Raw genomic sequence first — 72,089 nt, forward strand, 5'->3', positions numbered from 1 at the left:
GAGAAACCCAAATCCTAAAGAGCTCAGGTAATCTGATTAAAAACAAATACACAGCTGGCAATTAAACAGTGTCTGGAATCCAGATTTCAAGATTCCATCCACCCACGAAGCCAATTCTGACTAGAATAAGGTATCTTATTCTGAGATCTGGCAAGTGATCCTAACAATAGGAAATAGAAAGAAGTCAGTGCAGCGTGAAGAAGGGTTGGGACAGATGGCTTGACAGAAGTCCTTGGCCAGCAGGACACAAAATCATCTTCCCTCACTCATCTTTGGTACAGAGAGTCAAGTTTCCGATGAGTTTGTAGGTCAGCCCTCCAGGAGAAATGCCTATTATTGGTCAGTCACTGGTGTCTTCCTTACTTGAACACACATGACTAATGAGACCCCTGACTATTCATGGCTAATAAGGATCCTGTGCATGGTCATTCTAAGTAATTCAGTAACAACAGAGGCATGGACCACTTTTGAGGTTCATTTGGAGGCATCTAAAACACCATTCACTTGCCTCGAAATGACAACAGTGTTTGTTCCATATGACGGTGTCATACTGCTCACGGGAACGTCCAAATGAAGCATTTTCTCCCCAGTGGCAACGCTGAAGAAGGACTGTATGTTTCTTGCAAAGTCAGGACACTTGGGAGGTCGGGAGTGTGTCAAAGTCGTAGACAAAGTCATCTTTTCTTAGGCCAGGTTTTCTTGGGACATTTCAGAGGCTCAACTGTAGAAATGCTTACAGGGAAATTTAAAAATTGAAATCCTTACTTAAAACAGGATTCTTTAAAGGCAGTATTGAACAAGTGGGCCTTTACAAAGGTCTACGAGCTAACCCTTATTGTTATCATTATTTTACTTTCTTATCCAGTCACTTGATAGGAAAGAGAACGATGATGAAGTGGCTCTCCTCGGAGATCACTTCCACAAAGAAGCATTTTCCAAATTAAGCAGCGATTTTCACAAAAATGGCTTAGGGTCTTGAAAACATTTCTAGCTACCTGATAGACTCACAAGACAACCACTGTTCTAGTCATTATTGAACTATTCTTAGTTCCCCTGACACCAAGATCTCTCCAAATGTTCTTTCTGGGATGTCTGTGGCTACTCTTTGCTACTAAAAGACTATACGCAGTAATTTATTAAAGGCTAGTTGCAACACGCATCTTGAAGCCATAACTTTCCATACTCTGTCTGTCTTGCACTTTGAGGCCATCTGTCACTCATGCCAGACTAGCTTACCATGCTATTCCGACTTTCCAAATGTAGACATAAACTCACACTCATCCACAGCACCACTGAGTTTTCAGCAGCACAAAGTCGGCATTGGAAAGCCTCCAAAGATGTGGGGGTGGATAAAGCTTTCCAAGATTCGAATCTTCTCTTGAACTTTAATTTTTATCATCAGCAATGGAGACTTCTTGTCCCTGCAGTGACAGATTCATCTCATTCATGTTTGAGAAACTGCCAAATATCTCAGCCTGAAAAACCACAGTCTGTTACTTCCTTCAAGTAATAAAAGATGTGTCATGAACAACGCGGGCAGGTCAGCTCACAACTCGAGCAACGGCACAAGTGTTTCTCCTCGAAAATGTAAAACCACCGGATCTCATCCTGTAGCACGAGTGTTTATGTACTTCCCATTTCATTATACAGTACATTTAAGGTGTGTCTGACTTTATCTGTTGCTGTCATTTGTCTGGTTTCTATTTGTTTGTACTTTGTTTGTGGCTATAAATAAAACTGTGACTACTGCGTATTGATTCAGCTAAAGGACTGGCAGTTTGATCCACCAACGCTTTTATCTCACCAGTACATTCTTATAAAAATACTTTTGCTGCCACAGGCCTTGTGGTGAGATCTCAAGGACCTCCGGGATCTGCTTCGGGCACTTTGAAAACTCTGCCCTAGAGTGTAATAACCCTGATGCATTCCTGCTGACAAAACAGGATTCAAAAGAAAAGAATGCATAGGAGAGCTAAGAAGATTCTTAACTTATTTGAGAGAGAGAGAGACAGAGAATCTGAATTTCTACTTGAAGTATGTCAACAGTAACTTTCTCTTTGCAACTGAGAATTGAATTTTTTTTCTTGACCAAGAATAGGAGACGTAGGAGATAAAAACTCATCAATCAATTTCTCCCTCCATGAGGGTTAAGAGAAAATACATAGAGTAAACTAACTAACAGAGGGATGGGTATGATAATTAAGGGGAGAGATATTCATGACTCTTCTGGGAATGGGAAGACTTTCCAGGTATTTGGGTGCCATTGCTCTTCACTCTTCTGTTTTGGCCCAGTTCTCATCCATGGCAGTTGTCCACTGTCATGGTGCTAGGGGATGTGTCATTCAGACCAGAGGTGGGACTATTAAAAAATGCATATTGTCTGACAGTCACCTTAGATGCCATCAGCATTGGCTGGCACACCCAAAGAGAAACTTAGAGTCTATAGACATCTTTGTCCTTAAAGATAAATGCAGTTTGGGATGGTCATCTACACAGCACTTGGGGTAATAAATCCAAAGTGTCCAATAGAGACATGGAGATCCATGTACAGTGTCTCTCTCTCTCTCACACACACACACACACACACACACACACACACACACACACCACCCTACCTCTGGACATGCTAATTGTGGAGATCCTCAGCCAGCCTTAGGAAGTAAAGTTTCAGTTTCAGGAAAGGTGGGAGATAGGCGGGAGGCAGACATGGGGAGCATGGAGGCACTGAGTACAATTCCATGTTCCTAGAAGATGGAGGGAAGATGATAGCATTGAATAGAAGAAAATACTTCCAGCTGAGGCTCTTAAGAAGCAATCACAATATAGGGCAAGAAACGACAACTTGTTTTTGCGCCACTCGGAAGCTGTTTGAACGCCTGCCTTTTCTCTTTAGGCCCTAAAAAAGACCCTGATAATTGCCTTTCCTTTATCCTGTCCCTCAGCTCTTCAGCTCAAGGCTAGTGCTCTGCCACTTGAGCCACAGCGCCACTTCCGGCTTTTTCCTTTTTATGTGGTGCTGAGGAATCGAACCCTGGGCCTCATGCATGCAAGGCAAGCGCTCTACCACTGAGCCACCTTCCCAGCCCCGCCATGAAAACTTTTATACTCCTGGGCCACCTAGTTCTACTCATGATGATGGTGTCTTTTTTTATTCTAACATACGATGAAAAAGGAAAAAACAAAGACAAAAAGGGGGAAATTGTGAGGAGAAATCAAGTTCTTAGAATAATTTGAGAACACAGGAAATGTAGATGGACTAGTCTATTTCCTACTGCTCTTCTACCACAAACTTGGTAAGTCAGGAAGTAAAGAGGTTTGGCCAGACTCTCAGTTCTGAGGTTGGGAGTCCATATCTAATGGAGGATAGATAGTCCACCACATGGACAGAAACGCAACCTGTGTGCATAGGTGTGTGTGTGTGTGTGTGTGTGTGTGTGTGTGTGTGTGTGTGTGTGTGTGTGTAAGAAGGGGGAGGGAAGGAGGGAAAGAGACAAGAGGGAAAGAGAGAGGGACAGAGGGAAGGAAAGAGGTAGGAGAGGAGAGAGAGAAAGAAGGAAGGAGGGACACAAAGAGAGGGAGATTGTTTTTATCTTTCTTCCTCTTTTTATAAAGCCACCAATTTTCAACCATAAGGGCTTCAAGTTACTGTGCTGGTGCTGGGGCTTAAACTCAGGGCCTGGATGCTGTCTTGGGTCTTTTGTGCTCAAGGCTACTGCTCTACTACTTGAGCCATAGCTCCACTTCCAGTATTTTTGTTTTTGTTTTTGGGTTTGGTACTTAATTGGAGAGAAGAATCTCAAGAACTTTCCGGCTAAGCCTGGCTTCAAACCCTGATCCTCAGATCTTGGTCTTCTGAATAGCTGGGATTATAGGCGTGGGCTACCAGCACCTGGTATCTTGCTACTTTTGTTGTTGTTGCTGTTGTTGTTTTTAAAACCCTAATCATTTCCCAAAAGTCCCACCTCCAAACATTATAGCCCAATTAACTTTCCACCAACTTAATAACTCCCACTGGGGATTAAATTCCAACAGAAGTTTTGGAAAGAGCAAGTCATATTAAAAACAGAGCATGGAACATTTGAAAAAAAACTTGGAGGAAAAAAATTGCAATTCCTGAACGCCTTCCCCTTTTCTTCTTCTCCTACCCCTCCACTGCCTTCCTACTCCCTCCTGTGTCATAATTCAGTACAGAAAGATGGCTCTCTAATTAGTATGTGCCTTCTTGACTTTTACCATAAAGAGCATCAAAATATATTCTATAAACAAATCAAGAAATAACTTTCTAACAGACACATGGTACCATACACATATAACATAAAATCACAGCCATAGAAACTCTTACATTGGAAAATTAAGTCATAAGTATCAATGATTGATTGGGTTATTTTTTTTTTTAATTTTTGCTGTTTTCCAAGTTGTATATATTCTTTTTTGATTTTTAATTTTTTGTGAGGTGATTACAGAGGGGTTAATTACGTAAATCAGATATTGAGTCTTCCTTCACTTTCTTCCAGTTTTTTACCTCTCAACCCCTCTCCCTCACAAGTTGCAGAGTTCATTTCCAACACAGTGTCTAGTGAGAATTATCACTGAATCAGTTCCCACCATTGCTGTGCTTCAGCTTCCTCTCTCCAAATAAGATAAACCCACATATAAGAAAAAATGTACAGAAATTGAAAAGTGACAAGAGAAAAACACAAAAAGTAAAATTTAAAAACCTTTTATTTTCATTTCTTGTTCATTTTGACAAGCATCATTTTATATGATGTTACACACATCGCTATTGAGCCTTGTGATCCTCTCCTAAGAATATCCTGTTGCTTGCACTATGAGAATGTTCAGAGTTCTGTTTAATTTATCATGTCCAGGTGTAGTTTTTGCCTTTTACTATACATTGGGTCTACTTGTAGATTTATAGACAATTCTAATGATTACAAATGAGGGAAATCATGTAGCCTATGTTTCTTTGGGTCTGACTTACTGCGCTTAATGTAATTTTTTTTCCCTAGCCTTCCCATTTCCTTACAAATTGGGTGGTGTCATTCATTCTGAAGGAAGCATAGATTTCCACTGTGTCCATATACCACATTTTTCTGATTGGTTGTTTTTAATGTTGTCCAAACTAATGTTAGCTATCTGCTCATTTATTTTGAAATAAATACAATCAGTACCAAAGACTTACACAAAATATATGAAAGAATAATCTTGAACTAAGGAAACTCTGTCCATTTCACCTTTTATGTTCAAAATAAAATAGATCATTCTTATTTTACATCAAGAATCCAGCTTAAAGATATTTGCTATAGGAAGTGCATGTAAATTTAATGAGGAAATAACAGCGTCTAGTGTCTTTGAGCATACAGCAGAGTTTGAAGTTTGTGAGGAAATCAGTCATAAACTGTGGGTCGGAATTAATAGGGCACTGAGCACGGAGATGAATGTATGTGTGTACAAGTGTCATAGCATATATGAAGCCTATAAGAAGCTCATTCTATATAAGTATATTAAGCGTTAAGATATGTAAGTATATGAGTATAAAACTGATAAACATCGAGATGATACTACACAAGCACATGTGCATACATATATGCGTAAGTATAGTAAAAGTACATGAAAGCTGATGGGGAAAGGTGCCCTAGAGAGGGGAGGGAACGCAGGAAAAATGAGGGAGGGGGAAACACTGCCTGGTAAGAAACGTACTCATCACATTCCTTATGTAACTCTAACCCCTCTGTACATCACCTGTACAATAAAATTTTAAAAGTTAAAAGAACAAATTTTGTGAAAATCCTGATTATTGAAACATCAGTCATGTGGCTGATAGGAAAGTTTAAAAAAGTAACTTTGTAAAATAAAAAATATATAAAAAGAAAGGCACAGAACAAAATGCATATGTTGCGTATTGGGACTTGGGATGAAAATTGTCTAGTAGGAGTGGATGAGTGCGCCCTCTTGTGGGCCGGACCTCCCAAATTTCAACTTCCACAACGAGATTGTGCTATTCATGTAAGGTAGCCAAAAGCCAGGAGGCATGAATAAGTACATTTTTCTAATCTTCATTATACCAGAAATGTTGCTAAAATTAAGTCTTATTTAGTAACACTGTTCTGTCAGGTCTACAAGCAATAAAAGCTTGAAATAACAGGTTAGATATTGATCGCCCAGGTGCAGAGTCTGGAAGTGGGCTGTGGAGGGCTGGCGGCCAGTGCTGTGACCCGAGGCCTGCAGCACAAGCTGGCCCTCACTGCGACTCTGCACCATGCAGGTGCTCACAGCAGTGAGCAGGAAGGGAGAGGGGGGAAGGGGGAGGGGGAAGGGGGAAGGGAGAGGGGGGAAGGGGGAGGGGGGGAAGGGGGAGGGGGGAAGCAGGAGCAGCCGCTCCATTGCAGGAGGCTTCACTGGCTCATGGATCATGGAAACAAAAAGAGGTTGGGAAATGTAATCTATTCCAAATGTGTGTGCTCTTACCTTAAAAAAAAAAAAAAAAAGGGATTCGATTTCCATAGGAAAAAGAAAATATCACATGGTTTACTAGATGGCCTTCATTTAAGGACCTGAACATTGATAGAAAAATGTCAGGAGAATGGTCAGCTGTAAGAAAATGCACAGCTTATGTCTGGAGACACTGCAGGCAAATGTTTCTAGAGAAATATTTGCATGCCTCCAAAAGTGCCACTCGAAGGAAGACATTCACTGCTCCCCAGCTCTCCTCTTCTCTCCCATCCCAGGCGAGGGAGAGCAGTTCTGCATGTCCCTCCTAGACGCCGCCAGCCCTGGCCTGGGGAAGGAAGAGTAGTGAGTCGGAGTGACAAATAGCACGGTACTCTACGAAAATGGAAAGATTTTTTTAGTTGTTCTACTACAGGGCTTTCAGGTAGCAACAAGAAACCTCAACTGTCATAGGGATGCCAAAGTTTTTATCCCAGGACATACACAGGTTTTCCTATTTTATACTACAGTTTAAGAGGAAAGTAAGAAATAAAAGTCAGTATCATTTGTGATTATATCCCACAAGTATTGTTTGTGTAAGTCAATGGCTATAAAAGCTACATCACAATTTTTTTCTGGTGAAGATTACGTTTAAAAAAAACAAACAAAAAAAAGAGCCAGCTGGGCACCGGTGGCTCACGCCTGTCATCCTAGCTACTCGGGAGGCTGAGATCTGAGGATTGCGGTTCAAAGCCAGCCTGGGCAGGAAAGTCTGTGAGACTCTTATCTCCAATAAACTACTCAAAAAACTGGAAGTGGTGGTGCTGTGGCTCAAGAGGTGGAGCGCTCACCTTGAGTTAGAGCTGAGGGACAGCGCCCAGGCCCAGAGTTCAAGCCCCATGACTGACAAAAAAAAAAAGAGCCAGGCACTGGTGGCTTATACCTGTAATCCTAGCTACTTAGGAGGCTGAAAACTGAGGATCACTGTTCAAAGCCAGCCCATCCAAGCAGGAAAATCTGTGAGACTCTTATTTCTAACTAACCACCAGAAAACTGGAAGGACACTGTGGCTCAAGGGGTAGAGCTTTGAGCTTTGAGCACAAAAGCACAAGGACAGCACCAAGGCCCTGAATTCAAGACACACAACCAAAAAAAAAAAGCAAGGAAACAACTGAAAGGAAGTACAGAGAGGCAAGTTTCTTTCCTTGACTCATTCTATTCATTTTACAAAAATATATCAAATTTATATCAGTTGTGGTTTTTCAAAAATATAGAAAAGAAAAATCACAGCAAGTGATCGATACATTTAAAAATTTTTCATATCTCCAGTCCTGTCTAAAGATTTGAATCATCTAGCTCATTACTACTAGGAGAAACTTTTGAAATTTTAGACATAATTTCCAAGAGGAGTTCTGGAAATTTTGAGTTAAAATAAGAATTTTAACCCTATTCCAGAGTCATAATCATGACATACTTCTTGAAGACTTTTTTTAAATTTCATTATTTTTCTTTCAAAAACTGACTTCAGCCACTACCTTATACAGAAACACAATGCTGCAAGTCTGAAACTATCAACGCAGAGTCTGGGCTCTGCGTTGGTCATTTTGCATTGTTTCTTGTAAGGATGGAAAATATATTAATTCCCCATTAACATGAATTCCTTTTCTGTTCCTCTCCTTATAAATCCTGTGCAATGCATGCAAGATTTATCTTGAGAGACACCTAGTGGCTCATGTTATAATGAGGGCACGTTGGCTTTGATGGTTTCCAACAGGCTGGGGTGGGTAGGCTAGAGGTTTTCATCTTTATCATGGCTAAACAGTCATATGAGAATAATTACTTCTTATCAGAGCAATTCAGATTTCCCACTTCCTACTTGTAAAAGGTGACTGACATTTTGGGTTCCCACTTCATCGATGGGATGTCACAAGTCTCTGGAAGAGAGACTATGTGTACTTTGAAGTGGTTGTGGTTATAAAACGACTTCCTTCTCTTCTCTGGGAACTAGGGAGGTGTTAAAAACCAACACAGGATGGATGAGAAATGATGCCAACAGTTTCCAGTTGCTGGCCAGGGAAAAGAAACACTACAGAGATTTTCAAATATGAAGAAGCCACGATTCACATTTCTCTGTTTGGCTCCAAGTTCTTATTTAAAAGTAAAATGAAAACCAGAATTTAACATTCCATGTTTGGAAGCCATTTCAAAACCATTGTATGACAGGCCCTACTGTGGTTAAGCAGTTGTTTCTCTTACTGTTTTACCTCTTCTTTCTACTCATAGGTCATAAAAGACTAGTCAGAGTCAAAGGAATTCTCAGAGAAGAGAGGGAGTCAATCCATTTTGACTTTCTTCTTAATTTTTAAATACTGAAAACAACATAGGAAACAGTCCTGTATCAAGATTTTTCTTTAATAAAAATATTATGGAAAGATTTGATCTTATGTCTTTTTTCTTCTTTCCAATCTCCTCTCCACAATAGTGTCATTCATGAAGTATTTGTCTTCACAGTCTATTTTTAAAATTATTTGCTCCATATCAAAAATACTACTTTATGCCAGGTGGCACTGGCTCATATTTGTAATCCTAGCTTCTCAAGTGGTTTAGAGCTGAGGATCTCAGTTTGAAACCAACCAGGGCAGGAAAGTCCATGAGACTCTTACCTCCCACCAAAACCCCAGAAATGGAGCAGTGGATCAAGTGATAGAGAACTAGGCTTAAGCAAAAAAGCTCAAGGATAGCACCTAGGCCCTGATTTCAAGCCCCAGGACCAATATATACATACAAAAACACTACAGCCAAAAACAAGCACCATTTAATTATAAGTGAATGAAATTAGGTATCACTTATATAAGTATTTTATATAAAAGTATACACACTATATATTATCTACTTCATACTAGAAAACATATTGTGCTTATATTTATATTATATAAGCATAGTATATAGTTATCCTTAAAAGTTGTGTTATATAATTTTATTTATATATTACACTTACTATATACTTCTATACATCATATAATTATACACTTAATTATATAAACATCATTAACTTATAAGAATTGTTCTACAATTTTCTTAATGATTATTTTCTAATAGCTATGTGTTTAAATACATACCATATAATTCGTGTAAATACATAATCTTACATAACTTTAAGTCTTGGCTTCTAAGTCCCCTTGTATGAAGGGGATCACCGTTTGTCTACTGGAGTGCTTCCTGTCAGCATCAACATTCTGGATGAGCTCAGCACAGTCTGGTGGGGCCTTCACCAAGCGAGGGCAGTAGGGCAGAACCCCATCACATCACCAAGCAAGGGCAGCAGATCAGAGCTCCATCACATCACCAAACAAGGGCAGTAGATCAGATCTCCATCACATCACCAAGCAAAGGCAGTAGATCAGAGCTCCATCACATCACCAAGCAAGGGCAGCAGAGCTCCATCACATCACCAAGCAAGGGCAGCAGATCAGAGCTCCATCACATCACCAAGCAAGGGCAGCAGAGCTCCATCACATCACCAAGCAAGGGCAGCAGAGCTCCATCACATCACCAAGCAAGGGCAGCAGAGCTCCATCACATCACCAAGCGAGGGCAGCAGATCAGATCTCCATCACATCACCAAGCAAGGGCAGCAGAGCTCCATCACATCACCAAGCAAGGGCAGCAGATCTCCATCACATCACCAAGCAAGGGCAGCAGATCTCCATCACATCACCAAGCAAGGGCAGCAGAGCTCCATCACATCACCAAGCGAGGGCAGCAGAGCAGAGCTCCATCACATCACCAAGCAAGGGCAGCAGAGCTCCATCACATCACCAAGCAAGGGCAGCAGATCAGAGCTCCATCACATCACCAAGCGAGGGCAGCAGAGCTCCATCACATCACCAAGCAAGGGCAGCAGAGCAGAGCTCCATCACATCACCAAGCAAGGGCAGCAGAGCAGAGCTCCATCACATCACCAAGCGAGGGCAGCAGAGCTCCATCACATCACCAAGCGAGGGCAGTAGGGCAGAGCCCCATCACAACGAGGCCAGGTAAAGCAGAGCTCCATCTAGCAGAACCCCATCTAGCAGAGCCCCATCTAGCGGAGCCCCATCTAGCGGAGCCCCATCTAGCGGAGCCCCATCTAGCGGAGCCCCATCTAGCGGAGTTCCATCTAGCGGAGCCCCATCTAGCAGAGCTCCAACCAGGCCGGGGAAGACGCGGTCCCGGGCTTGTTTACGTGAGAGGAGGCGCCGATCCCGGCAGGATCCTGGATGGCATCCGCGCCCCCCCCCCCCCCCCCCGCCATCCCTGTCCTCCCCCTCCCCCCTCCCCGCCCGCCCTCCCCCTCCTCGCCTCCCTCCCCCTCCCCCCATCCCCGTCCTCCCCCTCCCCTCCCCCCTCCCCGCCCTCCCCTCCCCCTCCTCGCCCTCCCCCCTCCCCCCTCCCCGCCCTCCCTCCCCCTCCTCGCCCTCCCCCTCCCCCCTCCCCGCCCTCCCTCCCCCTCCTCGCCCTCCCCCTCCCTCCCTCCCTCCCCCCATCCCCGTCCTCCCCCTCCCCTTCCCCCTCGCGCCCTCCCCTTCCCCCCTCCCGCCCTCCCCTCCCCTCCAGCTCGGATCCTCCGAAGATCCACCCTGGGGGGCGGCGGTGTCTGGAAACGGCCGCGATCTCGGTACACACAGTCCGACATCTGAAGCATTTGTTCTGGAAACTTCAGCAGCCAATTTTCACTCGTGTGTGCCTCGGGTCATAGTACCGACGTGGCCAGCGAGAAAACTACGAGGAGACGAGGAGTCGGAGGGGAGGACGTGGCCACACGGCTCCGGCTCGGCTCGAATCCTGAACTCGCCGCGCCCGGACCGGCCCGAGCCGAGCAGCCCCGGGGGAGACCCTCGCCTCTCCCTTCAGACGCCGCTCTAACGTGCTGAAGATTGCCGAAGGCCGGAAGAACCGAGGGTCCAGAGCCTTCCGGGCCCCGAGAGCGAGCGGGCGGCCCGCGGGGCCGGGGCTGCGGCCTCGCGCAGGACCCGGGCGCGCCGGACGCCCTCCACCCGCGGAGACCCGCGCGCGGCCTGCCGAGGCCTGCGCCCCACGCCACCGCACGCGGCAGGGACAGGGCCGGCTCGGTGCCCACCGCCGCCCGCCATCTCGGGACCGTCCACCGGAGGCGCCGTCCGGCCTCCACTCGGGGCGGGTCCACGCGGCGGGAGGCACCGGAAGCCCGCCCTCCCGCGGGCCTGGGCGGGGCGGGGACGCGCGCGTCGGGCGGTGCCACATCCGGTCCGAGGACCCCTGGAGACGAGTTCCGCCCCGCACGGACCCCTGGAGGGGCGGCTTCCGCCCCGCATGGATCCCTGGAGACGAGTTCCGCCCCGCACGGACCCCTGGAGGCGGCGGCTTCCGGTGTCACGGACCCCCCTGGAGGCGCGTCCTGCCCGCACGGACCCCTGGAGGCGGTTCCGGTCGCTGTGGCAGGGCCCACGTCGCCGGACTAGCCAAAGCCTTGCGCACCGGGCGCTCGCTTCCGGTGAGGAGGGCCGCCCGGTGAGCCTCCGGGCAGCCGCGGCCTCCGGTCCCCACTCCTGTCCATCGCCTGCCGCTGCAGCTGCTTTGTTAACGGACTAACCGCGGACGGCGGGCGGACGGCGGGCGCGGGCGCCTCCTCACCGGCTTCGGAAGCCGGTAAGTCCCGCCACCAGCTGCCCACAGCTGGAGACGACCGGGAGAACCAGCGCCCAGCCTGAAGGCCTGCGAGAGGCTGGGAGGGGCCTGCGGGGAGGTGCAGAGAGGCCTGGGGAGAGGTCTGCGAGAAGCCTGCGGAGAGGCCTGGGAGGAGCCTGCGGAGAGGCCTGGGGAGAGGCTGGGAGGAGCCTGCGGAGAGGCCTGGGGAGAGGCTGGGAGGAGCCTGCGGAGAGGCCTGGGGAGAGGCTGGGAGGAGCCTGCGGAGAGGCCTGGGGAGAGGCTGGGAGGAGCCTGCGGAGAGGCCTGGGGAGAGGCTGGGAGGAGCCTGCGGAGAGGCCTGGGGAGAGGCTGGGAGGAGCCTGCGGAGAGGCCTGGGGAGAGGTCTGCGAGAAGCCTGGGGAGAGGCCTGCGGAGAGGCTGGGAGGGACCTGGGAAGAGCTGCAGAGAGGCCTGGGGAGAAACTGGTAGGACCTGGGGAGAGGTTCGGAGAGGCCTGGGGAGAGGTCTGCGAGAAGCCTGGGGAGAGGCTGGGAGGAGCCTGCGGAGAGGCCTGGGGAGAGGCCTGCGGAGAGGCTGGGAGGGACCTGGGAAGAGCTGCAGAGAGGCCTGGGGAGAGGCTGGGTAGGACCTGGGGAGAGGTTCGGAGAGGCCTGGGGAGAGGCCTGGGAGGGACCTGGGAAGAGCTGCAGAGAGGCCCGGGGAGAGGCTGGGTAGGACCTGGGGAGAGGTTCGGAGAGGCCTGGGGAGAGGTCTGCGAGAAGCCTGGGGAGAGGCTGGGAGGAGCCTGCGGAGAGGCCTGGGGAGAGGCTGGGAGGGGCCTGCAAGAGGGCTGGGGGAGGCCTGGGGAGAGGGTCTAGGAGGGGCCTGGGGAGTGGCTGGGAGAGATTGGGAGAGGGCTGGGGGAGGCCTGGGGAGAGGATGGGGGAGGCCTGGGGAGAGAGTCTAGGAGGGGCCTGGGGAGTGGCTGGGAGAGATTGGGAGAGGCTGGGAGGGGCCTATGGAGAGGACTGAGGAGAGGCCTGAGACGGGCGGGCTTGGGGAGAGGCTTGAGACGGGCCTGGGGAGAGGCTGGGGAGGGGTCTGGGGAGAGGCTGGGAGAAGCCTGCCAGAGGCCTGGGCAGAGGCTGGGAGAGGCCTGAGGAGGGGCCTGAGAGAGGCCTGAGGCCTGCCAAGAGGCAGGAGGAGAGGCCTGAATAGAGGCCTGTGGTTTGCAAAGAGCTGGATGAAGGAGATGTGAGCAGAAAATGTGCCTACAGTAAGACTAAACCTGACTGCAGAAACTATGAAGTGAAAAAGTGGAGGGGGGGATTTTAAGTAATTCAGTCCTTGGTAATTTGACACAGGGATCGAAAATTAACACAATCTCCCTGTCAACCAGAATAGTCGCATCAAAACTGGTAGAATAAAACAAAACTCTTAAGAAAATTACTGCTCTGTGTGGTAATATATAATCCTCTTTTGTAGCATTGGTAGAAGACTTTAATTCACCTTTATCAGCATGTCCTTAAGGACCTCAAAAATAGGTAAGGTTTTAGGGTATATTAGAAAAAGGCATGCAGAATGTGTGTGTGTGTGTGTGAGAGAGAGTGCTATATATCAACCTTTATCCATGAAAACAGGGAATATATACTTTATCCCTAAAATCCATTGTACATGTACAAAAATAACAATAGGCCAGAAATATTCATAAATTTCAAAAATATATAGAGAAGAAATATGCTCTCATCACAACACAAGAAAATAGAAACAATTTTAATGTACATGCTATTTTCTAATGATTGCTTATATTCCAGTAATACTCTCTGCAGAGAGCTGGATTTCTGTTTATCACGTTAAGATATTAGCTATATATATGTGTGAATATGAATTATTATTGTGAAGAATAGATTTGAAATCTTAACAGAAAAGCTTGCCTCAAGCAGAGAAACTGAGGCCTTCCCTGACTTGCCTGTGGTCTCCCCAGCTACTCTGAGGCAAAAGCCAACTCCCACTTCTGTGTGCTTTTCTCCCTCCAATGCCATTTGATTGCCTTTGTGTCCCCTAAGAACAGAACTCACACCAGAATCAGTAGACAGATGCATGACACACAGAGATCTCCTCCATCACAGAAAGACCCATCACACCAGGGTCCTGGACCTCTCCTGTGGTGTCCTGCCCCAGCCTATGTGGCATCACAAAATGGCAGCTCCCTGGCTCCTAGTGTTAGAGCACTGCCTGATTGCCAGTTGTCAGGAGGCAGGTCTCCGCACAGCTGCCTTGCTTGTGACTGCACCGTTTTACTTGGTGTGACTGAGTACCTCAAAGGCAGCCTGAAAATGCAACTCTCCGACCTAGACCTGCAACAGAAGGGCAGGGATGAAAGGAAACAGTAACTCACGGAGTAGAAAAGCATGGCAGAGTGAAGCATGAAGAGTAGCACAAAAAAGGTAGCTGCCCATTCTCTTAGCTGCCACACGAAGCATTCTCTTGCTGAAAGAGCTGGATGAAGGATCAGAAGTGACCACATCTTGGTGCTCATTGCTAGAAACTCCCAGTTTCATGCTCCTCCCTGGAAAGATCAAGGACCTCTCAGTTAAGACAGAGGGCAGGGTTCAGCTTTTAAGCCCTAGTGTCCCGTCTAGATAGGTCTGCCATTACAACTGTCTGATACTGGAAGAAAGGACTTTGTCCTCTCCTCCTGCTACTGTAGCTCTGCTGTGTAGGTGTGTACCTTTCTCAGAATCACTACACATTCTTTTAGTCTTCCTCCAAGCTCCAGCGTCATGGCGACAAATACTGTATTGACACTAAACACATAGTACTTATGATGAGATACAATAGTGCAGAATTCATGCTACTTTTCATAGTTCCTTGACTGGTTGAGGCAGCTCAGTGGCTGTGTCTAATCAGGCCAGCATGCACGTGAGAATTCACTTTGACTTTGAGATTTGATGCTGATCATTTTGGATTTCTACAATTATTAAATCCTACAATTATGTCTGAAAAAAAGAAAAGCTTGCCTCAAGTGAAAGTGAATATGTAAGTTTTCTCTTTATAACAAAGCATGTTAAGAATTCATTGTAGGTTCTCTTTCAATGAACTATTAGCCTCTGGAACAAATGTTATTTGGCTAGGGCCCATATTCTGTTTTATTAAGTGTTCAGAATAGTCATAATGCACTTGTCTATAGTGTGTTATGTTGTGCTAATATATATTCACATATATATGTGAAATAAATATATATATATATACATATATATATCCACCCCCATTAGGCTTCATTATCAAAGTAATACTAGCTTCTAGAAGCCAGGCCTGATGGTGTATACTTATAATACCAGCTACTGAGGAGATACATGTAAAAGGACAGTAGTCAAAATAGGCCCAAGGAAAAAGTAAGAGACCTTACCTGAAAAACTAAAAAGAACTGGATATGCCTAGCACTTGCTAGGCATGAGGCCCTGAGTTCAATCTCAAGTATCACTAACATAAATAAATAATAAACAAATAATAACAGTTATGCTAGCCCCGTGTTTAGGGATAAGTTCTGACTAAGGTGAGGAACGGTGTGTCCATTACTTGTTAACAATGCTCCTTCTTTCTGGCTGGCAGGTCACCTCCAGACTCTGCACAACTGTGTGAAATGGCACCGCATGGTATGTGAAATTCTATGAAGACATAGTGCCATTGAAATCTCTTAGGAAACCAAGAGACCTTGTTCACCAGTTCCATTACAAGGATGTTACACTTAACACTTAAATTATATGTGGGGTTGGGGGAAATAAAAGGTAATGTGGCTGAAACTTATTTTTTACTCTGTCTTCCCATGAAGCATGGCCTTCTTACCTCCCTCAGTCCTTAAAAATGACTTTCAGCTAGCCTGGACACTGAAGGTCCATGGCTTAATCTTACCAATGATGAGGCCTAGGTAGGGTGGATTGTAGTTGGAGGCCACACCAGGAAAAAGAGTGTTCAAGACCCCACCCAACCAAGAAAGGGTGTTATGGCACATTCTTGCCATCCTAGCTGTGGCAAGAAGCATTAATAGGAGAACCAAGGTACACTCTGGCTTAGGGGAAAACTGAAACACTATCTCTAAAAGTACCAGATCAAAAATAGGTGGAGGCCTGGCTCAAGTGATAGTAATGCTTACCTAACAAGCACAGAGCCCGAGTTCAAATCCAAGTACCATAAAAATAAATGGCCTTCAGTTAATCAAAAAGTTTACTTTTCCTTTTCCCTCACCCTACCCCCATCTCTTGATCTTTCTATTAGATGTCCTTACCATGGAAATCCTTCTCAACAAACTGCAGCCGCACTTCCCCAGCCTTTGAGTGGAGGCCACCATCTCCTTCGCATCTCTCTTTCTTTTACCTTCTGTATGGCTTTGGACAGTTTTCTTGTACTTCACCACCAGAAGGCAGAGATTCTGATTTTTCATTGTTCATGAAGTGTGCAATACAGTATCGTCTCAGTTTTCAAAATTGTATTGGAATCTTTAAAAATACTATTGCTCTTTTTTTTTTCATCCAAGTTCAAATTAACACACAACACAGGGAAAAGCTGCCATCAGATATATAATAATCTTTTATTCTCAGAAAGAGGAATGGACTGACTGTGATTATTAAAATATATAGCACCCAGGCCCAGAGTTCAAGACCCACAACCGACAAAAAAAAAAAAGAATATATAAACTGGCTAGATTATACTTTTACAGTGAGGCACAAAAGTACCCACTCCTGATACCCTCACAAATGCTGTCTGAAAATGCTAATTGTAGAATCACTGTCTTTGGCTGTAAAAGAGCACTAGCTAACCCAATAATGTGGATTAAGTTATCATTTTTCCGGTCTTAATTCTTCTACTAAATCTTCAGCTTATACTCTGATTTGTTTTCTTTGTTTCTTGTAAGAGAAACCTAGTATGCTTTTCTGAGTTTCACAAGTCTGTAATCATTCATTCTTTCTGGGCTTTTGTTTCTGATACCTAGGAGAGTATAGCTAACAGCCTACTAGATACATTCTCAGACCTGCTGTGTCACCAGTCCATGATCTTGGCCATGAACTCCAGGTATGCAAAACGCAGTGCTCTCTTATCTCACTAATTAAATATCCTTAAAATATTATATCTTTTGTAAGTGAGAAATAATTAAATCACTTCAGATTCCATCATCCAGTATTAGCAATTATTATTTCTTTCCCATGTCTCAGTCTTTTTTCTATTGCATGAATAAGCAGATAATCTTAGCTGATGATGGGAAGGTTTTCTTTTACCATCAACTTGAGATTGAAATAGAAAAAAAATCTTAAAATGGGGAAATATAATATCATCAAGTACAGAAACTGGCAGCAACACTTCAACTATCTAAAGCTTTACATGGGTAGGAAACTTGGCTGAAATGTAGCCAGTCATAATTTTAGAAGCATAATTCATGGAGAAATAAATTCTGACTTATGGGTTATATTTATAAGACATTTATTATTTCATATTAAAATCATTGTTGTTAAGAGAATTATGTAAAGCCAGATCTGGGCCTCACTTTCTGGTATACATTCTTCTATTACAAAAATAAGAGCCAATAAAGTTAGGTTATATTTGAGCTCTTACTAATTCAATGATTATACTTTGTTCTTATCAGTTTTATAGACCCTTTAGTGCAGTATGAGTCTCAATTGAGCATAATAGAGTCATCATTTAGAAAGGCCTTTGCTATTCCAACCCTTGAAGTAGTGAAAACAATGGGGACAAATGCTGAGGACAAGGAGGAACTGGAGGTAAGATCTTTTGTTCCTTAAATCTGGACGAGGCATTCCTATATATCATGGCACACATACAGAATGTGTCTCAGTAGGTTGTAATATTTACTGCCTACTCCTTCATTTTTCTTAGGTAAATAACATTTTCTAGCACTGATCTATACACTAGATCATCCTGTGAATACTAGATTATGTAGTGTTTATAGGAACAAATGTGTGAAGATTTTTTGTTAATGGCTTATTAGTTTACAAGGGCAAGGAGTTTACTAAAAGTACAGTACAGAAGGAGACAGAAAGAGAGAGATGGAAGAAAGAAGAGTCCCACACTAAGATTGGCAATATGTTTTGTCTCTATTTCCTCAACACTGTGACATAATGCACTTAACTTAGAAGCTGGAAAACAATTCCTTGCCTAGGAAACTGGATGAGGTCTTAACATATAGCCATTTTTCTCTTGTCTTACCTGTAGTTTATGGGAAGAACTTAGGACATCTAGATGCCAAAACTGCATGTATTAGGTAAAATTTTATTTGTTGTGTTTTGTATTTCAGAGTGTTTATATGAGCATTTTCAACATGTATGAGGACACTCTTCTGATTTTAGTATCTAAAGACCTCTACAAACTACAGATCTTAAAGGTGAATGAAAAAGAAACAATGCTACTTATTACAGACAATGAAGCACGCATGCTTCACTTCTCATTTGCTGAATTTGTATCTTCTAGGATTAGATGACAGAAATGTTTTTTTATACTTCCAGTAAAGTAGGATTACTCACAAAATAAGATCACTTACATTGACTTACAAAAATATGCTTTTAGGTATTAGCCAGGCACCTGTGGCTCACTCCTGTAATCCTAGCTACTCAGGAGGCTGAGATCTGAGGATCGTGGTTCAAAGCCAGCCCAGGCAGGAAAGTCCATGAGACTCTTATCTCCAATAAACCACTAAAAAACTGGAAGTGGTGCTGTGGCTCAAGTGGTAGAGCGCTCGCCTTGAGCTGAAGAGCACAGGGACAGCTCCCAAGCCCAGAGTTCAAGCCCCACGACCAACAAATAAAAATTATATATATATACATATATATATATATACTTTTAAGAAATCAATAGCTCTTGGGATGGCAAATTTTCTGCGACAATATATTGGTGAACATCATGTGGGTGAAGAATACTATTGTCCTTAACTACCTTATTATCTGTCTAAACAACAGAGCCTGTACACTTGCTGCCTCACAATCCCCACCAAAGGGAGGGAACCCTGTGGGGGTTCTGTTCTTGCTAAAGTTTATCTCCCCCAAAATTCATATTTGGAATCAATCCCCAGTGCAACAGGTTAAAAGGGCATCTCTGAGAACTCATTATATCTCAAGGATTCTTCCATGATGAATGGATCGAAGACACTGTCATGGAAGTAGATACTGTAAAAGAAAGATGAAATTGGCCCCTTCCTTTTCTCTCTTTCCTCTGTTCTTTCTGCTCCCCTCTGTCATGAGTGCAGCAAGAAAACCCTCAGCAAATGAGAGCTCTTACCCCTTGGATTTCATACCTGGCTGAATTGTAAGAAATAAATCTGTTTGTTAGGTATTTCCTAGTCTCAGATATTCTGGAAATGGGCAGTATGAATGAACAGTATGCCATTTAGGGGAAGTCAGTGCAACAAGATTTGCCCCCAATCATTGGCATATATACTCTGATCTTAGGTTTTAGGACAAATAGAGGGTGCAGTGTGACAGATTTAAATACAAATGAGCAAGACATTTTTAACCAAGTATGCATTGTAGTCATAAGTTGAAATGCTGAAACCCTTTGTACAACTATTTAAAGATAACAAAAATAAAATGAATTTAATGAAAAAAATGAATATAAAACCAATGAAAGCTGAAGCCAAGAAAAAGACACAATTTTATAAGATAAAATTTCAATTCTCTTTTAAAACTGAAAAGTAAGTAGATGCTATCCTTTTCATTTGTTTGTTTTTTACAAGATTATGTCTTAGGAAAAAAGCACAAAAGCAGCTGGTTAGCAGATCATTACACATCCTACTAGGCTTTTTGTGATGTCTGATCTGACAAATGGCCATTGTAAATAAATATTAGTAATGCATTAACTGTAATTAATTTAAAATATAGATGGAGTTACTATAATAGGAAAAGTAGAGTATTAGTTATTTGAGAATTGCTGATTTCTGAGATAAAATTAAATAACTTGTGGATTTTCATGGGAAACCACAGGGATCCCAGGATTGATCAAATTGGAGAATAGAAGGGAATGTTAAGAAATAAAAATGTGGACTGGGAATGTGGCTTAGTGGTAGAGTGCTTTCCTAGCATGTATGAAGCCCTGGGTTCGAGTCCTCAGTACCACAGAAAAACCTGGAAATGATGCTAGGCTCAAGTGGTACAGTATTAGACTTGAGCCAAAAAGAAGAATGGTCAGTGCCCATTCCCTGAGGTTCAAGCCCCAGGACTGGCAGGGGAAAAAAAAAAAAAGCAAGAAATAACAATGCCACGTTTCTAAGATGACTTTTGTATTCCCAATAGGAAATGATGAAGTGGATGGATGAAGATAATTTATATTTTCAAGAAAGAGTGATGGTGATCATCAGCAGGGTATTAAGCTTTGCATCCAAGAAAGCCAGGGGACATGTAAGTCAGAGACTACAGTAATGCCACTGACCCTGCCGAGGGCCTGTCTGAAGTACTGCGCGGCAGCTTAGGGTCTTGGGAGCACTAGATGGTCTACGTGGCATTAGTTGTATTCTTCAATGGAGAGTTCTAAAAAGGAGCCAAAATCTGCACGACTTTGAGCCCATCAGATTCAACGGATTCAGATGCCGTAGAGTTCTCAGAAATTGAGTTTCTTAAGCAATTGGGAAGCAGTGTGTTTTATAAAATCAGGTGCGTGTCCCAACCTGCGTTTTCTAGGGCTCCGTTGACCACGGTGAATTTTACTCGAGACCTTTCCAATGTTCCATCCTGGCCTGCTTCATCCATTCTCCACATTTCCCTATTGTTTCTTCATTTTAAAGCTAGGCCAGTAACTCTCCACTGAAGGAAAGTTGGGTAGCAAAGGAGAGCCTGCGTTCTGAGGCCAGGATGGAGGAGGCCGTTGGGGTCATCGAAGGTGTGGGAGGAGAGGAGCCCAGAGCCCCAGCCTGTCCCACATGGCGGAGACGGCGGGAGTGCGGGTGAGATCGCAAGTGAGGCCCGGGGCCCCAGCGACGCCGTGGAGGCGCGTGGAGCCGCCCCGGAGATGCGCTAAGGCGCTGCTGCTGCGCCCTGGAGACGCGTGGAGGCGCTGCTGCTGCGCCCTGGAGATGTGTGGAGGCGCTGCTGCTGCTGCTGCGCCCTGGAGACGCGTGGAGGCGCTGCTGCTGCTGCTGCGCCCTGGAGACGCGTGGAGGCGCTGCTGCTGCTGCTGCGCCCTGGAGACGCGTGGAGGCGCTGCTGCTGCTGCTGCTGCTGCGCCCTGGAGATGTGTGGAGGCGCTGCTGCTGCTGCTGCGCCCTCGAGACGCGTGGAGGCGCTGCTGCTGCTGCTGCTGCGCCCTGGAGACGCGTGGAGGTGCTGCTGCTGTGCCCTGGAGATGCGTGGAGGCGCTGCTGCTGCTGCTGCGCCCTGGAGATGCGTGGAGGCGCTGCTGCTGCGCCCTGGAGGCGCTGCTGCTGCGCCCTGGAGACGCGTGGAAGCGCTGCTGCTGCTGCTGCTGTGCCCTGGAGATGCGTGGAGGCGCTGCTGCTGCTGCTGCACCCTGGAGACGCGTGGAGGTGCTGCTGCTGCGCCCTGGAGACGCGTGGAGGTGCTGCTGCTGCTGCTGCGCCCTGGAGATGTGTGGAGGCGCTGCTGCTGCTGCTGCGCCCTGGAGACGTGTGGAGGCGCTGCTGCTGCTGCTGCTGCTGCTGCTGCTGCGCCCTGGAGCAGCGCTGAGGTGCTGCTGCTGCGCCCTGGAGACGCGCTGAGGTGCTGCTGCTGCGCCCTGGAGACGCGCTGAGGTGCTGCTGCTGCGCCCTGGAGACGCGTGGAGGCGCTGCTGCTGCTGCTGCGCCCTGGAGATGCGTGGAGGCGCTGCTGCTGCTGCCGCGCCCTGGAGACGCATGGATGTGCTGCTGCTGCGCCCTGGAGATGCGTGGAGGCGCTGCTGCTGCTGCTGTGCCCTGGAGATGCGTGGAGGCGCTGCTGCTGCTGCTGCTGCGCCCTGGAGACGCGTGGAGGCGCTGCTGCTGCGCCCTGGAGACGCGTGGAGGCGCTGCTGCTGCTGTGCCGTGGAGATGCGTGGAGGCGCTGCTGCTGCTGCTGCGCCCTGGAGACGCATGGATGCGCTGCTGCTGCTGCTGCGCCCTGGAGACGCATGGATGCGCTGCTGCTGCTGCCGCGCCCTGGAGATGCGTGGAGGCGCTGCTGCTGCTGCTGTGCCCTGGAGATGCGTGGAGGCGCTGCTGCTGCTGCGCCCTGGAGACGCGTGGAGGCGCTGCTGCTGCTGTGCCGTGGAGATGCGTGGAGGCGCTGCTGCTGCGCCCTGGAGACGCGTGGAGGCGCTGCTGCTGCTGTGCCGTGGAGATGCATGGAGGCGCTGCTGCTGCGCCCTGGAGACGCGTGGAGGCGCTGCTGCTGCTGTGCCGTGGAGACGTGTGGAGGCGCTGCTGCTGCTGCTGTGCCGTGGAGACGCGTGGAGGCGCTGCTGCTGCTGCTGCTGCTGCTGCGCCCTCGAGACGCGTGGAGGCGCTGCTGCTGCGCCCTGGAGATGCGTGGAGGCGCTGCTGCTGCGCCCTGGAGATGCGTGGAGGCGCTGCTGCTGCGCCGCGGAGATGCGTGGAGATGCGTGGCGCTGCTGCGCCCTGGAGACGCGTGGAGGCGCTGCTGCACCCTGGAGACACTGCTGTGCCGTGGAGACGAGTAGAGGCGCTGCTGCGCTCTGGAGACGCTGCAGCACTAGGGAGAAGCGTGGAGGCTCGTGGGGATGCTGCTGCGCCTTGGAAATGCGCGGAGATGCTGCTGTGCGGTGGAGGCGCGTGGAGATGCACGGAGATGCTGCTGCGCCATGGAGGCTAGCCCGGTGGCCGGCTCCGTCCCTGGGCATGGAGAGTCATAGAAAGACAGTGCCCGGGACTGAAGACTTGAGAACCAGGAGCATCGGCGGCCCGCGAGTCTGAGGACCCGCAGCTCAGCCGGGACGAGGTGACTGGGAGAGGAAAAGAGTCCGCGCCGCAGGTCCCTTGAAGAAGCCCAGGCCGTGGGGATGTCGATCCGTGACGTGTGCAGAGGACCGAGGCCCCATCTCCCGGATGGGCCACCCATCCCACTGTCCTGGGGTCAGGATGGAGGCAAAGCCTGGGAGCCGCAGGTTTCCCAGACTCCAAGGCCAGCCTCCTGCTGCTAACAGAGGCTAAGGCCCCAGCTCAGTGCTGCCAGTCACATGACTTCAGGGGAGCACACCACTGGCCGGGTCAAAGGGCACCAAGGGTGCACACACGCCAGTGACAAGTGTAAAGGCCCAACTCACATGACTTCCACCGGGGCCCCGAGGCCCCTGAATCCAACCTCCTGAATCACAGGCTTCTCCTGGAAGAAGACTGAAATAATCGCTCCCTAGTGCTCCAGCAGTCAGTTCAGAACCCAGGGCTCTGTCTCTGCTCCCACTCACTCCCAGACGCATGTGGAGGTCAGCCCAGGCTCGGATGTTAGCTGTCTCTGGGAACCTGTCTCCCCACCCCACAGACAGAAAGCTTGTTTATGAAAGCACCCCAGGAGCTGATCACAGACTTCTACAAAAGACTCCTGTCTGGTTAGCCTGATTGTAGCAGTGTTGGGGACCAGGCCTGGTGCTCTGGAGACAAGAGCTAATTCTGGGCTCCTGAGTCTTCTCCCCATGCAGTGATGAGAAATAGCACCCCAGTCCCACCACTACATCGTCCTGCCTGACCACCGAGAATATGTCACTGCAGAGAGCAGGTGCTTACAATGTTGAGCCAACTACTCAGCCTCAGGTGCAAAATGGTCAGATATTCAAAACCAAGGCAACAAGACCCTGCCAAATGCAACACTTTCTTACTGTTAATCACATATAGGACACTTTTAGGTCTACAAGTAGACAAGACTAAGAGGAACTCTCCATGTCATATTATCATTTAAACATTAGGCTTACAAAACGGGAAGAAGAGTGAAAGCTGGAAGGAAAAGCAGAAAGTCGCCTATAAATGCAACCTATCAGAATAATAGCAGATTTCTGAAAACAAACTTTAAAAGCATAAAGGGCGTGGAATAAAGTATTTCAAGCCTAGCAAGAAACTAACTGCCAACTTGGATTGCCATATCCAGCAATGCTGTCTTTTATAATTGAAAGACAAATGAAAAAAATTCCCATGATACAACTAAAGTAATTATGGAGATTAAACCAGTAAAGGAATCCCACACAGAGAAGAGAAAAGAACCACAACATACAGAAATGAATAAATATCCCTGTGTAAGTAGATAAGCAAAGATTAAAGAAAAACACTATGAAACCAACAAAATATCATGAAGTGCATAACTTTAACAAACCTGAATGTTAATGGTCTCCATTCTCTAAGTAAGACAGAAACTGGTAGATTGAATTATAAAAGAAGACCTGGCCATTTGTTACCCACAAGAAATGTACCTGACTGGCAAAGACAAACATAGGCTTAGTCAAGCAGATCAAAATCAGAAAAGACAGTCACTTCATATCAATAAACAGAACAATCAATAGAGATAACAATTATAACCATATGGCAACTGTCAGTGCAGGATTCTAGTAGGTAAACACTACTAGATGTAAAAACACCGATACACTCCAGTACAATAGTAGTGGAGGATTTTAATACCCCACTCTCACCAATAGAACATCCACTCAAAAAGCCAGCAAATAAACATCAGATTAAAACAATGGTATTGTACTAACAGACTTAACAGACAGCTACAGAATATGCCACCCAGCATCTGCAGAAGACTGCTCTTCTTTGCGGGATTTGCTCACTTTCTCCGAAATACATAGTATCTGAGGACATACAGCAAGTCTTAACAAGAATAAGAAAATGTGAATAATTTCCTGTGTCTTATCAGACCACAGTGGAATAAAACTAGATATCAGTAATGAAAGAAAGTGCACAAAAATAATGAAATACATGGGAGACTGAATAATTCATTCTTGAAGAATAAGTGGAAGAAATAAATGGGGAAGTAAAAACTTACTAGGATCAAGTGAAAATGAAAACAGTTATCAGAACTCACATACATTAGTGGTGAATTACACTTAATCTCATCTCTTTTTTACAAATTTTGTACTACAAACCTTCCAGATATTTATTTGTACAGAATCTCAAGGCATTTTAGAAGTAAAGAGATTCTTTTAACAAGTCAAAAGATTTATGCAAGCCCCTCAAGTCTCTCTTTTGAGCATTGAAATAGGTATTATGTGAAACATAACAAGGTGAAAGATCTCTACAACAATATTAGAGCGCACTGCCTGGCACCAGTGGCTCACGCCTGTCATCCTAGCTACTCAGGAGACTGAGATCTGAGGATCGCAGTTCAAAGCCAGCCCGGGCAGGAAAGTCTGTGAAACTCTTTATCTCCAATAAACCACTAGAAAACCAGAAGTGGCGCTTTGGCTCAAGTGGTAGAGCACTTGCCTTGAGCTGAAGAGCTGAGGGACAGCGCCCAGGCCTAGAGTTCAGGCCTCACGACCGACCCCCCCCCCAAAAAAAATGAGAGCACTGATATTCTAATGTGCTGAACTCAGATAACAGGGAAGATAGTTTGCAGTTTCCTCTTCAATCACCTTCCTTCTCTCTATCATATGCTGCAATATGGGTCATTCTAGTATAGCCCAGGTTTCAACTATGAAAGAATAAGCGTGCAAGTTCATGTGTGCAACAGGAGGCCTTCCTACCTGTTGGTTAGGGTTCCCAGATCTGGCTTGGTTTCAGAAGCTAGGTGGATTACCCTGTTGCTCTCTTCTGCAATGTGGCACTACATGCCACCAGGTGGCGGTACATGAGCACTTTTGAAAACATTGAAACAAATCTAGAACCTACCACTTACCTTAGTCAGAAGTACAAGTTTCACTTGTGTGTGTGTGTGTGTGTGTGTGTGTGTGTGTGTGTGTGTGTGTGTGTGTTTGAATTCAGGGTCTGGTGCTGTCCCTAAGCAATTGTGGTCAAAGCTAGTTTACCACTTAAGCCACAGCTCCACTTCTGGCTTTTTGGTAGTTAATTAGAGAGATAAGTCTCAGGAACTTTCCTGCCTGGACTAACTTCCAACCATATCTAGGATAATAGACACTGGCACTAGGCATAAGTGAGCTTTCTTTTTAAATTTATGTCCTTTATAAATGGTTGTCACTGGACCTAATGGAGAAAAGACAAAAGACAGTAAAAATAAGTTTTAGTGGATTAAAAACAAGCTTCCCACCAGCCTACAATACACACACACACACACACACACACACACACACACACACACACACACACTTAAGAAAGTAGATTTCTCCCCTCCCCCACGGTATAACCCCTGCTTTCACTGTATTTGATGTTGGTATAATTTGTGGAGGGAAAGGGAAAAAACAAATCGTTTAAATAGGATACAGGTGGACCCATTGCAACAATGAGATATAGAAGTCATTATGTAGAAAACGAACTTTAAAACTTTTGTGGGGGGGGAGGATCAGGTTGGGGGGTTGGGGGGGATGGGAAGGGATGGGAAGGGGAAACAAAGGAGGAGGCCACAATGCTTGATAAGAAATGTACTCATTATCTTGCTCATGTAATTGTAACCCCTCTGTACAGTATTTTCACAATAAAAAAGTAGATTTCTCTGGGAATAAATTCTAAAAGGAAAAACAATGGCATGTCACTGATTTTACAGCTTTATGTAAAGAGTTTGACATAGAAGTGGAACAACAAAAATTTTGGATATCCACACACCAGTCTACCCAGATCCAAGGATTCTGCTACCTGTAAATTGCAGCGTGATTTAATGAATAGAAACTAACATTAATTGAGTCACTATATTGTTTTCAGATACTTTTTCTAGGAACTTTCTGTCATGTTCCCATAGTAAATGTTACGAAATGGCATTTGTTTATCTCCAGCAAATTGGAGTTACAGAAACAAGATTTAAGTATAGATTTTTAAAACCATGAGGCCTACCCTCAAATGCCGTTTTGATAAGACGAATATTGACATTTAATGTTGACTGTGCACAGGAAATACAGTTTTCCCCTTTGTTTCTCCAATAGACGAGTGTTGATGTTCCGTGTTTAGGAGTCCTGGCAGCAGAGCTGTCTCTCCTGTGCTGTCACACTGATCCGTCAATCATACAGCAAGCATCCTCGGGAATGTATTACCTTCTCAGCATTGCCAAGCATCAGAATGGTGAGAATGGTTTGCCTTGATTTCTAAAAGTTACTATGAATATGTCAATAATTATCTGACTAGCCTCTGAACTACTACGCCCATGGATTTCTTCGTCCTATCTCAAGAGCTATAGCTTCCGTTTCCAAAATGTGGTTTCAAAATAGTAGTTTTGGCATTGTGAAGAAACTCTTGTAACAGTATAGTCAGTTCAGGAACTACTACACTTACGTTAGTTTTGGTGTTAATGGTGGGGTCAGGCATGCCATGTGGAGCCAGGGAGGGAGAGGAAAAATAAAATGTACCCATAGGACATTTTTAAAGGCAGGTTTATCTCTGCAAATTCAAGCAAGTCAAAACTACTCCCTGTATCCTGTCAGAGCACAGTGGAATAAAATTGTAGCTCAACAGCAAAAGCCATCACAGAAAATATTCAGAATCCCAGAAACTGAACAATATCTTGCTGAGTGATCAGTGTGTGGCTGTTTCTGGAATTCAACATAAATAACACATGAAATGTCAGCCCCTCTGGGACAGGGCAAAGGCAGAATAACATGTCTAGCTACGAGTGCCTAGGCCAACAAATTAGACATCTCCAACCAATACTCAGATGACGCACCTCAAGCTCCTAGGAAAACAGAAAAACGACAAACCCAAAACTAGTAGAGGGAAAGAAATAATAAAAATTAGATCAACTGCCCAATAAATAAGTGGGCTAAAGACTTAAAGAGAAACTTCTCTGAAGAGGAAAGAAGGATGGCTAATAGACACATGAAGAAATGCTCAACCTCCCTAGCCATAAAATGAATGCAAATCAAAAACAACACTGAGATACCACCTCACCCCAGTTATAATGGCTATAACCAAGAACTCTAATAACAACAGATGCTGGAGGGGATGTGGACAGAAGGGAATCTTACTGCATTGTTGGTGGGAGTGTAAACTTGTTCAACCACTTTGGAAAGTAGTATGGAGGTTCCTCAAAAGACTCCACATAGAGCTCCCCTATGACCCAGCAATCCCACTTTTGGGCATTTACCCAAATGATCACAAACAAGACCATACTAAAGCTACCAGCAAGACTATGTTTATTGCAGCATTATTTACCATAGCTAAGATATGGAACCAACCCAGATGCCCCTCAGTAGATGAATGGATCAAGAAAATGTGGATATATACACAATGGAATTCTATGCCTCCATCAGAAAGAATGACATCACCCCATTTGTTAGGAAATAGAAAGACTTGGAAAAATTAAGTGAAGTAAGCCAGGCCCAAGAAACATAGGTCCCATGGTTTCCCTTATTTGCAATAACTAGTTTATGTCTGAGACAAGTAGAAATGGTCAGATAAGTTGATGTTAGGCAAAATGAACCCCAAGATAAGTATTCAAATGCTTTTTTTCTTTCTTGAGATTGTTTCTTACATATTTATAAGATGATTTCTTTGTTGCTTTGTATGTCCCTTCCCCCACGGTATAACCCGTTTTCACTGTATTTGATGTTAATATAATTTGTGGAGGGGAAGGGAAAAAAGTTGTTTATATGGGGATACAGGTGGGCCCATTGCAACAATGAGATGTACAAGTCGTTATGTCAAAAAACGAACTTTACAACTTTGGCCGGTAGGTGGGGAGGGGGAATGGGGGGGAGGGGGGAGATGGGAAGGGATGGGAAGGAGAAACAAAGGAGGAGGCAACAATGCTTGATAAAAGAAATGTACTCATTACCTTGCCCATGTAATTGTAACCCCTCTGTATGGTATTTTCTCAATAAAAAAATTAGATAAAAAATTAATTAAGAGACTAAAAACTAAAAACCAACAAAATAAAAGATCGATTCTGTGAAAAATGTAACAAAATGGACAGGCCTTAGAAAACCTAATCAAGAGAAGAAACGAACTCACCTGAATAAATAAAATTAGAGATGAAAAAGGGGAAATCACAACAGAAACAGCAAAGTTCAGAATTTTGTGAGGGAACATTTTATAAACCTTTGTGCCAATAAATTGGAGAATCTGGCAGGAATGGATGCATAACAAGCAGTGAAACTGAAATGGTAATACAAGATCTCCCATCCAAGGAAAACTCAGGACTGATGGATTTACAGCCACATTGTAAAAGGCCTTCAAAGGAGAATGCACACCAACTCCTCAAAGTCTTCAATGAAATAGAAAGGGGCATCACCCCTAAAATCATTCTAGGATGCTAGTATCATACTCACCCCCAAGCCAGACAGGGACTCAAAAAATAACTGCAGTCTATCTCTTTGATGAACATAGATTCAAAGCTTCCCATCAGAATCCTGGCCAACCAAATTCAACAACTAACCAAAACTATCATACACTATGGTCAGACAGGATGCATCCCAGAGATACAAAACTGACTCAACATATGTAATTCAACACATATGTAACTCAACACATAAGTAATTCAACACATCAACAGAAGCAAGGACAACCACACAATCATCTCAATAGATGCAGAAAAAGCTTTTGACAAGATCCAACATCCATTTCTGATAAAAGCTCTGGAGAATCTAGAAATACATGGAACATTCCTCAATATAACAAAGACTGTCTATGACAAACGTATAGTCAACATACTACCAAGCTAATTCTAGGAAGCTAGCATTACGCTTATATCACAACTGGATAAGCACAAAACAAATAGGAAAAAATTGTAAAACAGTATCTTTGATGAACATAGAGCCAAAAGAATCCAACAAAATACTTGTAAACCTAATTAAACAACACATAAAATAGGTCAAATGCCATGAGAAAATTGGTTTCATTACAGGGATCCATAGAAGCTTCAACACATATAAACAACACATCAAGGAGAAAAACCACACAATCCTCTCAATTAGTGCAGAAGATGCCTTTGTCAAAATTCAATTTAATTTCAGCATAAAAGCAAAAGATCGCTTTGATCCATACCTATTATACTACAAATTTTCACTCAATAGAACAGTAGTTACCAAAGCTGAGAAAGGGCGGTAGGAACATAGAGACCAAAAGGTTAATGGATACAGAATGCACTAACAATATCTCCTAATGTGCTTTTTCAGAGTAGAAGAACGATGGCTGACAATTAATGAGTAATTGAAAATACCTAGAACAGCCAATTTTGAAAGTTCTTATACAAGATATAATGAATGCCTGAGGGACTAAAATGCCAGTTACCTGAAACACTGTATACCTGTGTTGAAATTTCATATTGCATCGCAGAAATATTTTATTTATGGGGTATATTTTTAAATCTCATATTTTAAAATACATTTAAAAAGTTAATTCAAAATAACATAAAACTAAATGTAAACTGAACCTAGAAAAAATATCTTTAGGATTGGGCTTTGCATAAGGAAAAGATTTCTTAGATACAATAGTAACACAAATTTAAAAAGATAAATCTTTCTGCTATTTTGGAAGGGGCAGTTAATAGCTAAGCCATACACCAGGAGAAAATACTTGCTAATTACATATCTGATGAAGGTCTCATACCTCTAATTTGCAGAGGACATGTAAAACTCAGTAAGAGAATAGACCACCAAAATAGAGTTAAAATAAATGTGAATAGTTATTTTACAAAGTACACCAAATGATGTTCATATATAATCATTAAAGAAATGTAAATTAAGCCGGGCGCCCGTGGCTCATGCCTGTAATCCTAGCTACTCAGGAGGCTGAGATCTGAGGATCACGGTTCAAAGCCAGCCCGGGCAGGAAAGACTGTGAGACTCCTATCTACACTAAACCACTAGAAAACCGGAAGTGGCGCTGTAGCTCAAGTAGTAGAGCACTCACCTTGAGCTGAAGAGCTGAGGGACAGCGCCCAGGCCCAGAGTTCAAGCCTCACGACCAACCAAAAAAAAAAAGAAATGTAAATTAAAACTGCAATGAGATACCAATACAAACGCATTAAAATGCCTAAAATTGAAACAAATGACCACAAAATGTGTTGTTAAAGATGTAGAGCAACTGGAACTCCAATACTTTGACATTGCTCAGGGAATTTAATCAGGCAGTATCCTAAAAGTTTAAATACTAACCAGCATGATCTAATCATTGTAGAAGTTGCTATCCACCTAAGAAAAAAAATCTCCATATGAAAACTTATATATGATGATGTTTATATCATCATATATCATCATACATGTCTATATATGATGATGTTCTTTAATTTGTAACAACCCAAACTGAAAACAATACGAATGTCTGTCAGGGGGATGGATGCCTTGTGACATGTATAGTAAAATAGTATTCATCAGCAAAGAGGAATGAAGTACTGATCCACACAAGAGCAGTGACCCATTGCAGTAGCTTTGGAGACTAAAGTCTCATTCAAAAGAGGATATGCTTTTTCATTTAAATAAAATAAGAAGACTCAAATTTGAAAGAAAGAAGATACAGGAAGTAGGCCAACAGCACCTCAGAGACAAATAGAGAGAGCAAGTTTGAGAGGTTAAAAAAGATGGGGAAGTTTTAAGCAATACATATGTTCATTTTTTACTCTGGTAATATGTCCATGCATGTATACATACACAAAAATTTACTAACTTGTCTACTTAAAATATTATGGGTATATTATGTTTTTATTTAGCTACTGAACAAACAAAATTCTTTTTTGCATTTAAAATTTTTTTTACTTAATGCACCTTGTTACAGGTAATTTTTCCAATTTGTCACACTAATGCAGTGGCAATAACAAGGAGAGCAATAACAATATCTCTTCTTGTTAGATGCTTATTGAAACTTTTGTATTTGTTCTAAGTATTGTTTTTGTTTATTTTAATCTTCACCACTGCTGTAATTTATGTATTTCATTACTTCAGCATTATTAGTGAGCAAATTGAGGCTTTTAGAATTTAATTTACTTTCCAAATTTGCACAGCTCTTTAGCATTTAAGTCTAGGTTTCTGGACACAAAGTCTGTGGTAGTAATTTTTTTTAATCCATACTCTCAGTTTACTAAATATGTCCTGAAACCCTCTGTGGAAATGTCACTAAACAAGCATCATAGTTCTTGCCACTCCTCCTTACAGTTTCATCAAACAAATGGTTAAAAATTCAGCTTTTCAATAGTACATGCTTCTCGTGATTTTTCCTTTTAATCGATTACTCAGTTTACATTTGTGTTAGCAACTCTGAGCTAATTCATTAACATTTTTGGGGGGGATCCAGTCGTGGGGACTGAACTCTTGGGCCTGGGTGCTGTCCCTCAGCTCTTCAGCTCAAGGCTAGCACTCTACCACTTGAGCCACAGCGCCACTTCTGGCTTTTTTTCTTTTTGCTTATGTGGTGCTGAGGAACCGAACCCAGGGCCTCAGGTATGCAAAGCAAGCGCTCTACCACTGAACCACCTTCCCAGCCCCAATTCATTAACATTTCTGTCTCAAATTTTACACCCCTACAACTCTCTGAAGCTATTGATGCATGGTTGTGAAAAGAATGGATGCTATCACATAAAGATAACAAAAATGCAAAATCAACAAACATGAGCAGCAAAACATCAACAACTTGAAGGTATACTTGCTGTGATAAATGGTCCCCAGATACTGAATAAGTATCAAGACACAAAAGCCACCAACCACTAACTCACTGGTTCCAAGGTGTGCTTTGAAGAGTGTACAGTAAGAGAGTAAAAGGATTTCTGTCAGGATCATGATAACTAATTTCAATATCATCATACATTTCAAAGTTGTGACATGTCTGTGCTCTCTCAAACCACTAGTTTCCTATAGTCTACTTAAATGACTTTGGGGAAACACAGTTCCTTGACTTTGTATTTTGAGATAATTTTAGATTTATAGAATAATTAAAAGAATAGTTCAAAGAGCTACTTGTCTTTGATCAGCATCTCCTAAAGCTGAAAACCCACAGAACCTTAGCATCACTACCAAGAGAGGTAATGCTTTAAACTGAACTGCTTTGGTTTACTGACTTTATGAGTGCTCACCAGCAGTTTTTACTAATTCTCTATTTCCATCCCAAAATCTCATGTAGCCTGTTTAGTTATCTTTTCTACTTAGCTTACCTAATCTGTCCCAATTCCGCTGTCTTTCCTTGTCTTTCATTAACTATGGCCTTGAGGCTTTTCAAGCTTTCAAGTGAAGGCTGGAACAAAGTCTTCCTCTGTCCTAGATGGAACTAGTAATCAAATAATCCTGAAAACCTTTTCCTTTCCACAGAGGGCACAAATACCACAAAAAGTACCAAGAATGACGGGCCTGGAAGTCACAACTTTCTGCTTTCTTTAGATACACAAATCCTACCCCAAACCATGAATCAACTCAAAACTAAAATTGCTCAGGTATCTTACCTTACTTTTCTCCCTGTAGCTTCGGTTTCATACATGTTATTACTCTTCGCAGTGACTTATTTTAAGCAAAGCTTACGTTCTTAAGTATCTTGTGTATAGTTAAAAATTTTTGTGAAGCAGCAGGGAAGTACAATACCTTGTCCCTGGATTTCACTCCTATTTGTAAAATTCGTCTATTGCTACCCATAGAGCAGTTTCTATGATCTCATTTAATGGTGGTAACTTATAAATGAGGTAAGTATTTCCTAGTTATACTTGTTTTTGTTTAATTCATACATAGTTCCCTAAAAATGCGGAGTTTCTTAGCCTTCATTCTTGTCATTCAGCGTTTGGGACACTGGAGGCAGAAGGGTTTCAAGTGATAAGCCAGGCTAGGCTACTGGGCATGACCCTATCCTAACAAATAGTGGAGACGATTTCTGATTATCTAGCAAAATCAGTAAGGCTAACCATTTTCAGTCTTCCCAATACTGTCATAGTATCAGAATGACATTATGATGTGGGTTTTTTTTTTTGTTTAAAAGAGCTAGTTAATAAAAAAAGTTTACATGATAAGCATGAGTGCTAAATGACTTTATAGTGTCCTAATCTTTGGGAGAATCATGAGGCTCTCTATAGCTCTCCATCCCCTCTCCATTTCTTCAAAGTACTTAGGTTTGATTCAGCAGCTCTGGAAGTTATTCAGTGCCAGGCCCGGTTGAACTATCAAGCAGATGGACTCCTAGTCCTCCACGTGGAAGCCAGTAGCTCAGCAGAACTGTGAGGGTGGCACCCGGGGCCTCCTGGTCCCTCACGGTGGGAAGGCTGAGGGCTTCCTCCACCAAACTACACACATAAAGGCAGTGCTTCTTCCCCCATGACCGAAGTGGTTGGATTGTGGAAGGCTGAGCATGTAGTGAAGCTATGTATCTAACATGAACTGGCCTTTTCCAGTGTTTCATGAGGCTTATTCTACCCTCCCCCATCTTGGTGCTCTCTCTCATCTGAATTCAGTGTCAATCAGACATAGAAACTTGCTTCTGGAGAGCTATATATAGACCATAGCTGATGAAGCAAACGATCCTTTGATACAATTTTCATTGATACGATTGTCACATGTATAGCCTCACATGATAGAATCTTCTTGTGTTAGCTGTTCTACCAATAATTGCTTCTTCAATTATCAGACAGATATCAGAGTAAAAATTTTGTTGAGTCAACAATTATCCAAAAGAGAATATTCTCCTTTCCCAATTATATGATATTTAAATTTTTATTTTCTTAAATCAAAGCTAACTTTCCTCAAGAAAACTATCATCTTCAGTCTACTTCACCAAACCTTTATTATCCTCTTCATTTTCTTCTATAGCTTTCTAAGATTAATCTCCCTCACCCTCAGTGGGAGAGGTCATGACCATAAAAGAGCAACACTCCATTCCTTTAAAGAATATGCAGAAAACCTTTTATTAATTACCTTGGGTATCATCTCTTCATGGAAAGATAATGTTTTTCTTATGAAGACAAAAGAAGAAATGTGGCTCATTCATCTCTTCTAGATTCATAATTATATGTGTTCACATTTTATGATCTATGAATACTCCTCAAACTTTAAAAAGGCTTTCTTTTCACCGCAGCTCTTACATCCTAGTCATGAAATATAGAATTCCCTTCCCTCCTGCTTTTTCATCTCCCTCTAAGAAAAAGTTCACATCCTTAACTCCCCTTGGCTTTCTCTCCCACCACCCCTGAATCTTCCAATAGCCATACTTATTTTTGATCTGAACAAACTCACTTACAAAAGCTGAAGATGTTCATAATAATTCTTGACAGCAAAGTTGTTTTAAAGTTGGAAGAAATACTAAACATATTCAATCTAGGATTACAGACGTCGTTTTAAGTATTTTTAATTGCTCTTAATCACTGAAAGGACTTTATGAACTATGGTTCATGAAAATCCAGTGTTCTTGCTTGGCTCTTGAGCATCCCCTACATTGTCTGAGTTTAGTTGTCTTTTTTTATTATTATTTTATTATCTTCAGCCGCACAAAGGAGTTTCCATTAAACAAAGCAGTTTAGGTATACATTGCATCTTACTCAATATCACCCCTCCCAACATCCTACCCAGTACCTCTCAACCTACCCCTACCCTGGCTTTGCTTAATTTGGTAGGATGTACATTGAAGTCTTGACTGCCTTCTCTTCCCCCTTCTCTTCTCCATTTACCTACTCCTCTCACCTTGACCCCACTCCACCCCTGTGAGTTCTCTACCTGCTTCCTGGTGTTTGTTTAGTCGAACTTTGACTTTGCCTTTCTAAGGAATTGCATTATTTGATTTCTCCCTTGACTCTCCCTTTCAGTTAATACATTTGTGTACCCTTGCATCCCTCCCAAAGTTCAGCTGTTGTATGAGACCTGAGGCCACATCTCTCTCGGTTTCAGAGTGTAGGACAGTACTTAATGCCTTCCTTGCTGACTGACTTCGTGTGGAGTCTCCTGAAGAAACTGTCTTCACGTAGTCACGTGACTGCATTTGAGGCGGCAGCCATCCTGAAGCTCACGCTGGAGTCTCACGCCCAGAAGGTCACCAAGGTGAGACGCGCACTGCACAATGAGAAGGCTGCCTTTTCTCTCTGAAGTGTTTTGCTGTGTGTCCATTTCTTGCCTTTCTTCATTATGTCACTACGATAAGGCTCTGGCAAGATATTTCAAGCATATAGAAAAGTTTCACCTGTCACAATAGCGTGCCATATTTGCTTTGCTTTTTCTTTCTTTTCTTTTTTTTTTAAAGATAACCCTAAGAAAGCACAGTTGTGATTGAAATCCCCAGTAAAGCAATTACGGAACATTTTCAACAACACTTAGTTTGATGCAAGGCTAACTATATAATTTGTGAGGCCAGTGCAAAAATGAAATATAAAAAAGGCAAAGTATGCTTATGAAGCTTTTGTAACTTTTCTCTATAGTCTCTCATTCTCAATTACTCATTGTGTGCTTATTTGTTATTAATGTCTTTATAAATAAGAGACAATTAAAAAATTATAATTATCACACATCTGGCTGGTTATATTCTAGTTGTAAGTATAAATACAATGATATTTAACTCATATGATAGATCATCAAAATAATGCAATTTGTATAACTTATACATGAATACACAGACACACACACACACACACACACACACACACACACACACACTTCATTCTACCTAGAGGAACAGAAACATGCACAACTACCTCAATTGTCTTTTATTTCACTTCCTAACTTTCACATAATCTACTAATAAGCATTATTTACCTTCAGCTTAATGGTGAGTAAGGAAAGACAGAAAAGGTGGATCTCTTAATCTGTTTTTGTGTCACTACACTAGAATACCTGAGCGCTCTTGGAGGTTCATTTCTTATAGTTCCGGAGGCTGTGAAATTCAAGGTCAAGAGGTCTACACCCAGCAAGGGCTTTCTTCATCTCAGGACAGAAGAGACCACAGCAAACGGGTGGAATTCATCCTTCGGTCAGGGACTAGGCCTGCAATCCCTAACCTATGACTGCCTACGGCCCAAGGCCCAAGCCCATGAATGCAGCCTCGGTGGCGGCCTAGAGCTGACTGCTCATTCCATCTCCTGACCCAGCTGTGAATTGTGGCTAAAAGTCAGCTGAAAGCTTACTTCACATGAAAAGCAGGAAAGGAGATGTGACACCTCACTGAAGATTCTCAGTGCTGCCACAGACAGCAACACTCAGTAGGGCAAACACAACCAGCGGGGGAAACAGGAAGTCCGCAGTCATCTCCCGCTAAGCGGAATTCTCCTCTGACCCAACAGGAAAAGGCACTCAGAGGAATACAAGATGATGCCTTAGAGAAGAAGAAAAGGCCAAACAGGGAAGACAGATACATACAACTATGTTACGGTCCGTCACTAACCACACTGAAACGGAACAAGAAGTGACATTTTCCATTTAAACCACTCCTCACCCAACACCCCACAAACAATTACAATCATTCCTCCCTCAAAGAATACTAGACTCTAAAGCCAATTATTTTGAAAAATACTGTGCACTGCTAAAAATAGCCCTGAAAATCCTCTCCACTGTATATGTAGTACATCAAGTCCTTGGGAATTAAGAGATTGTCATTCTTACAGTTGAACTCCTAGCAGCCCTTCTGGCTTGTAGTAGAGGTGTGCTGCTTTTCAACAGAAAGGCCACTGCACAAAACATCTCCAGTCCCCAGAGTGAACAGCCCATAAACAACAACAACAGCTCCAGTCCCCAGAGTGAACAGCCCATAAACAACAACAACAGCTTAATATCTCGTTTTGAGTTTATCTTGGGGAACAACTGGTACAGGAAGATCTTGGCTATTTAACACAGCTTTTCTTTTTGTTTCTGTTGTATCATTGATTTAACATAAATTCCAAGTCTAGATAGAACTTTCCTTGTTCAAGAAAGAATAAAAAGGAAAATAATATAACATAATATGTATGAATCTTTAAGATTTTTGTCTCAGTCTATACATTCTTGGTTATTCCTCTTATAGTTTTTAACATATAGATTCTTTTAATCTACGGATTCAACTATTTAATTTTTTTAAATTGAAGCAAATGCTTCCACTGTTATTTTGCTCAATTGTTTGGACTCCTCTTTAAAGATCTGAGTTGCAAGCAGGTTTTCCTTAATTAAGCTTATAAGTATTTAAGGAAACTTAGCTTCCCAAAACACATTGTAAATGGGAATTTTACCAGTATCTGTTAATACATGGCTCTGTTCCTTATCTAAATAAATATTTTGTATTTTGTGATACATGGAAATATAATTTCTGCTAGTATTTATTTATATTAATCGCTCCTTTGGTTATTCTAAGAGAGACTGAAGTCTCACATTCAAGAAATGCTTCTGTTTAAGGGTGACATGAGACTCTGGCTGACCTGTGGAATTTCTCCTCCAGGTATCTAAGATTGTGGATGACATTTATCAGCAAATCAGTAACAACTTTTCCCACACCATGAAACATGCTCTCCTGCGGGTTATCACCTTGCTGACCCGCACGTCACCCAAGAAAGTCATCTTTCAACTCATGGACTACCCGCTCCCAGCAGACAAGTAAGGCTCCCCAATCCTGCCCTTGCACATGTCTGTTCACAGGCACCCCTGCAGACGGCAGGGGCTCGGACCTTCATCTGTCACACTCAGGCCTGATTTACATCTTCTGAAAGAGATCTATTTTGTATCCAGTAGCATAATTGTAAGGCTGGATAAGACCCCATTCATATCTCCATACCATGCTTGACCCTCCAAGTACTGATGTGTTGCTATTATATAACCGGTTTTGTTACCTATCCTAAAGAACAAACTCTCTTCAAAGTGATAATGGATTCTCTTTTTTTCTTGTCCATTTGTAAATTTACTCATTTTTCTTGAGGGGAAAAAATCAAACATAGAATGTTTTCTTTTTTTCTTATTTAGGGAGGAGAGATACAGTATTTTAACAATAAAATAAATATTTGAAAAAGTGGTACATATAATTGGGAGTCTCCTTTTCCCTGCCAATCAGAAGCCCATAATCCAAGATCAAAAGAAATACTTAAGGCTGGGCAACCATGGTTTACACTTGTAATCTTAGCTTCTCAGGAGGCTGAGACCTGAGGATCATAGTTCAAAGCCAGCCCATGCAGGAAAATCCGTGAGACTCTGATCTCCAATTAACCACCAGAAAACCAGAAGTGGCACTGTGGCTCAAGCAGTAGAGCATTCACCTTGAGCTGAAGAGTTCAGGGACAGAGTTCAAGCCCCATGACCAACAAAAAATATATAGTTAAGAAGAAATACTAATGAGTGCCTGTTGGCCAGCAGAGCTGTAATGGGCACACTGTCAGAGCTTAGAAAAACCACAGCACTCTACTTCTAGCTTGTACATTGGAAAGGAAGGGGTCACATCAATACTACAAAGTTCAGTATAAGTGGACAGCCTTTCAAATCAAAACAATGTTCCAACCTTGACCCTTACAATCTGTGAAACATGAGGCAAGTTTTTGATTAAAAATCCCTGATGCTTAATTTCCTTATCTGTAAAATAGGAACATATTCTTTTACTTATTAAGCTGTCATACACCTAATGAGTTACTACTGCTTCTGAAAGGGCTGTGAAATCAACGAAGTTCTAAACAATTTATGTAACTTCCTTTTCTATCTGAAAAACTGTTAAGGGGAAGTTCAAACTCACAAAGAATTTTAAAAGAACTTCATGAGACTCAAGTGTTTTCTCATTCAATCATGTAAAGTATTATGGCCCTCGATTTTGTGGTGGTTGTCATTTTTGGAAGAAATATACTCATAGACATATGATAAAAAAAAATAGTAGAAATAGTATGTGCTGTGGAGGTAGAGAATAAAGACATTTAGAGTTAACAATGTAAAGAAGTTTCTAATGGGCCTTACAGATGTGGGATGGAAAATGCGAGGATCTGGAGTTAGGTTAAAGTTAGAGAAACAGGAAACCATCTGGACAACAAGAAGGCACCAATATCAGGTAAGAAAATGCAAGCTGGCATGTGAGTGTGGATGCCCACAAGGTGCTCGGGAGCCCTGCCAATAAGAACAGTTCAGTCACAGGTTTCACAGCATTGGCTTATCTATTTTTTGAGGGAAGTCCAAGCAATAGACATCAGAGCCAAGCAAGCTGGACAGAGTATCAGCAGTATATTGACCTAGAGATATGCAATGGTTGTTCAGGTAGACAGCAGTAAGGATAATCAGGAGGGAAAGTATGGAAAGGAAAGAAGATAGAACATTCAAAGTCAAGAGGGAAGGACTCAGCCATGTGAGGTGGCATGCACTGGACTTCTAGGGACCAGACAGAGAAATGATCTAAAAGTGGAAATACTGGGAGAATGGCTCAACTGTTAGAATACCTTCCTAGCAAGCATGGGCCCTGAGTTCACTCCTCAGTACTGTCAAGTGGGTACCTGGATTGATGAGTGAACAGACAAGAGAGAGACAGAGCTGGGTGTGTGGGTAGGCAGGTAGGCAGGCAGATAGACAGATGATAGACAGACAGATACATCCATCCATACATAGACGATAGACACATGTGACATTTGGCAAACTATTTCATGCATTTGAGCTCAGAATTTTTTGTTCATGATTTTATTTATTTAGGGCTTAAAATGTTATCTGCATATTGACTAGTATAATCTTTCATTGTTACTATTCCCGTGTTAACAAGGTCACTGAGTGGGGAAGTAGAGGGACAGGGTGCGGAGAATTGCTCGGCTGGGGACACTGAGCTGGAGATATTTCAGCTGCAGCAGGCTACGAACGTGCCAACTGTGTGCTGTGCGCGATGCTATTCCAATCCCTGGTCTGCAGGGGTCGTTTGGAAAGCGAACCTTGGTTCGTGTTGGGCTTTTCCACGCTGTCCTCCCCACACACCGCGCTCAGGCGCGGCCCCGCGGCGGGCGCGAACGCGGCTCCCCTAAGGCGGTGGCCTTGTGTCCGCAGCACGGTGATCCTGATGTGGCAGGCGGCGGGCTACGAGTCCAGCGTCGCCCCGGACGTGCTCAGCACCATCTTGCTGATCCTCAAGGGGAAGCCTGGGGAGATGGAGGAGACCCAGATGGAAAGAAGACGCTTCTCTCTCGATGCCACCAACATGATGCCTGTGGCGGTAACCACACGGGGGGCCTTTCTCCTCGGTTGTCTGCTGGGTCGTGGAGTTTCTAGCTGCGCAGACTCAGTCCGACTGACTGACGCGCGCCCAGCCCGGGGTGACGGGGGCGTGGCCCTGATCCCAGCGCCCCTGCGCTGCGCAAAGCCCAGGAACACACAAGCGTGTTGTAGGGCAGAAGCCAGGTTACAGGGAGCCTTGGGGAACTGGGCCAAGGCAGCCTTCACGGACCAAAGCTGCGGCCCTGTGAGGGGGAGGGGGCCGACATGGCCTTTGGGAGACAGAAGGGGCAGCATTGCGGCAGAGACGAAAGCTTCCCGGGGGCCAGTGAACGCAGAGCAAGAGCAAAGTGTGGAGATGACACTGGAGAGGAAGCCAACAGCCCGCCCAGCACGCAGACCCTTGTAGTTAAGCTAGGGCCCAATCTCTGCCATCTCCATCATCGTTGACTTTCCGTGACCGGAATAAATCCCGGTCTTTCAGAAGAACAGGGGGGAAATGGCACTTCTTCATAAGGGTGAGGTCTTGGGAATCGCAGGGGTGCGGGGGCCGTCGTTGGATGACCTGGCCCTCCTCCCTTTCACTAGCCCACCTTCCTGGGTGCAAGTACAGAGAGAACGTGGGTGACGAGTGCAGCAACTCCTCGTGGCCAGGAAACCTTGGGGTGCTGGTTTGGCTAGAAGAACAAGGGCTACTAGTGTGCTTTGGAAGCCCCTTAGTAAAGGATACTTGCCACGGTCCCTCGCTCCCAACCACCACAGCAGCTGTTATTGAGGGATTGGTTTTGCGTGGAGCTCAGGCCCCCTTCCCCGCTGAGGGCCAGGAGGGGAGCAATGCTTGAGGTCTTGCCCTTCTTAAGATTAGGTCTGCATAGGGACATGGTGACCTTCTTAACCCCCTTTCCCTTGCCTTGTAGGCGTCCCAGGCCCTGTGCACGTTCCTGCCTGTGGGGTCTTACAAGAAAGCAGTGGCCCAGTTTTTCCCCCAGCTGCTGATGGCCCTCATGCTCCAGCTGTTCTACACCAGCCAGCTCCGAGTGCTGCCGGAGGACAGACCTCTGTGAGCAAGTGCTGCTTACTTCCCATTGAGTGAGAGCTACACAGCCAGCCACTCCCCCGCCTTCCTGTGGGATTCTTTACCCCTCCTCTGCACTGTGCATTCATGGACTATACCATCTTTCTTTCCTCTAAAGGGTAGAACATCATCAGAAAAATAAGTTTCCCGTGTGCCTGCCCATTGGCACCTTCCCTAAGGGCTTTGTGCATCATAGAAAGAACCTTGGAACACGACACTCACTGAGAGACCAATGAGAGAGGGGAGAGAGCCTGGCGCTAAAGCCAGACACATTCAGGCTCTGCCATTTACTTGTCCTCTGACAGCAACCTCCCAGAGCTTTACACACATGCAATAAAGTGGTGCATAAAGGTGTGTTGTGAACTAGAAAGCTGTTTCACAGTTGAGAAGGTGATTTGTGTGGACCCATGGACCTAAGTCCTCTGTCTGCACAGAGCAAGCTTTAGTCATTTCCTCTGGCCCACAAGAGTAGAAGAAAAACCTCAGTCAAAATGTGAGCCTACTCTGGAGTGACTAAGCCAGGTGCAGAGGTCTGAAGCATAAAGTTCTATTACAATGCACATCAACTCCCTGTCCTTTAAGCAGACATCCACCAAATTGCTGCCCAATTAATAAGAACTGTCTTACTGATCTATGGCATCCACCCAAGAGAACTGACGCTTTGAGCACACCATCGCATGGCAAAGGCACCTCTTGCAAACAAGCTAACTAGTTAGCTGTTAAATGATTAACCCTAAATTTTATTCCCTACACTCCAACTTCATATCCCATATACTATTCATCAAGGGAAATTAAAACACTTGACAGGATCAAGTCTCTGAAATATGTTTCTCTAAAACTCAATCCTGTCCAAAATCGTATGAAAAGGCAGGTGATGTGTACTTGCTAGGTAAAGTTCACAGTCTCCTGATGCTTCTTCTCTGGGGCCTCAGCTTTGCCCGGGATGCCCTGCGAGTTTTGCTGAATTGTTCTGGACTGCAGGAAGTGGATCTTGCTCTCAAGAAAAAGAATTGCTGGAACCAGTTTTCCCAAGTACTGTTTCACAATCATGGGGTCTACCTCATTGCCAAGTAAGGACGGGGCTCTGTGCAACTCTCCTGGTCTCTATCCTACCTTCAAGCGGGCTTTGTGGGAACCATGTCAGCATCGATGCCAACTTGTAAACACCTTAATGACCTGATTCCCACTTGATTTCTATTTCTTAATCATTTTAAAGTGCTTTGTTTTGGGATAAGTCGCCCTTTCTTGTCACCTGCTGATGTAGATATTCAGCTACGCAACCTCCATAGAACAGGGTTCTCTTCCACTGATAGTAAATCTGTTTTGTGGTTTTCTCCTCTGATGTAAGAGGATTTCTAATCTGCTGATATCCAACAATTCTAGATGTTCTCTTGCTTTTTGCTTTTTTTTTTTTTTTTTGCCTGTCCTGGGGCTTGAACTCTGGGCCTGGGCTCCTTTTGCCCAAGAGTACCACTTGAGCCACAGTGCCACTTGCAGCTTTTTCTGTGTTTAGTCGGATATAAGAGTGTCACAGACTTTCTTGGTCGGGCTGGTTTTGAACCACAGTCCTCAGATCTCAGCCTCCTGAGTAGCTAAGATGATAGCCATGAGCCACTGGCATGCTCTTGCTGTAAGAGGGCAATTTTGGAAAGCATACTGGAAGAGAGCTTTCCTTTTCCTTATATTGAAAAGATAGTTTTTTAGTTATCCTTTTAGTGAATACCAAAGTTCTGACTATAGGATCAGATTTTTTTTCTGATCAAAAATCAAGATATAGGGCCTTGGCAATACGACAGACAACTTGAAGTTGTGACTGACCCACAAAGTGCTGCCTTTCTAGCCCACAGGTTCTTGCTCCTTTTACAAGTGACATCTTATTTTACACACATTGCAAGAATACCTCTTACTATTTAAATTTGGGGGTATGTATTTGTCCTGCAAGAAGCTTTTAGTACTTTTGGGTATTCTTTCTCAAAAGACCAAGAAAACTACTATATCACCTTAGAAGTAAAAATTCAGAATCTATTATCAAGTTCCCCATATGGTCTATATGATTCATTATGCACACGATGGTTTTAGAAGAGCAACCTGGAGTCTTAAAATGGAAACTTTGTTGTTCCATCCTTCCCAACTCCACCTCCAACAACCTCACCTGATGTAGGCCCATGAACAGAACACATGTGAAACGCGTTCCCCCCCCCCCCCCCCCCCCGAGGGTTTGGAAATGGCTTTGTGAATCAGAGTCACTGTATCTTGTCCTGACCTACCCTAATAGTCCCAAACTCTCTTCTTCACTGTACTATTCATAGAAAGAGCTTGGGGCAGGAGGTGTGGTTCAAGTGGTAGAGTTCTTCAATGGCAAGTAGAAGGGCCTAAATTTAATCCCCTGTACTGGAAAAAGAAAAGGGCAAACTTGATGTAAAACCACAAAGGTGACTCATGATCTTCACAGTGTCTTGCAGTGAGTTTGGAATATTTAAGATATTTATTTCTTCTCCTTTTAGTCAAGTATTGATGGAATCTTAGGACAGGCCTTTCATCGTACAGCAAAGGATGAGGAAGACAAGAAAGAGGGGTAACATTAAGGAAAGAAATACTGCAGGAAGACGCGATCATACCTACTTCCCCAGCGTGTGTCTAGAAACCACAGTGGGCTTCAGTGAAGTACACATTAGGGAATAGTAGAGAACAGCATTCCTTTTTAATCGGGGCAGGAGCAAGTAGGAGGGTAATGAGGTCTCTTTATCACTATCGGTATTTGCTAATGCAGAACATACCTCCGTCTTTGCTAATCCTGTGCTTTGTTTTCCATAGAACTCTCAGTGAACATAATTTCCCACAGTTTCCGGAGACCTTACATTATCTCTACAAGACCTCAGTGGAAGGTCCTAGAAGGTCAGAAGACAGTATCATCACAATAATATTCCTCACTGAAGTAAGTTTTAATGGGAAAATGTGAACAACATTTTCTTACTTAATCCAACTCTACCCTGTACTCTCTCCTCTCTCCCTCTTCCCACGCCCTCTCCTATTTGTCCTCACCAAGAGAATTTAAAGAGCATTAAAGGTATCTGAGATTGAGGCAAAGGCTGGAGGTGAGAAACGGCTGGATTATGGCTGTTTGCCCCATTCGCTTTCTGGGAGCAAAGTATAACTTTGCAGAAATATAAATTATTTTTATAGTACCAGTTCATATGTTTCTGTATGCTCATTAAAACATCTAGGATAATTGAGTTTGCCAAAAATAGCAGTGCATCTGGGATCTAGAAGATACATCACATTAGCATGGAGAATAAAAAGAAATTTCCCTCCTGGGTAAATGCAGGTATAATATTCACTGTGCATGTGTAAAAATGGAACCAGTTAGCTTGAGGGTCAGGTGGGGATAGACGAGCAATGATGCTCGTCAAGATGCACCGCCCTCGTAAAGTGCCATGTTGAATAGAAACCTCTTTGTACAACTACCAAAAGATTAAATAAACACATACATAATCACGTCCATCCATCCATACAAGAACAAAAAGGAATTTCCCAGGTAACTAAAAATGAAAGCATGGAGTCATATAACTTAGAGTCAGGAAATCCTTTTGCATACCAAAAATACAAGTGATCAGTTGGACAACTGTTCTTCATGCCTGGAAAAATCCTAGCTACTTGGGAGGCTGGGATTGGGAGGATTGTGATTGAAGGCCAGCCTAGGCTAAGCTTTTGCTTTGGCTGCTTGAGTTCTTGATGTCATATACTAAAAAAATAAAATAAAAATCTATGGCAAGATCAATTTAAGGGAGTGTTTTCCCTGTTTTCTTCTAGGAATTTTATACAATCAAATCTTATATTTAATCTCTTTTGACTTTATTTTGTATATGGAGCAAAATAAGGATCCAATTTCATTCTTTTCATGTGGATGTCCTGATTTTCCCATTTAATGACATTTTTATTTATCTTTTCTCCATGTGTAATCTTGCTAGTGGGCCATAGATAGGTAGCTTCATTTCTGGGCTTTCTGTTCTTGTTTTATTCATCTTTGTGTTTGTTTTCATGTCAGCATCATACTGTTTTGATACTGTCATTTTAGTAGGTTTTTTTTAATTAGAAAAGGTCATAGTTTCCAGCTCTGGTGGCTCACATCTATAATCCTAGCTACTCAGGAGGCTGAGATCTGAGGATCTCAGTTCAAAGTCAGCCTGGGCAGGAAGGTCCTGAAGACTCTTATCTCCAATTAACTGCCAGAAAACTGGAAGTGGTGCTGTGGGTCAAGTGATAGAGTGCTAGCTTTGAGCTGAAGAGTGTAGGGACAGTGACCAGGCCCTGAGTTCAAGCCCCACAACTGACAAAAATAGGTCTCAGATATATTCTTCTTTCACAACATTGCTTTGGTTATTCAGAACCATTTGTAGATCTATGTGAATGTTTTGGATGTTTTTCCATTCTGCAAAAATGCCATTTGAATATTGATTCTATATATTATCCTGAATCTGTACTCAACTTTGGCTACTGTAGACATTTCAATATTGAAAATTCTTCTAATCTATGAACAGAGGATATATTTCCATTCATATATGCCTTCTTCAAACTCCTTCATCAACAATTGATAGTTTTCAATACAATTGTTTCACTACCTTGGCTAAGTTTTTACCTTATTATTTTACTTTGCATTCCCTATTGTAAATGAGATTGTTTTCCTGATCTTTTTAGGATACTTTATTGTGTATATAGAAATGAAACTGGTTGTTGTGTGTTGATCATATAACCTACAACTTGTTTTTCAGTAGCCTTTTTAATGAATTCTTCAGGGTTTTTTGATATATATACGTTCATGTCATCTGCAAACAGAGAAAATTTTACCTTTTCTGCTCTGATTGAGATGCCTGTTTCTTCTTTCTTCTTGTCTATACGCTTTGTCGAGGGTTTGCAGCACTCTGTAATGAAAGTGCTGAATGGAACAGTGGGAATGATCGTTCCTGATCTTAGGGTCAAAGCGTTCAGGAGTTCATCACTAAGTATGGAATGGCAGTATAGCGAGGTATGTCCTTCCATGTAGTTTTGAGAGTCGTGGACATGAAGAATGTTGATTTTGTCAAGTTATTTTCACACTTTGGAAATGACCCTGTCTCTGTTCCTCATTCTGGTCGCAGGATGCATCTGTCTTTTAAGTTTTCACAGGTTGCGCCATCCTTGTCTGCCAGGCACATGGAGCGTGGTCTCTCAGTAGACTGCTCAGTTTTGTTAGCTAGGATGTATTTAAAAGGTTTTGCGTGTATGTTTGTTAAAGATGTAGGCCTACGGTTTTTCTCTTCTCTCAGTGTCCTCTAGCTTTGGCATGAAAGCAATGGTGTCTCATAAAATGCACTTGGAAGTGTTTTCTGCTCTTCAATGTGGGTGGAGCTAGGGAGGGAATTCACAAAGCGTTGTCAATTCTGCTACAAACCTGATGGCTGGGGTCTCTCTGCTGGACCCAGATAGAAATGAATAGGCAAAAAAAAAAAAAAAAAAACTTCGCCACTTATGTTAGACCCTTAGGGATATTTCCAGGTGGTAGAGTATCTGACAGTGAGTAATCGCAGTTAGCCTGGAAACTTTGAAAATAAATGTAGCAGACATGCCTCCTACCTTAGGTCCAAGGCCCTAAGTGATATGCTCTTGGTAACCTGAGACCTCAGGTAACCTGAGACCTTCATGTCAAGAAACCCTCCAATCTGACTACAATGAAGTAGTTGTGCAAGAGATTTCAACTAAACGATCCATCTCTGAGTAGAATGCACCTTGTCCCCTGGCATCATTCCATCTTAGCCCAGCCCCACCCATCTCAAGTGACGTGTCTTCACTTTTAGAACAAGCAGAAATCATGCCATGAAGATCGACTCCTCTCATTAACTTATTAGCTGTTTCCTTTCAGCTTCTGAATAACTTCTTCAAGGACCCATTCCCAGAAGAATTTTTGGTTCTCTTCAGAGACTGGGTTAATGATTCCAACCCTGAAGTTAGCAAACTGAGCCTTCAGAAGATCGCCAGCATGGCGCCAGTCATAAATGAAGTAAGTAGCTTCTGTCCCTCAGCGCCCCACAGTTATATTCTGATATTGCTCAATGTTTTCACAACTAAAACTGCGTTTTGCACTTTCTATAGAGCTAAAACAATGTATAAGCCTCACTTTTTTTTTTCAATTTTCAAACTGAGTTGAACAAAGAAGATGAAAATCAATATAAATGGCTTTATCATCTCGTACTTTTTTCCCCAAAAATCTCATGGCATTCAGAATTTACCATCTTGACCCTACACAAATGTACTACTTATAGCCCAAACCAAATACACATCAGTCCATTTCTCCTCTAATGCGCACCTGTGTACTCATTAGTTCCAGCTCATAGTACACAGGCTAGCATTTTCTTCCACTTGTTTGACTTTCCTCCATCACTTCTACATATTCATGTATTTTTTTCCTTTTTCAGTGACCTCTTTAAATCAGTCTTTACTGAACATTCTGCTCTCTAGTGGCCTTACCCTTCTCAAAGACATACCAACCGCGAGCACTTAGGGAATATTTGGTATCAGTGATGCTTAAAAAATGGTTTAACTGCCAGCGTCAAAACCATCCCTAGTGTATAGAATCAGGTATTCTGGGTTGGGGCCTACCAGTGTGAGCTTTTACAAGTCTGTGGGTAACACTAATATCGACTGAAGTTGAGAATCACTGCCTTACATTGTTTCTAACTAACTCACCTGAGTAATTCTCGCTATCCCAGGTGATGGAATTTCCACATGCCCCTCTGTTTTGTAATTTGTAGATGTTCTATACACTGTTACTCACTGCTAATCTGTTGAACATAATCTCCAAAAGCTGAAAGCCTATCAGTGAATATTCGTTTTTGCATTTAGCATGGCATGAGTCATGCTCTTGTCTGCTTTAAGTCAGGCTGATGAAATTGTTAGCTGCGTACATTTGCTGTTTTTTTAAGTAAGCACTATGTTATTTATTGTTTTGTATGAAACCGTTTCCCATGTTACTAACACCTGTGTGGTGGCTAGCTAGGAGAGGGACAAGGACACAGCGGGGGGAGGCCGGTAGAAGCGTCACTACGGTTAGTAGCAACTTTCCAGCTCGACAGAGGCAGAACTGGGCACTGATGGAGTCCTTAGCTCCATGTTTATCTTCCCCATAATGCTATTGTTTTAAGAATAACCTTATTCATTTCCTTTCATTGAAAAAATTGTGGCCTTTCTCTTCTTTGATGTCTTTTTGCTTTTCTTCACCTTCAACTCTCCTTGACTCTGATCTGAAGCTGACTTCCATGAGTTGACATTAGTTCTGTGGTCTAAACATGCACTGCCATCTAACTTACAGGCCACACTGGAAGGTCAGTGGTGTGTTGGTAAACACTTAGCAACCAGATATCTGGAAATGAGGCCAATCTTCCACTGTAAATATTCCCACCATGGCTAATTGAAAACTAATATGAAGCCAGGCACCAGTGGCTTATACTTGTAATCCTAGCTACTCAGGGACTGAGGTCTGAGGATAACAGTTGGAAGCCAGCCAGGGCAGGAAAGTCAATGAGATTCTTAACTCCAATTGACCACCAAAAAAACCCCAAAAAACCAGAAGTAGAGCTTTGGCTCAAGCGGTACAGCACCAGCCTTGAACAAAAAAGCTCAAGGACAAGTGTCCAGGCCCTGAGTTTAAGCCTCAGGACCAGTATACACACACTTTCCTAAAGATGGAGGCTTGCAGAAAAGCACAGTAACCCACCATACAAACATGATGTACCAAAACCCCCTGGATGTGTGAGAGAGTAACTCTCCCAAATGCTAACTTGATTTTCATCATTTACAATGTATGTATTTGAGACTTCAATAATCACTTTAAAAATATTTTTATTACATTTAAGTGGTTGAACAAAGAAGTTGCCTCGCGACAAAGCCGCTCAGGAACGCAGCACCCGGTGATCAACAGCACCTTCCGACCTCTCCCCCGCCCCTCCCCCGCCTCTTCCCTCCTTTTTCCAGTTTTGTACACTATGCATCGCATTCCTGACTACCTGCTCCCTGCCCTTTTCTTCATTCCTTGACCTCCCTCCTTCCTCTGGATCCCAACCCACCTTTCAAGTACCCATTCGCTGGTGTTTATTTTGCTGAACTTTGATTTCACTTTTCTAAGAAATTATACCGCTTGAGTTCTCTCCTGAATCGTTTGTGCACACTTGCGCGCCTCCCAAAGTATTTACTTATCTATTTGTGAATTAATTCCAGCTTCCACATAAGAGGGAAAACATGTATCCATTGTCTCTCTGAACTTGACCTCACTTAACACAACTTTTAAGCAAGGGTTTACCAAGCTAGCCAGGGCTAGCCCAGCCTCACCCCAAGTCTCCTTCCACAGCTTCCAGCCTCACCACTCTGCTCCTCTTGTGTGTAGATAGAAAGCGCCTGCAGCTTGATCACATCCATCCTCGAGGCCTTCCTTTCCAAAGAGAAGACAGTTGTCATGCGGGCTTTGCTCACCCTCCGAAGGCTGCTCGGCAGATTGGACAAAGTGACCTATTCCTCGCTGTGCACCAACATAGCCTCCAGCTACTGTCCTCTGATGGATCATGTGAGTCTACAGTTCCGTGCGCGCGTCCATTAGGCTCCTGTCACAACTGAAGTCCAGCTGAGGGGATGACTTTATGTCCCAGAGTAACCCAACTGATGGCAGCCATTCCTGCACAGCCATGTCCTGCATAGCCATCTTTCTTTGAGGCAGGGAGATAATATTTGCCAGGTCTTTTTATCATCATCATTATTATTATTATTTTGTCAGTCATTGTCCCTGAGCTCTTCAGCTCAAGGCTAGCGCTCTACCACTTGAGCCACAGTGCCGCTTCCAGTTTCTTCTGCTTATGTGGTGCTGATGAATCGAACCCAGGGCCTCATGCATGCAAGGCAAACGCTCTACCACAGAGCCACCTTCCCAGCTCCAGGTCTTTTATTTTAAAGCAACTAAATTCTAGAAAAGTTTGTTCATAAGAAAGGAGAATCAAAGAACAATCTCGGTCTTTGGAAAAAAACAAACTTTAGCTTCGGGGCTATATATTGTTCAGGACTAGCCCTATTCAAGTGCTACTTTATGTATTACTCATCCATCCTTCTATTAACGAGCACTTAGGTTTCTTTTATGTCATGTCTATTGTGAGTGCTATACAAGCAAAACTTAAGTTAAAATCCAAATCAAGAAAGTTCTTATTCTTTGCTTAGTGTTAAACCACCTTTATTGACCTTTATTATTATATGATATAATCAACTGGTGGGGGGAGGGGGGAGGAGATGGGAAGGGATGGGAAGGGGAAACAAAGGAGGAGAAAACAATGCTTGATAAGAAATGTACTCATTACCTTGCCCATGTAATTGTAACCCCTCTGTACGGTATTTTCACATAAATAAATAAATAAAGATATCTCTAGTTTTTAATATGTTGATGAAGTTCCATCAAAAACAAGATACAAAGTATTTCCTTCACCCTTAAAAGAGCAGTCAGCCTCTCCTTCCTCAGAAGTTGAGCAGAGGCTCTTCCTGGAGAGTATCCCATACCTGTATCCATACACGTGACAGAACAGACAATAACAATGTCTTGTTATTCTGTTATCCAAAAAAATGAAGAAGAAAGAGAAGAAGAAGAAGAAGAAGAGTTGGAGGCCTCTGGCTTATACACATAATTCTAGCTACCTGGGAGGCTAAATTTTGGATGATCACAATTCAAGGCCAGCTCAGGCAGGAAAATGGGCAAGACTCCTTGCCACAAAGGTGTACACCTGTTAGCTTAGCTACACCAGGAAGCCTGGTGCAGGCAGAATGTCACTGCAAAGCAGATCTTATCTCAAAACCTAAGCAAAACATCAAGACTGGAGTAAGAGCCCAGCAGTAAGAGCAGCTGGCTAAGCAAGTTCCAACCCTGGTACTGCCAAACAAACAATGCATAAATAAGTAAGAAGGTCTTTCGTAAAGGTAAACTGTAATGATTCCATGTGTGTGCACATGCACCTCTGTGAGCATGAACCTGATAGAGCATACCCACATGAGCTGAATAGAAAGCTGTACAATCATGCTCAAACGCGGCCTTCTTTCTTGTGTGTGTGTGTGTTCCAGAGTAATGGAGGCATTCGGAGCATGGCCATTCGACACTTTGGAGAACTACTTAGAGATATGAGTCAGTACACATGGATGCTGAGCCACGTGATCCTGGGAGGCCTAGTGCCCCTAATCTTGTTTCTGGAAGATAAGGAGCAGAGAGTCGTCAAAGTAAGACCACTGGTCTTGTTTTTCTTTAAGAAAGGTTTTATGTAAGCTCAGATGACCTTCACTGACATGTTCTTATCTCACAGGCATGCAAATACACACTAGATATCTGTGCCTCCCAACTGAAGTGGTCAATATCATATTTACTCAAAGATGAGAATTACAACTTTGAGCTGGTGGTCATCAACATCTGTAATAATCTTGTAAGTCACCTTCTGCCTTTTCCTACCATACGAGTTACAGATAGTGCACAAGAACATTCAAAGTTATGAAAGGTGTGAGGGGGGAAAGGTGGCTCATTATATCAAGGGCTCGAAATATGAGAGAACATTGGGATGTCATATTTCTTCTCCCTCAATCTTGACCATTCATCTTCTCTTCCTTCGATCCTCATACTTGGAAACATGGATGGATATAAAATTAGGAAGAGAGTTCCAGATGACCAAAGGAAGGTTGGAATGATTTTGCCACCACTTTATGAGTTGGCCCTCTGAAAGCCAGCATGGACAATGGTAGACAAGTAGGGAAGGAAGAATGCTAAGCTCAGTTTAGAAGTACCACTTTGATGACCAAAGTCATGATATTTGTTTGATGTAGGATTATCAAATCATAAGCAGATTAGTCTTTGCAGTATACATAAGTCCACATATAAAAAGCCTAAAAATTCATCCTGATTTAGCATAAGCAATTAAGTTCTTATGTCCTAAAGTCTCCTTGGAAGCAGCAAATACACCTTTTCAACAATTGAGAGATAATGTTTTCCTACTTTTCATTTTCAGGTTGCATCTAATGAAAACCAAATTACAGATTTAATATCTGACACCTTAGGGTTCATGGGAAGTTCCCGAGTTTATCTGAGGAGAGGAGCAGTTATTTTAGTTGGTAAGTAAATTTAATTCTTCTATTTCTTAATTTGTCTCTAACGGTACAGAATAGGGTGAAAGTTAGAAACATTCATTTGAAATTTATAAATTTTGTTTACTTATGATATACACTTCGTGCTATCTATGAAAAGTAGAGATTAGCATATGTGATAAGAATAAGTTTACTTTTAAAATACACAGTGAATCTGACTAAATTGTTACACCAAAGATATACAACATGACAGATTTCATATTTTAACTTGTACATACCACCACTCACCCTCTCTTACTCCTTAAAAATTCCAATCCAAAAAAGAAGGATAATTTAAAAATATATACCATCATCAACCTCAACAAAACTGGGATAATGAAGGAGAAAGAACTAGCAAATCCAGTAAAGTTTTAAAAAGTGTAGGCACAGGGTGTCCAGGAAGATTTCTAGGGGAGTGCAGCTAACGTATTTGATTTTTCAAAAAATCTAACCAAAGCATTTTCCCATAAGATGCTCACTGAAGATTAACAATTTTAAATCCCTCATTTTGGAATGAGGGATTGTTAGTGAGTTCCCAACTTGGTAGTAGGATTTTCCATCCACCCCATTAGTCACATGGAATCTCAAGTGAGCAACAGAATCACATGATCACGTCATATTTGTAAAGGTGACTATCGATCAGGGGAGATGACAAATTGAACAATGATGGTCACTAGAACTCACAATCTGTATAGACCAAAGAGGAGCAGAGAAACATATGCACACACATACACAGAAAGCCCTGTCATAGCATTTATTTCCAAGTTAAAAGTAAGATCCCTACTATTTTAAATTCTATCCTGGAGCTTTCCAGAAATAAATCTTAGTTTTTAATTGTGAGATCCCTAAGTTAATAATTTTTAAAAGGAACTAGTATAAACTTTCGATAAAGGTACCTCCAGAGAGAAAATGAAAGATGAAACTTAGAAATTTCTACAGAGCAGATGAAAATCATGATAAATATGTCTGTGAATCCAAAACTTCTGAAAATAAATTTCCGAAGTAGAATAAAAAAGCTCATAGAAATGTAAGGTAGAACAATAAGAGCACATGGAAAAATAAGAGTTCAAGTATGAAAAATATAGAAATACACATAAATATTTTGAAAATGAAAACTCCAAAGAGAGGAGTAAAAAAGATAAGAAAGTTTTTACAGGGAACGTGAATATATACTGCAGTTATTTAAAATTTACATCTATTCTATATAGTCCTTTGTACGTACATTGTTAATTTTAAAATGAATTATTTAAACTATTAAAAATCATTTAAAATTATTTAAATCAATAACTTTCTTACACAGAAGCAATCAACACATTAAAAATACACTAGAATAACAGTTCCCATTTACAGTAGATAAAAAATAAAGAAGAAAGGGAATAAGGAAGAAATGGGGAGTAAAAAAGTAGGAAAAGGAAGGATGGAGGGAAGAGCCTCAGAAGGGAGAGAAAAAAGGTAGAAACCAAGGAAGGAAGGCAGGAAGAACTCCTGAAAAAGACAGAAGAACGCGAATGAGAAAGACATGGCAAGAGGAAATAAAAGAGAAAAGGAAGGACAACAGGGGAGATACAAAATAGACCTTGAAATGTTTATCAGCGAAGAAAACACGCAAACATTTACTGAAGAGCACAAGGCGGAGACACACAAAACGCACAAACTTTGTTTTCTTTTCTCATAAAAAATCAAAACATTTCACAAATCACTTTGTAGTTATCCATTGACACACATACATTGCGATGAATCATCGAGATAACTTTAGGCATGAAAAGATGGCTCAAGGATAATCTAGAGCTACCTTTGCTTTAAAGAAAGCACAGCAGGTACGCAACACCGCATACCACGTTTTTACCTATTTTGAGATAACTTTCATTTTACTTCATACATAGGATACTTGGCAAAATTGGGTGAATATTTCCTACTCAAAGATGAAATGGCAGTCATGTTTGAAGGTGAGTGTGAAGGTAATCAGGGACTCTTTATACATAGGTTGAAATAGATTAGTGATTTGTGCCTTTAGTCACATATGAGACCCGTATAAGGATGCAGGACGGAACGAGGGTGGTAATGGGGGTGGCTGGTTGGGGGGAGGATTGGTTAAGGAACATCTTTTTCTTATTGTTCCACTCTGCTTCTCTTAGTCCATTAATCCCTGTGATTGTCTGAGACCTTGCATCCCACAGCCCTTGGGATCTGCAGAGAGTCCCCATCAGCACATCCTTTACTAGCCTCTCCTGTATGACAGCACCATTCTCACGGCTGGGGCTACAGCATCAAAGAGGCCAAAAACCTCTTTTCCTGGAGAATTCCCACTGCAGCGGATAGTAACCTATCTATCTTGTGGATAGTAACCTATCTTGCGGATAGTAACCTAGCTTGTGGATAGTAACCTAGCTTGCGGATAGTAACCTAGCTTGTGGATAGTAACCTAGCTTGTGGATAGTAACCTAGCTTGTGGATAGTAACCTATCTTGCCTGTGTGTCACAGACATCTCCCCATGCCAAAGGCTACGTGCCTACTTCAGTATATTAAAGTATGTGTGTGAGGTCATTGTATGATCAGCATAACTTTTAAGAGGTAAGATAAACATTTAGATCTCTTCCAACTTTTTCTTTATTGACTAATGTGATATATATTGTGTGCTATATAATGTGTATATATTTATGAGCCTTTCTGTGAATAAATACACGTTTTTGCTGTTGAGCAGAATGCTCAGAACATAACAGGTGCAGCAGGCATTTAGTGAGTCCTCCCAGGTTTCCTTGAATGGGTTGCTAATAGTCCGAGAAGAGTGGGCAACAGGAGGAGGCAGGCTCACCCTGCCAGGTGGCAGTGGGGCTCGGGGCTGGAGCTGCTTCGGTTCGAGGGGTGGCTCGAACCCAGGACCCCTCTCCTTGTTACAGTGATCGACAAACTGCGCTGGGATGAAGACCCCATTACTCGGGACCTGGCAGAAATGACCCACCACATTCTAACAGAAATCGCCTACAAAATGACCTCCTCCACTATCAAGAAAAACTTCCGGAGAATTTTTAGGTTTATCTACACCAAAAGATTGAAGCCCCTTTATAACTGGAACATGGACCTAACAGATAGTGACAGTGACACTAAAGAGACGAAGAGTGACAAAGAAGGCTTTGCAGAAGATAATGATGATGACATCGCTATCTAGAGAATGAGAGCTTCTCCTGCGCAACTAGAGGTTCGGCTAGAGCGGTCACACACTAGAGCAGACCACAGAAGAGGAAGGAATCCCCCCCTTGATAACCTGAGTTCATTTGTCGATGTTTTTCTGAAGAATGCTAGAACATTTAACTATCCTTTCTTAATTCTCTATTAAAACATATACATCTGAAAAGTCTGCAGCCTCTGTATCACAAGCCCATCAAGTCGATTGAAGAGACATACGGTCATCCCTCAGTATGGGTGGAGAGTTGGTTCTAGTATCCCCATACATAACAAAACCTATAGGTGCTCAAGTGTGCTACATCAGGTAGAAAAGTATTTGTATAAGATATAGATAGATGATAAATAGATGATAGGTAGATAGATAGATAGATAGATAGATAGATAGATAGATAGATAATGTATCTCCTCTGGAAATCTACAGATATGGAGAGTTGAGTATAGAAATGAAATGTTGCTGCTGAGAGACTTTTGGAGCTCAAGTCAATCAGGAAGTTACTGAGCTTTTTCTAAATAGCAGTAGAGCTATCTAGGTGGTATGGGCAAGGCTCTTGGTCCGAGGGGAATGTCCAGTGACACTGTGTGCTGTTCCTCTCTAACCCGCCAGAAGGCATGCTGCTAGAGACTTTGGCATAGGAGGTGATGGACTTGAGAGGGAGGGAAAGGGAGGAGCAAATGTGTTGTTGGTGGCCATATTAAGACAATAAAAGTAGAGAAGAGAACTGAGGGGTCTGTCAGTATAACTGTGTGTAGGAATGGGGGTTTGGGAAGAGCTGAGGCCTGAGGGAAGGTTAAACGCTAATGGATGTGAAATTCTGACATGGAGATTTCATGGTCAGTCGTAATGTTCCCTACTGGCATCCAGAGGCAGTCAGTTTGTTCTGGGTTATAAATTCTTCAATGATCTGAAGTTCTCTCTCACTACCGACCCATGCAATAACCTCCTTCATCATCTCCTTCTTCTCTCTCCTCTTTCTCCCATTTCCTTGTTCTGTATTTCTTTGACTTCCCCAGGACCTCTGAATTATTTTTACTTTATTTGGTACAACCCCCAACTGAGCACACTAAGCCTATTCACCCTCAAACAAAGCAATATGAAGTGATAAAAACCTGAGCATCGTCGGACTGGTTCTTCTCCACAATCTTAGTTGTAGGATATTAATCCTGTTCCCATTTTACAGATGAAAAGCATAAAGCTCAGCAAGACTGGCTAAACCTTTGCATACCTCGAGGACAGAAAGGTGACCTCACATTGTCCAGTTCAGAGACTCCAGAGGTAAGGTGCTTCACGAAACACTCCTGTTCATGAATATCGTTTCCCACTGAGCATCAACCCAGTTTTCATATCAAAAGCACTTGGACTGGCTTTGTGTTTCAGAGGTTTTGTTTTGGTTGGTGTGTCTTTAATCCCAATGAACAGTCTTTACTCTGGGTCATTTACATCAGGATACTCCAGAGCGAAGCCTGGAATACCTCCAGTTTGGCTCTTCCCAGAACCTGCCTAGAGTTCCTTTGGCCTCAGACAGTGTCTCTCACAAGAGTAATTTTTTTAAAGTTGAAACAATTCAGATATCTACGTTCAGATAAGTGGATGCAGACCAAATGCATGTAGTTATACAAGGGACAGCATCCCTACCCATGAACCTTGAAAATATCATCCTTGGTGGGAAGCCACAAACTGTAAGAAATGTCCTGAGCAGTTAAATCTGCAAGCATGGGGAGATTAGAGTTTGCCTGGGCACGACCGGGCAGAGCAGAGAATGGGCAGAAGGGCTTAAGAGGAGTGAGAGTTCCTTTTGAAATGATGAGAACTTTCTGGAACTAGACAAATGACATTCTAAGGGTACTACATACCACTGGATCTTACACTTTAAAATGATTGATTTTAACTGTAACCCCTCTATACACCATCTTTACAATAACAATAACAATACAGGAAAATGATTGATGTGATGTGATGCGAAATTTACTTCCATTTTAAAAAGTGACAGGCCACAGTCCCACTCTGCCTAGCATTGGGAAGACTGACCCAGCCTGGCCTCCTGCCTCAGCCCCTGGTCCTCCAAACCTGGCCTGGCAGGCGAGGGTCTACCTTCCTCTATGGAAGGTATGCCAGAGACGGCCAGGCACCGGGCAGGCGCTCCCGTGAGCTCCTGCTTGATGACCTTAGGTGCCCTTAGACTAACGAGAAAGTATCTACCCTCAGGTCCTGGCTGCTTTGGTGTTCAGAGGTGCAGGGAAGATCATCCTGTGCTCTTATTACATGTAGTAAATGGCACCAGATTAAAAGCCAGTTGGGGTATTGAAGCCCAAATCTATGGACCTACCTTCTAAAGTTGCAGATGCACTGTTGGCACACCTGTGTGCAACCAGAAGAGAGTACCTTTCTTTTTCAAAGGGAGAGAATGTGAAACTTCTAAACACAGAGTGCCGTGTAGCGAACGATATGAGGTAGGACTTACGAAACAATTTCAAGACAGAGGAAAGTGCTCCATTGTTGACTGTCCCCACAGGTCACATGACCAGAAACTTCTCCACTTGGGAGGCTAGATTTGGGTTAAAGTTCTCATTAATGGATGATAAGCAGAGGAAACATTAACAATTTTTCATGCTGCGCTTTATTGCTCCTGCTGGGTGACACTCGGATATTAAAAAGTCAGCTTTACTGTTGCAGAAAGTTGTGAACTCTTGGTGCTATGGCAGAGCTATCTCCTCTTATCATGCGCCTGGCTGGACACTTGGGTGATTTCTCAGTGTGGAGCACCCAGACACTCAGGTGAGGAGTTGGACTAGATTCTGCTCTGTTGATGCCTGCAAAGGCTCAGCTCCTCTCCCAACATACCACCTTACCAAGACATGGACACAGTCAGAGTGAGCCAGGACTCTGTATCTGGGAAGAATAATGGTTGTGGGTATATATTTTATTATTTTTGGATATTCTTAAAAATATGGTATCTGAAGCCTATAATATTAATATATGATTAGAAATATATTTGTGAGACCATTTGTGAGCTATGACACAATGTGACAGAATTTAACTCCTGATATTTTTAGGTCCTATTTCTATACAGTGTCATGTCTCCCTTTATTCTCATTTTTCCAATCACAAATACAAAATGACATTTTTCTGTAACTAAAAGCATTCTCTCTTAATAGAATTGAGAAAAATCCCAAATGGCCTTGTGTGAACTGAGAATAGCTACAATAAAGATGGCATCCTTTGCGATAAACAAACCAGGAAAGATTTCACAAGATGCTTCACAAAAAGATTTTTTTTAAGTCATAAATACACATGACCCCAAAAACATACACTGTTAATTACATAAGTCATTGCATAATGTCAAGGAATCTGGGAGTATTTCAGCTCGTTCTTTACTCAGAACACATCAATCACTTTGCAGATGCATTTGCTGAAAACATCTATAAAATAATCCTGACAGAAACCAGACACTTAAGAGAAATCAACAGGAATTTCAAATGCTGATGAGGTTTCTACTAAGCAAGAACGTATTTCTTTAAAACACTATTCTGTCAGGAAATTAATGTTGGTTTATAAAATGCTTTGAATGTTTTGTTAGGCTCTGATCATAATAAATACATCCCTAGCTCTGAAGCTCCTCTGAGTTTTCCACTCTCATCTCCAGAGTATGTTCTATGTCTAAGCTGAATACAATGGTGAACATTTGTTAAGCTCCTCCCAAGAGCGAAGAAATTTATTTCTAACAATCTACATAGAAACCTTCTGAAGGTAATTTAACTCCCTTTGAATAAATAAAGAAACCAGAGACAGACAGACAGACAGAGAGAAGAGGATGAAGAGAAAGAGGAGGAGAAAGAGGAAGAGGACCAGAATACACTGGAATAATTTTCCAAGACACATAGCTTGTCATTGGAAGTCCAGAGGTTTAAATCTATACTTTGATCAAACCTACCCAACTTTCAGTCAGCTCTGTTGTTTCCACTCTGATCTGGTTCATGATGAGGTTTTCATACTTTGTGGCTATATTACCTTACATTCATTCGTATGGAGATCCTGATTATTAAAAGCCTTTTATATTGGTTACATTCATGATCTCTTTATTTGCTGAAAAAAAATAAAAAGATCCCTAGTTAAAATGAAAAAATGTCTTCAGGTGTATTGTCATTCTTAATCAAGAACTGGTCACAGACCAATAAAATATGGTAACCCCTGGGTCATCAGAAGAGCACCCAGGTTCAATTCCATTTCCACACAGATTCCTTCCCTGAATTTCTTTCATTTGTTTTGTTTTTTTTTTGGGTCCGGTCGTGGGCCTGAACTCTGGGCCTGGGCACTGTCCCTCAGCTCTTCAGCTCAAGGCTAGCGCTCTACCACTTGAGCCACAGCGCCACTTCCGGCTTTTACTATTTGCTTATGTGGTGCTGAGGAATGGAACCCAGGGCCTTGAGCATGCAAGGCAAGCGCTCTACCACTGAGCCACCTTCCCAGCCCTCTTTCATTTGTTATTGAGTTAATATTTACCAAATATTTCCTGGCAGACATTCCCAGAAGTACAACTTCAAGTGAAATATACACAGTGCCCTTGCTCATGGCACTTACTATGTATTGCAAAAATAACATTGAATAAATAAGCACACAATGAATGTATAACTATAAATAACTACGTATGAAATGAAGGTGGGCTCAGAGATTATGCCCTAAAGGGACCTAATAGAAAACGGGGATTTTGAGGCTCCCTAAAGCAGAAATGTAGGCATATATAAGAATTTACATTGAAGAGTCGGAGTTCTGGTCTTGGACAAAAACAAAAGTGAAAGCTATTAATTAATTTCATCCGCCCTGGAAATAAAGACCGACGAACTGGAGTAATGCTTAGAAGTTCTGGACTGAGTGAAATGGGGATTGAATATTCACTCTGACCTAGGGAGAGTTCTCACCTAATTCAAGTTCAGTTACACATGTGTACACGGGGGTGGGGTGGGGGGTGATGACTAGAAGCCCTGCCTAAAAGTAAAAGCAGGATGGAATGAGGAACTATGATCACAAACATGGCAACATTCCTGGACTATAGTGAACAATAAATGTTACCTGCTGGGCTGATTTGGTCACAAGCAAAAATTTTAACATGAGAAATTTTGCTTTTATATTACCTCTCCTTCTGCCAGGAGCTGGGTTTTTAGGAGGTCCGAGCAAGGAGGCAGAGGTGAATGACAAAGCCACCAGGTCAAGGGAGGTGGAGGCTTTTCAGTTGGGCCCACAGTGGAGTGTTTACAGCTGGGCTTCGGTGGGCTGCCCGGCCTGCACTTCAAACAAGTTCACACATGCCTTGGATTTTGCCTGGCGTCTGTATGGGCCTGGGACCACTGGGTGGGGTCAATTCTTCCTGTTCCATCTTTAGATCCGGCCAAGAGGGGAGCAGCAAGGCCTTCACAGACTACCCCCTGCCTCTCTCCCAGGACTGCATAAGGGCGCCTCTGAACACAGACCGGCACCCTTGCCCCCCCCTCCTGTGAGAGAGCTGGCCTGTCAGCCCTGCTGGCAATAAACTCCCTTTGTTCTACTGTTAGAACCAGGTTACATTAAACCAATAGGGTATTAATTAGGCCAAGGAAGAATGAAATTTGACTAGGGCAAACAAGCCCCAGGTAATCTGAGAAACATACAGTCAGACCCTAGGAATGGCGTTTGCTGAAACTGGCAAAGTGAGGAAGAAGAGAGCCGACCTTGAAAGGCTCCAGGAGAGTCATCAAAAGGAAAAGTCCAGAGGTGAGGGCCTGGGTGTATTAGGGAGTTAATCACCAGGTTACTGGAATTTGGTATATAACAGTGAAACAGAAAGAGCCGGGAAACCTGGACGGTTGTCTGAGTTGGGGTGTGATTAGTGAGAAGTTTGGAATGGGGTCTTTGCTTCTTTGTGTACAGAGACCGCAATCGCTGTTTCGCTCACTTGCTGCTTTGGCGGGAAGCTCTGGGATAAGGACTCTGCCCTGTGCCTCAGGGCCTTGGTCATCGCCATCTTTAATCCCTACCTGCCAGCTGTGCTTCTGTAACTTGCTTCTTTGCGGATCACCGAACTCCCACAGACCCCTGTGAGTGGTGCCCCCTCCGCAGGGACCTTGCCTTTAATAACCTGAGCCATGTGACTTTATTGCTGGTCTTCACTGTGTTGGGAGGGGGAGGGCAGTGGGGGCAGCAATAAAGACTCCTAGCCTAATTGACGGAGTGTTGGGGTGCCTTGTTGGGAAATCGGGGTACTACACTATGTGACTTAGTCCATGTGATCTCCTGGGCTGGTTACTCAGGCCTCACCCTACAAGAGCACGTTTACCGAGAAGCACACACGGGCCGTCGCTGGCTTCCGCTAAGCCCTATGAACAGCATGCTGACTGTCCAGAGTACGTGGGGCCGCCTGGGACTTTAGGGGTTAAAAGAAAGCGGTACAAACTGCAGAACGCATTGCACAACTGCCTGCCAAACAACTGTCTGACCCAGGTTTTCTCCAACTTTATCAGTATTGCCTAAGCTCTTTTTGTTTTTCTTTTTGTGAGACTGGACATGATGATCTCCAGTTCCATCTATTTTCCTGCAAATGGCATGACTGTTCTTCTTTTTGGTTAAGGCGTGTGTGGATGTGTGTGAGAGGGACTTTCCTCATGCACTCACCATGGATGGACACTCTGGGCGTCTCTATACTAGTTAGTTGTTTAAATGTCATGGTTATGGTTCCCTGTGCTGATGCAGACCACCAAGCCCTGACATGGCAAATCATCTCTGCATCTGGATGTGGCCATCTCCACGAGTGTCCCTGTTCCTGCTTTGAACTAGCACAGTAGAATGGAGAAGAACAACAGTGTCACCTCCAGACACTGCCTGGCTCTCAGGAGTAGGTGGACCAGTGTAACAGTAGACCGTGTTCATTGGGACCAACGGAGAGGAGGAGCTGGGAGAAGGTGAGGTCTGGCCCTTAGCTCCACCTCCTACGGGGGTGTGTTCTCTCCTTAGAGGGCGAAGAAATGGCTACCTCTTTAAGAACAGCTCCTCCCTTTTTGCAATAATCCTTTCAAATGTGGACTCAGTAGAGCACTTTTTTCTTTCAAACTTCCTTCAAGAGTCAGCCTGGGCACTCAGAATAAAGGAAGGTGAAGAAAAGGTAGGATTCAAAACAAGAGTGACATTTGCAGGCTAAGAGGAAGGAGGTCGGATGGTAAGAAGAGAATGTGATGTTTGTCCTAGTAATGTGGCTGGAATGGGAATAACATGGAATTTAGGAACTTTTCCTAGACAATGATTCTCAGCACACGAGCACCCCTTTCTGTCTGCTGCTCTCTCCTCCTTCCCTTCTTGTCCCCCCCCTTAATCTCTCTCTTTCTTTCATTGCTTTGTGACTTTATCTTTTAAAAAAAATAGAGAAGTAGTAGTAGATGCTAAAAGCAGCCTCAAGACCAAGAAAATAGTAGGAAATGGGAAAAATTGCTTTAAGACAATGTTTTACTTCTATTAACAAAAGAAAGAAAATGACTACCAGGCACACTGAAATAGAAACATTCATAATATTATGTCAGGTAGAGTATATATAGAGATGTGTGTATATGTGCATGTGTGAGTGTATACATGTGCATGTGTGAGTGTGTGTGTGCATGTGTGAGTGTGTACGTGTGCATGTGTGAGTGTGTGTGTGTGCATGTGTGAGTGTGTACGTGTGCATGTGTGAGTGTGTGGAGGTAGCCCTCAGAATCTGTTGATCAATCACGAATGGAAAATACAATTCGGCCTCCAAGGGTTCAATCTGCACTGAATGCACACAACATTTTTCTTGCCCTTACTATCTAACTAATACAGTGAGTGACTGTTTACATCGCATTTACATTACATTAGGAACTATAAGTGATCTAGCGGCGACTTAAAGTACAGGAGAAGCATGCCTACACAGAAGGCAGGTGTGAGAGGATCATGGTCTGAGGCCAGTCCAGGAAAAGTGAGTGAAACTCTATCTCAAAAACCATGCCAGTCGTGATGGCACACACTTAGAGTCACAGGGAGGCAGGAGTGAGGGGAAGAGGACCATAGCCCCAGGCCAGCTCTCAGCAAAACACAAGACGCGACGTGAGAAACAGAGACACAAAGGGCCAGGGCCCGGTTCAAGTGGTGGAGTGCTTAGCTAACAAGCACAAGGTCCTGAGTTCAAACTCTGGTACCACCAAAAACATTTTAAAAAATTAAAGGTAGATGTGCTTGGATTAGATGCAAATAGAAGGCATAAGGGAAACTTAAGCATCTTCAGATTTTCATTCTGAAGCCAGTCCTCAAAGAGAATGGAGGAGCCATTCTTTATGTATACACATTTCTATTTGTATGCTCAAATATGCATGTGGGGGGGGGGGGTAGGGGAGAGGTCTCCTGTGAATCTTTTAGAGGGCTAAGTGCAAACAAAATAGTCCATTTTGGGGAGGGGAGAAAATATTCTCTCAGCGGCATGCAACATGTAATTTGAGTACTGAATTAATGTTCTTTTCCTTGGGTACGATGGGACACTCTTATCTAACCCCAAATCAGTCCCAAATTAAAGTGTGGGCAAGACTGCTGCTGGAAATGCTCTCTGGGCCTTTGCACAGGCAACCATGGGCAAGCGGGTGGCCATCGTGGGAGCCGGGGTCAGCGGTCTGGCCTCCATCAGGAGCTGTGTGGAGGAGGGTCTGGAGCCCACCTGCTTCGAGAGGAGCGCGGACGTCGGGGGCCTGTGGAAGTTCTCAGTGAGTAGGCAGCTCTGGGACCCACGGGGAGGGAGGGAGGCAGCGGAACAGCAGGCTGCCTGGGCCTGGCCCCACCTGCTGCCCGGCAGCCATGACCCCTCCTTGAGTTGACATCCACACTGTAGAACATCAGGAGCTGGTTGAAAACCAACTTCCCTGCAAGTTAAATGTGCATGCAAGCACAGGCTGACTTCAAAAAATCCCAGTGAACAAAGTACACCTCTGAAAAATCATTGACAAGAGCTGCCGTAGATCAGAGCCATTGCTTATAATAAAGGGACAGGAGTCACTCACTCAGAAGTCGTGACTTTGACAAGGTCCTCTTACTGATTCAGACCAAAGGCTTTTAAGTTTCAGATGTGTTGGTGGTGGTGGTGGTGGTATTATGGGTTTGTTTTATTTTATTCTGCATTTTTGTCATCAAGTGACAAAAGCGCAGAGAGTTATTTCTGGACTCTGGACTCTCTTCCATCTGGTCTATTTTTGTGGCAGTACCATACAATGTTGATTACTCAAGCTTTGTGGCACATTTTAAAGTCATCTACCTTTATCGCTTTTGTTATACTTTGCGGAGGCTCTTCAAGGGTCCTTGGTGTCTCCACATGAATTTAGAATTTCTTCCCGGTTTTGTAATGAATGCTATTGTTGTTTTAATGGGGATTGCTTGAGTGAACATATTAACCTTAATTCCTCCCATCTGTGAACACAAGAGGCCTCTTTATTTTTGAAGTCAGATCTCTTTGATGGAAGTTGGATCATACCCACTGTAGTAGTCCCTACGGGTCCTTGACTAAATTTATTCCCAAGGTTTGTTTTGGCTTGATTTTGTTATTTGTTTGCCACTACTAGAACTTCAACTCAGGGACGAGGTGCTAGCCTTTGCTTTTTCACTCTACCACTTGAGCTACACCTCCACTTTTGACTTGTTGGTGGTTAATTGGAGATAAAATAACCTGGGGTATGAATCATAGTCTTCAGACCTCAGCCTCAGGAGTAGCTAGGATTACAGGCATAGCCACCAGCGCTGGGATTGGCTTTATTTTTGTAGCTATTCCCAGTTTCTTTCACAGTCACCTGGTAAGTTTCTGAAAGAAACACTGCCTCTTGAGTAAGTGGTGTGAGAAAACCGGATATTTACATGCAGAAGATGCAACTTGACCCCTATCTCTTTCACCCTGTACAAAAATAAATTTATAACGGATCAAAGACATAAATGTAAGACCTGGAGCTGCTAATAGAAGATCATTTCAAACTACTAGAAGAACATACAGGGGAAATATTTCAAGCATAGGCATTGTTAGAGTAAAGTAGACTTTGCCAGAAAACCACGTAGACATCCAGGTACAAAGAACAAAGAAAAGGTGTATTGACAATAAAAGGACCGGCAAGACCCCTCCTCACAGGAGAGAAGTGCCGGCATTGTCTCGGGTGACTTTTATAATCTCTGAGATCTGGCGAGACCTGCTGCCTCCTATGGTGACAGCTGCCTCACAGGAAACCCCTCGAGGCTGGAGGCTGGAGGGAGCCATAAATGGGTCTAGTGTTGCCCAGGAAAAGCGCATACTCAACTATGCGGGAGGAAGCTCCTGGGCTGAGCGGCAGAGTTGTTGCTTTTTTCCCTAGGACTTCCAGGCACAGGAAATACAAACAAAAACACAAAGATGGGATTATGCGAAATGAATCTGCTGCGCAGAGGAAAGCTACAGAGTGCAGCCACAATTCACAGAACAGGAAATAAAAACTGCAGACTATGCATCTACTAAGGGATTCTTATCCAGAATATATTCGGAACTTCAAAGACTCAATAACCAAAAATATCCAGTTAGAAAAGGTGAATGAATATACGCGTCTTAAAAGGAGAAACTGAAATAGCCAACAAATATATTCATAATGGAATATCATTGAACCTTGAAAAAGAATAATATTCCATCATTTGTAGCAAAAATAGATGGGAATTTTATTGGAGGCTATTCTGTTAACAAGACACAGACACAGAAAGACAAATTCTGAATATGCTCTTTCATATGTGAATATTTAAGATCTGTAAGAGTAATTACTAGAGACCAGAAAGTGGATGTTTGGGAGAGGAGTAGGGGAGCAGGTTGGAGAATAGGAACTCAAATGCAACTAAGCAGAAGTAAGAAGTGCCAGTGTTATAGAATAACAACATATATTTCATAAGTAACTAAAAGACGAGCTGGAAGTCTCCAAACACAAAGTGATGGTAAGGAGATGGGAGACTTCATTATCTTGATTTGTAGGTATGTACTGAAATTTGAAATCTCACTCTATACCCCCAGACAAGTACAATTATTATATATTATGTATTATTATGTATTAATTAAATGGCTTTGAAAAGTGTTTAAGAAGATGAACATTTTCACTATTTTGATCTGATCACTGTGTGCTATATATGTGTATCGGACTACCTACCCCCTCAGTAACTCAAAGATTTGTACAATAAAATGGTGCCAAAAAGTGTTTAATTGAAACCTTCAGGTATTGGCTCAGTCTTACAACACTGCATACTTAGTGAGAGTTGCAAGCTTCATCATTTTCTGATGCCAATTTGACACTGGATATTTATAATACAGACTCATCTGAGGCTGGTGGCTAACACCTGAAATCCTAGCTATGAGAGGATCATGGTTCAAAGCTAGCCCAAGCAGAAAAGTCTTCAAGACTCCATCGCCAATTAACCAACAGAATGTTGGACTAGTGACATGGTTCAAGTGGTGGAGAGTCATCTGTGAGAGTGCAAAACCCTGATTTCAAGTCCCAGTACCAGCACGCAAACACAAAACTAAAAGCAAAATGAGGACTCTGCCCAGCAGACATGCAGGTGTGTAGCCATTAACCACTCCCTGAGCCCCAGAAACTGTATGAGCCACCCTGTAGGAAACCAAAGATGTCCTTAGCTGTGATTTACTTTAAAATCCTGAGAGGAAGACACTATCTTGGATTAGCCAGTTTGTCCATAATACATCCCTTTATAAGAAGGAAGCAGATGGAGATTTGAAAGAAAGAGGGGTTAGAAGAGGACATGATGTGATGATTGTATCAGAACAAAAGGGATTTGAAGATGCCGTGCTGTGACTCTCAAAATGGATGAAGGAACCACAAGCCAAAGAACACCAACAAGATCTCAATGGCTCACAAAAGAAAACAAAAACCAAGCAAAGGCTGACATTCATCGGAAGCTGGAGAAGCAAGGAATGGATTCTCCGCACAGAGCCTCTGGGAATGAACCTGGCGGCTGCCTTCGATGGGGCGTTGTTCTGAGTTCCAACTCCTGGCTTCCATAGGCAAGGGAGAACACATTCCCGGTCTTAGGCTCTCAATTCCGGAGCAGCTTATCACCGCAGCCACAAGAAATTAACACTGGGTTATTCCCAGTGTCCTCAACCTGTGTCTCCAGCAAGAGGGAGACGATAGGTCACAAACGACCGTTGGGAAGAGCAATGTTTCTCAAACAGAACTGGGATGTGCAGTAACGTACTTAGTATTCACATTGTGTGATGTGTTAGAAGAGTACATTACTTTATAATGTACTGCCAGGACCTTTAGTTTCTACATTCTTTCCATTCCTGTTTGCTCTCACTGAGATCTAAACTTTGTTTGGACGTGTCACAAACTAGGGGGAAGTTACTTTATATTTTGTAGCTATTTCCTACAGGATTTCCGTGTGTCCATTTAGTTCTTACTTCAACCCTGGTTGAAAGAGAAGGACCTTTCCCGCCTTTGCTCACAGATCAAAGTGCTTTCTGAGGAGGTGGAAGATGGAGACCAGATGTCTTCCTTTCTCCAGTAAATGACAGATTTGGGCATGAGATTTTATGAACGAAGGCTCTTCTGCGTATCTATTTTTTTTTTTTTTTTTGCTTTCTCTGGATTTTTCTATCTACAAGTTGAGTGCTATGTGCAGTAGGTCAGCGGTTTTCAGATTTTGGAATACTTTAGCACATGAGGAGATATCTTGGCGATGAAGTCCAAGTCTGCACATAAAGCTTGTTCACGTTATCCTCGCAGTCTGAGGGGAGCTTCCTACAGTAATGACAATGTGGCTGCATGTGGCCCAGACTGGGAAGCCAGCTGGGGAATTTCCCACTTGTGTCATGGTGGATCTCACAAAGGTTTGGATTTGGAGTTTTCCAGTGAGACGCTCCATCTGTACCAATTTGTTCCTTCACGTCCCTCCCTCCTGTATCGATGCCATTCCTGCCACACTTCCTAAACTCACTAAAAGCTACCAATGCCTTCAGCTCCCTTCTTAAGTGCACAGACTTAAGATGCATGGTCGAGTTCTGTTTCCGATGGCTTTCTAAAACAAACCAAGAAGCTCATGCCCCGGTACTGCTTTGTCACGATCGAGCTGCAACCACGGTGGGCTCTGCTATGATGAAACTACCCCGATTTTACACGAAAATTCTGTATTCTGGGCGTGCTGACCGCTTGGAGTTTCACAAACCCAAATGAGGCTCTTGGAGTGGTGAGGCCGCAGTCTGGTCTTGCACCATGGCCATCAGGCCGAGACCCAGGCAGCTCATGGATTGCAGCCGGCGGGTGGTTAGGAAAGACACTTCACCTAGACGTGCGGCCTTGTCAGGAGGGATCTTGGCAATTCAAGAAAGCTGCATTACCATTCATCTTCTTTCTTCATCATGCGTCTAACCAGATGGCTTGTTTCTCCTCTGAAATCTTTTTTTTATAGTTTTAATATCTTTAAATAGTTGCACAAAGGAGTTTCAATCTGGCATGTCATGTGTGTGCACAACAGCTCTGAACACTGTCATCCCTGCCCAACAAGATTTTTTTTTTTTTTTTTGGTCCGGTCGTGGGGCCTGAACTCTGGGCCTGGGCGCTGTCCCTCAGCTCTTCAGCTCAAGGCTAGCGCTCTACCACTTGAGCCACAGCGCCACTTCCGGCTTTTTTTCTTTTTGCTTATGTGGTGCTGAGGAATCGAACCCAGGGCCTCAGACATGCAAGGCAAGCGCTCTACCACTGAGCCACTCTCCCAGCCCCCCAACGAGATTTTTGTCCATTTGATACCTTCTAGTCTTTACACCAGCTTTTTTGTTAAAAAACAAACAAACAGTTTTTTTGAGACAATCTTGCTTCATAGTTCAGATGGCCTTGAGCTTGTTCTATGGCTCAAAGAACCCTCCCCCCTCCCCCCCCCACTTCCTCAGAGATTACATGCGTCCAGTCCAGCACCAACCTGGCTCTCGCGTCATCACTCACAGCCTCAACAGACATGTCCAAGGATGTGCTTCTGCACAGCAACTGCACCGCGTGAGCTTCTTCTTTAGCTTCCTGTTTCTTTTGCTGCACACCGTGACTGCCAAACTTGGTTGAACCTTTGGATTATTTGTAGAGTATTCAAAGTTCCTCATCACCTAAAGCAAATTTTCTGAGAGAAGCTACGTGTATGTGTTTAAAGCCCTCGGCTCCCTTCCCTTTTTTTTCTGATCACTTACTATCTCCCGTACGATTTTATTAGCATCATTCCATAGCTTCCTGGAGTTACTATATATAACCAAGTCATGGATTTTTACATTTCTGGAAGTCGTAATTTTGTTATCTGCATAAATGTCCAAAAGGTGGCAATACTTATAAATTTAATGTGCTTGGTTCAAATTGGTTATATGACTTTTTTATTGTTGTGGAGTTGATACCCCGAGGGTCACAGTCACATGAGTAATGGGTACGATTCCTTACGTCTCCCCTTCCGTTACTCTCTCCCACTCTCTCCCTCCCGTCCCCAGCCACAAGATACCCAGTTCATTTTCCATACAGTGTCTAGTGAGCATCACTGTTGTATTTGTTCATGCGTCTTCTGACAGAAATCCTAAGCCTCATTTTAAGCTTAAATTAAGTTTTAATACTGACACATTTGCAAATCCTAGAAGTAGCTGGCAACCGTCTCTCATTATTTGCGTTTATAAATTGACCAGAAATGTTTCCGAAATGATACATCAAAATCACACAAAGGTGAGCTGTAGGACATATCCTTCACATATTGAACTGTCTGAGGTGGGGGGGAGTTAAAGGGTCCTAATGGCATATTTCTGAAAAGGACATGAGGAAATGGTTTACTAGGCCAGGGCTGGAAATGCACACCTATAATCCCAGCTATGTGAGACCCTACCTGAAAACAACCTAAAAACAAAAGGACTGGAGACAAAAGCCAACTGGTAGAGCATAATCAAGAGGCCCTCGTTCAAGCTCCAATACTCTAAAAACAGAAATAAATTGTTTTCTCTCAGGAAAAGAGCATGTTATTTTATATTCTAAACTCCCTTGACAAGCCACGCAGATAAGCATCAATTGTTTGAGTGAAATTAATTGATGTATGTCTTTGGTGTGCATAAAAGCCACTCAGTCATTTACCACTTGGCACTGGTCCTGAGCAGAAACGATACCCTCATTCACAAGTTCTTCTGAACCTGTTCACCCCAGGACCATGCAGAAGAGGGCAGAGCTAGCATTTACCAATCAGTCTTCACCAACTCCTCCAAAGAGATGATGTGTTTTCCTGACTTCCCATATCCGGACGACTTCCCCAACTTCATGCACAACAGTAAGCTCCAGGAATATATCACTACCTTTGCCAGAGAGAAGAACCTTCTGAAATACATACGATTTGAGGTAAGATGCGTCGACACACTCACCTGGCATGTTCCACTATTCCTGATCTTCCTTTCCAGTGTCCCATTCTTATTTGCTCACGTTTTTAATATGTTTTTATTGTAAAAATACTGTACCGAGGGGTTACAGTTACAT

At 43.2% G+C, this 72,089-nt stretch overlaps 2 protein-coding genes across 3 annotated transcripts in view; both read left to right on the forward strand.

The window, feature by feature from the left end:
* The first annotated feature begins 14,858 nt into the window (after positions 1 to 14,858).
* Mroh9 (maestro heat like repeat family member 9) lies at positions 14,859 to 56,668 on the forward strand. The gene is made up of 20 exons (XM_042674297.1): positions 14,859 to 14,873; positions 17,066 to 17,145; positions 17,714 to 17,849; positions 18,383 to 18,469; positions 20,370 to 20,474; positions 27,082 to 27,217; positions 29,994 to 30,166; positions 35,935 to 36,084; positions 38,441 to 38,595; positions 40,993 to 41,158; positions 42,075 to 42,217; positions 43,165 to 43,302; positions 45,047 to 45,167; positions 48,129 to 48,266; positions 50,646 to 50,822; positions 52,352 to 52,504; positions 52,588 to 52,704; positions 53,281 to 53,383; positions 55,279 to 55,341; positions 56,294 to 56,668. Exons 1-20 carry the CDS (start codon positions 14,859 to 14,861, stop codon positions 56,560 to 56,562), a joined length of 2,625 nt encoding a protein of 874 aa, XP_042530231.1. The 3' UTR covers positions 56,563 to 56,668.
* A 6,972-nt stretch (positions 56,669 to 63,640) lies between these two features.
* The window catches only part of Fmo3 (flavin containing dimethylaniline monoxygenase 3), a 20,194-nt gene continuing 11,745 nt past the window's right edge, over positions 63,641 to 72,089 (forward strand). The window contains exons 1-3 of one of the 2 annotated variants that reach the window (XM_042674440.1): positions 63,641 to 63,706; positions 65,169 to 65,306; positions 71,766 to 71,954. In XM_042674440.1, coding sequence (XP_042530374.1) covers positions 65,175 to 65,306; positions 71,766 to 71,954 — 321 coding nt within the window. In that variant the 5' untranslated portion in view covers positions 63,641 to 63,706; positions 65,169 to 65,174. Of the gene's footprint in view, positions 63,707 to 63,754; positions 63,761 to 65,168; positions 65,307 to 71,765; positions 71,955 to 72,089 lie in introns of those variants that run through there. The other variant, XM_042674439.1, reaches the window with a different exon arrangement.

This window comes from Dipodomys spectabilis, unplaced genomic scaffold (assembly GCF_019054845.1).
Source record: "Dipodomys spectabilis isolate Male_0828 unplaced genomic scaffold, ASM1905484v1 ptg000019l, whole genome shotgun sequence".
Lineage (NCBI taxonomy): Eukaryota > Metazoa > Chordata > Mammalia > Rodentia > Heteromyidae > Dipodomys > Dipodomys spectabilis.

What these genes read in the sequence shown, in the direction of transcription:
- Mroh9 (XM_042674297.1), top strand. An exon ending in ATCTTGGCCATGAACTCCAG is followed by an intron (nt 17,146 to 17,713) that starts GTATGCAAAACG and finishes TGTTCTTATCAG; the next exon opens with TTTTATAGACCCTTTAGTGC. An exon ending in AGGAGCAGTTATTTTAGTTG is followed by an intron (nt 53,384 to 55,278) that starts GTAAGTAAATTT and finishes CTTCATACATAG; the next exon opens with GATACTTGGCAAAATTGGGT.